The 60,948-nt window shown below is 39.7% G+C and overlaps 1 protein-coding gene across 1 annotated transcript; it reads left to right on the top strand.

Moving 5' to 3' along the window:
* Positions 1 to 369: 369 nt before the first annotated feature.
* On the top strand, positions 370 to 43,081 carry hk2 (hexokinase 2). The gene is made up of 18 exons (XM_053480580.1): positions 370 to 674; positions 6,176 to 6,338; positions 8,977 to 9,125; positions 11,560 to 11,679; positions 12,425 to 12,520; positions 14,689 to 14,788; positions 14,976 to 15,159; positions 17,268 to 17,429; positions 19,430 to 19,663; positions 19,768 to 20,072; positions 25,503 to 25,651; positions 29,788 to 29,907; positions 34,041 to 34,136; positions 36,332 to 36,431; positions 37,698 to 37,881; positions 38,027 to 38,182; positions 41,160 to 41,396; positions 41,836 to 43,081. Exons 1-18 carry the CDS (start codon positions 612 to 614, stop codon positions 41,969 to 41,971), a joined length of 2,754 nt encoding a protein of 917 aa, XP_053336555.1. The 5' UTR covers positions 370 to 611; the 3' UTR covers positions 41,972 to 43,081.
* Positions 43,082 to 60,948: the final 17,867 nt, after the last annotated feature.

Here is a 60,948-nt window from a genome sequence, read left to right as displayed (position 1 = left end):
CATTATTATAATATTTTATCATATGATACAAGAAAAAAGTTTTTCTTTCAATTTGACAATTTTATATACTTTTTATTGAACTTTACATTACACTACATCATATAATATTTTATTTTACATTATATTACATTTTGTTTTACTTTGCATTACATTATATTATGAAGTTTTATTTCGTATTACATTACTTTACATTATATATTTAATTTTATTTTAGTCTATAGTATATGAGATTACAGATGATGCAACTCTTTAGGCCTGATACATTTAGGGGGCGTCTCCTTCTCGCACTTACCCTCCCCTTAACCAATAGGAACCCACGAACATCGAGACGACAGAAATATGCAAATGAGGCTCGGACTAAATGGGAAGTGAGTAGTGCTGCTGTGTTCCGACATCACGTAAAGGCGCGCGCGCGTGGGCTATTAACCTGAAGAAAGGAAAGAGTTTTAGGACCTGAGTACTGAGTGTAGAGGGGGAAAAAGTTTTAAAAGTTTAATCAGAAAAATCAGAGAAGGAGAACCAGAAGAAAAGTTACTTAAGGTAAACTAAAATAAAGAAGAAGAAAGTCAAGCTACAGCAACAAGGAAGAAGAAGAAGAAGAAACCGGCAGAATGATAGCGTCGCATCTCCTGGCGTACTACGTTACTGAACTCCAGCATGACCAGGTTCAGAAAGTGAGTATCTTCTCACCAAACCCTCATTAACTATTCTAACTAACTAACTAACCCTGGCTGCGTCACGGCCCCCTAATACGTGACTACATAGTACTCCGGATGATTCGTGTGTACTACGTAGTACGGTAGTACGCAGGGTTGGGAGGTAACCATGGTGACGCCACGTGATTGCCGATAAACGGGTTTCCGCATTTATCACCCCCCCCTCCACAATCCAAGAGAGCGCGAGACAGAGAAATAGAAATACTTTTAACTAACTGTGTTGTGATGTAACACTAGTACAGCCAGAATGTCCCTGAACAACCCTCTCTCCTCACACACACATTCGCATTTCTTCCTGCCACGCCGAATCCGCCTTCTCCGCGAGGGTAACCGGAGCCACGCGCGCCCCCGTGACGTCATCCAACTGTGCGTCATCAGCATCGTGGTACAGGCAGGCGCGCGCGCCGTCGTCTCGCGCTCCATCAATCGAGTGAAACGCTCGCGCGGGCGATTCCTCCTTCACTTATACGCTAAAAATGAACCGAATCACTGATCCATTTGACTCACTGATTCATTCTTGCATTTCCAGTTTCTCACAGACTGACAGAAACCAAAACTGTGTGCATTAAATATATCCACAATTATTGTTCTTCCCATTGTCGGAATCCCATTCAGAAAGAAACCAGACACCTTAAAGCTTCCTAAAACCATCTACTATTTATACCTGTATTATCTGCTCATTGTGAATAATACATTACAGACCAACCTCGGTGTAACTCACACTAATGTCTAGCTGATTCAATGTTAAAATGGTAAATGTCAGATTATTGTGCATTTTGTCTTTCCAATTTCTCACAGGCTGACATAAACCAGAATCGCGTATGTGTGTGTTGTGTGTTTGCCCATAAATTCAACATTTGTTATTGTTTCACATAGCTATGAGGTGAATGAGAGAATTATTATAAACTGAGATATGAGATAAAGTGTTTGTTGAAACACTTATTTTGATGATAATGTGGAGTACCGTAAATACTTCAGTGTCCCTGTATCTGTGTGCATCAAATATCCCCAATAATTGAACCCAGAAATTTGTACCCAACTGGAAATCTAGTAAGGAATCCTATGCACAAAGAAACCAGATGTCTTAAAGCTTTCCAAAAAAAAAGAAAGAAAAAAAACTGCTATTATTACTATATATCTACTATTCATACATGATTTATCTGATTGTTCTAAATAATCTATCTGTACCCGGTTATGTCCGTAGAAAACATCATTACAGACTAACTTCGGTGTAACTTGCACTAACACGTAGCTGATTTAATGTTAAAATCTAATTTTATTGTCGATTTCTTTAAAAAAAAAACGTAGTAAATGTCAAAATATTTAGTATTTCCAGTTTCTCACAGGCCGACAGAAATCCACATTGTGTGTGTGTATGCGCCAACAGTCAAAATATTTTATTAAAATAAGCTGTTTAACATCGTTGTGGAAAGAATTAGAAACGAAGATATACTGTAAGATAATGTGTTTGTTAGAACACGTACGCTATGATATCGTGGTGTATCGTAATACCTGTAAGCATCTCTGTATCTTTGTGTATTAAATATCCACAATCATTGTTTTTCCTATGGGAATCCCATTTACAAAGAAACCAGACGCCTTAAAGATTTTGAAAAGAACAGTCTGTCTACTATTCATACCTGTATTATCTGATCATTCTGAATAATCTGTCTGTATCCATTTACTGTACATCATCAAAAACTAACTTCGGTGCAACTCGCACTAACCTTTAGCTGATTCAGTGTTGAAATCTATTTTATTGATGATTTCTTTAAAAAAAATGGAAGTGAATGTCAATACTTTTGGCAATGGAAAGCAAAGGGACTACACTTGAGCCTCTCAGATTTACAATGTTAGTTTGTAGTTACAAATGTATCGCCTTTATTAAGTTTAAGTAGGATTAGTAGGTTAATAGGATTTTTATTTGAGTTTAATCATATACAGTTCAGTACACTGTGAATTGAAACAAGGTTTCTTTAGAAAGTGCTACATACAATATATAAATGAACAAAACTAGCCTAATTAAGACACCCAATTAAATATAAAGATGCCTAATTAGCTAAGACAACAAATTAACACCGTACATTAACAAAACTTGCTAAGACATTTAATTAGCTAATTATCTTAGACAACAAATTAACACTATAAACGAACAGAGCTGGCTAACAACTATACAAAAAATCTATATAAGACCGCCTGGTCTTTTATCTCAGTTTTTAACTTAATAAGATTAAAAATAGATCTTTAATTTTTTGCTGAAACTTGCTTGAGACTCCTTCCGTACCTGATTTAGAGCACAGATCTAAACCTGTGAGTTGTTTTAGAAACTAAGTGACAAATCAGAGTGCTGTTGCTTTAAGATCTTTTATTTCATCATAACATTTCTGAAGGCAGCATGGATGTAGGAGAAAGAGAGGAAGGAAGACAAGGTAAGAAGAAGAGATTCCATATTGAAGTAACCCTTGAACTGGGAGAGTGTGTAATGTTTCATCAGCTCTCTACAGACTGTTTCCCCGCCCCCCCACGCTGCCTTGTGACCGCCTCCGGGACGTGTGCGTCGTGGGGACGTTGACTCATAACAGCCTCTAATGTTGAGGTCACAGAGCTACAGATCCTCAGGGGGTTCTTCTCGACTCTCTCACCTTCTCCCCTGAGGGTTCATGTCCTCCATCTTTTAAAGGAGCAGCAATGAAACATGACACAGTTTGCTTTCAGATGCACAATGGATGTTTTTTTGTATTCTCGCTTCACGTAACATCGATAAACTATAATGTCATGTTTTTAACTAGGTTGTCTTTCCTCCGTTGTGGGTTTTTGAGATTATTGTCTCTTTTACATCCTAATTGCAAATGTTTATACTTGATCTAGAAATTGGGAAAATTCTATTCAGTTACTTATCGCAGTTCTTTATATTTATTTACATTTAAGGTGGTAAAACGCTGTAGCACAGCATCCTATTTATTATAAGTTTGTTTTAGAATTATAACAAAATCTTAAAAATTAATATTGAATCTGGAATTTTATAAAATTTTGTATCAGGTGATCCCTGGTATGTTGCGTATTAGCTTAGCTACACAAATACACAAAATCCGTTATCAAACTGGTTATTAATAATAACCATAATAATCTCGTTACTATAGCAACCTGGTTACAATGGAATTTTATTGTAAATTGTTCGTAAGTGGCTTTACTTCATAAATGTGAAAATTTGGTTAGTCTGAAAAAACCTTTGCATCCTCCGTTTCGGTTTGTGTAACATTTATGTTTAAGGAGACTTTCTAACATAAACTTTGCTTGTTCTGCTTTAAATGGCACATTTTTTTCTACGAGCTAAATTTTATTTCTTTGCGCAAAAGCAATTAAACAGCAATTTGTTGACCATTTTGTAAAACTGTGTCTTATATTGAAGCTAATTGACAAAAAATATGACAAAAGTAATGACGTGTGTGGGAGATGGCTATAGCGGCTACATATCAGTGCATACGATGCTTATGATGTGCTCTTTTACCAGTTTCTTTTTTTTCCTCACGTCTTCTGGACATTGCCTTTTATAGAGTTTTGTAAGTGTCTAAGAAGCATCCTTGGTGATTTATGCCTGATTTGTGTTGATCAATGAAAATGTTTTGTTAAAAATATAAATTTTTTGTAATTGTTGTTTATTGTTAGTTCAGTACATGGGTTTTGGCTTGAATTAGGGCTTGAAAGAACGCAACACAAAACTAAAGTCATAAATTTAGACTCATAAGCCTAAAATTTCTCATTTAGGGCAAAAGTATTGGCACCGTAGAGAGGAAGCGGTATGTGTTTGCGTGTCTGCGGCAGCCCGTCTCTTACACAAGTTGCTGTGATTGCAAGCACATAGAGTTAACAGACTAAACCAGGCCTACAGGACGTGTACACATTTCATCTATGACCGAAAGCAGTGTATTTTAGTTTTGACTCTGTGTGTTATTTTTATTTATAGACCTGCTCTTGGGATTCAGAAAACGTGGAAGATGTATTAGCGCGAGCCTTTTGAGACTTAAGTTTGTGTCCCGTTGATGATTACAGCTGTCTCTCCAAACAGAATGTAAAGACGAGTGCGACTTGCGTGCTGGACGCGAGTGTAGAAAGCATGGGGTAAAAATAAAGAACAATAAAAATAAAATATAAATAAGGTTAAAGACTCACGCCTACTTCTGAAACGCTGGACAAATGTAGACAAAGTGGAAGTTTTGTTACCACACAGGTTATAATTACTACATACTGTTGTAGTGTTTACTCTGGAGGGTTGGGAGGTTGAGGAGGCCTGATTAAGACTGTGTGTGTGTGTGTGTGTGTGTCTTTTTTTTCCTTTTCGTCTCTGGTGTCGTGTCACATGGTTGCTGCAGGAACCTGAATTGCACAAACCTAGCCGCTTGAGATTCCTTAGCGAATGAATAGAAGTGTGTGTAATAAGGGTGTGTGTGTGTGTGTGTGTGTGTGTGAAAAAAAAACACAATCTGAGTAATAGGGAAGTGTAAAAATGAAGTAAATGAGATGACTGTCCTAATTCTCAGACGTTTTAGTGTGTGTTCACTGCCTGAGTCAGGCTGGCGTTATTTTATTGATGTATTATTTAATCGGTTGAGACTTTTTCTGGACATGTCTGAATCAGGACGCTCACTTCCTTCCCCCTCAGACAGACCGACCTCTTTTTGTCCTCTAGGAAATTTCTCTGGCTCGGATCCTGGGTATCAGCGTTCACTACGGAGATCAGATGTCACCCACATAACTCCCACAGCCCTTTCAACCCTGTCACCTCTCCTGGACGTGTTTTAAATATTACGCTCCACATTTGTCCGGGAGATCGAGGGACAGGAGGTGTGACATTTCCCGTGCCCGGGATCGTTCTGTGCAGAGCCTCGTTCCATGAGAAGGGAATGAATGAATTTCGAGCACTGAACAGAGCACAGTGAATTCATGATGAGGCCTCGGTGTCTCACTGAGCGGATGTGGATGTGGTGCGTGGCACAGTACAGGACGTGGGCGTAACCTGTCAGTCACAGAGACAGGGAGACGTGTGCATCTGAGTCATGGCCTCTTTGGCTGTGTGGAGCTGGGAGTGAAATCTTTGCGTTGTGCAGAACTGTAAAGTAAAGGAGGTGGCTTGTACCTGTCAATCAGATTGAAGCAGGTGCTTGTCAGGTTCTCTCAAGCCCGAGGGAATAAGGCGGGGCTTGCTTTTAATTACAGTGAAGTAGTGAGGTGTGGCCTTGTTATAAGTTAATTGCAGTGAAGGAGGCGTGGCCTGTGTGCCAAAAGTAATGTCCAATTTCGACACACGTATTTAAATCTTTTATTTTTTCAGTAAATGTATCTCATGCTTTGTATTTTTAAGATCCTATTTCTACCAGACCATCATGTGACTCTTGCGTTGTTTTTAATGTATGTTTATAGACTGCAGCTGTTCACTGATGCCCTTGTCTCCTGTCCCTCAGGTCGATAAGTTTCTGTACCACCTTCGTCTGTCCAACGAGAACCTGATGGATGTGTCCGTGCGCTTCAGAAGGGAGATGGACAAAGGCCTGGGCAGGGACACCAACCTCACCGCCTCGGTCAAAATGCTGCCTACGTTTGTGCGCTCCACACCCGATGGAACAGGTAACGCCGCCGCCGGAGGAGGACGAGGACGAGGACGAGGAGTGCACCTCAATCACACAGTAGCACTGGGCAGTAAGCCCACGAGTTAGTTAATACAGGCATCATGTTACTTATCTCTTATCAGACAAGACACAAACTGTGTTTTATTACCTGTGAATGATTGACAGCATCCTGCTCTTTACAGGATTCCTCTCGGAGCGGAGCAGGTTGTCTACGACTACCGCGTTTTATTTATTAAAGAGCAACAAGGCAGGCTTTTTATCCGGTTATAATTACGTTAAAGATTATCAAATGTCAAGGAAAGAAGTTAGAGCAAAGTGTAAACTCCTCCGTCCTGAAGATGCCAAAGCCCCATAAAAGTTTTATAAAAGCTACAGCTTTATCCCTGACACTAGAGACTCCTTACATAAATGGTGCTTTAAATAAAACCTAGGTCACGCCCCTGACCAAGAAAATACAAAATGCCACATAAAGTACAATGAAAATGAAAATACCCGGAGAAGTAAATCAATTAAGTTAATTAAAATGTTTCTATCTCCATGACAACGGTTACTTCAAATTAAACATCAAATTGTTTAAAATTATACAGTTTAAAAATACACCATCCGACATCCCATAAACCCAAAAGAAGATGCTGCGATACTCTTATAAAGCACGCGTATTTATAGAACCTCAGTCCATCTTCTGCAAATACTCATGTTTTATGAGAGTATCACATCGGTTTGAGACCTCGGTGGTCTTTTATACCGTGTTATTCTGTATACAGTGTCGCAGGGGGCCTGGAGCGTACCCCAGGGAAGTTAGGGCATAAGGCAAAGGTGCCAATCCATTACAGGGCGCACGCCCTTACACACACACTACGGGCTATTTAGGACCGTTAGTTAACCTAATCTGCATGTTTTTGGACTGTGGGAGGAAACCGGAGTACTTAGAAGAAACCTACCAAGCATGGGGAGAACCTGCACACACAGGCGGGAATCGAACCCTTAACTCTGGACGTGCGAGGCGACGGTTCTAACCCCTACGCCACCCATTTAAACAATCAACAAAACATCTTTTAGTGTTCCTTGTATGTATCTAATCGATATTTCTACTTCAGTGATTATTAAATATATCTAGTAATTTGCTTAAAAAAAATCACACGCACAAAATAAACGTCAGTGCTACTGAATCTAAAACGGCCTGTAATGATGTGGTGCGTGTCTGTTTGCTTTTTCTTGTTGACTCGGCTGTTTATTAGCCCGTTTTTACGGCCGTCCTCCTGATAGCAGAGTTAATCATTTTTCTCTTTTCCCTTCATCACTTCCTCCTTTGTTTTCACTTTCATGTTCTCACACTCTGTATCAGAGACGAGTGGTTTGTTTCTCGCGTGACTTTGGGGGCGGACCCTGAGCGTCTGTGTTTAAACACCTTCAAACGATGAACGGATAAAAATGATACGACGTGTTAACGTTAGAGGCTAATATGTGTACCGCGTGCCACCTAAACCTGGAGTGCCGACTCAGCTCGCAGTCAGGTGCTTTCTATGGATATATAATCACACACACACACACACACACACACACACACACACCCACACACCCACACACACACAAGGCTTTTATATCACATCGTATCTGAAAAGTATAAAGTGTGGGATTATATTATGTAAGTGTGGGACGTCATTTCACAGGACTGAAGGTTGTTTCTGTTTAATTCAGCCATGAATAGAGAGACACACACACACACACACACCCACACCCACGCACACACTCGTGTTGTGGAAAAGACATCACACACACACACACACACGCTCGTGTTGTAGTAAAGACATCTCACACACACACACACACACTCGTGTTTTAGCAAAGACATCTCACACACACACACACACACACACACACACACACACACACACTCGTGTTGTAGTAAAGACATTACACACACACACACTTGTGTTTTAGTAAAGACATTACACACACACACACACACACACACACACACACACTCGTGTTGTAGTAAAGACATCTCACACACACACACACACACACACACTCGTGTTTTAGAAAAGACATCACACACACACACACACACACACACACACACACACACACACACACACACACTCGTGTTGTAGAAAATAAATCTCACACACACACACTCGTGTTGTAGAAAATAAATCTCACACACACACACACACTCGTGTTGTAGTAAAGACATTACACACACACACACACACTCGTGTTGTAGTAAATACATCTCACACACACACACACACACACACACACACACACACACACACACACACACACACACACACACTCGTGTTGTGGAAAAGACATCACACACACACACACACACACACACACACACACACGCACACACTCGTGTTGTGGAAAAGACATCACACACACAGACACACACACACACGCTCGTGTTGTAGTAAAGACATCTCACACACACACACACACACACACACACACACTCGTGTTTTAGCAAAGACATCTCACTCACTCACACACACACACACACACACACACACACTCGTGTTGTAGTAAAGACATCTCACACACACACACACACTTGTGTTGTAGAAAAGAAATCTCTCTTGTGTTGTGTAAGGTTTCTCTCACGTGAGTGTGTGTGTTTCTAACCCTAGAGAAAGGTGATTTCCTGGCGCTCGACCTCGGAGGGACGAACTTCAGAATCCTGCGAGTGAAAGTTTCCTCTAACGGCAAACAGACGGTGGAGATGGAGAACCAGATCTACGCCATTCCAGAGACACTGATGAGGGGCAGCGGGACAGAGGTGTGTGTGTGTGTGTGTGTGTTTTCAGTTTTCTGTTTTTCCCTCTGATGTGTGTCCGTTCTTTGCGTTTCCTATCCTTTGATGTTCGTCTGTCAGGCTTTTGTCCTTTTCCTCCTCCGGCTCGCGTCCTCACTTTCTGTATAAAGACGTGAGATTAACAAAAAGAGGATTTTCTTTTGTCCTGAGCTCTTATTTCTTTAATCTGTTCACACAAGAAGTGCTCGAGGGGGAATATAAAAAAAAAAAAAGACAAAAAAACAGACCAGCAAATTAGAGCCTTTCACTGAGATGGCTGCGATAATAGCTGCCTGAAAGACTGAAAAGAAAATAATATAAATTTAGTGAGAAAACATCATGAAAACAAAAAAGTCTTCTTTTAGTGTAGTTTGGGAGGAAGAAGGAAAAAAAAGGCATCGCCTCTTGATGAAATGTTTAGGAAAAGTTAAAAGTGGTGTGAGAACACCTGCCTTCATCACTGACACGGACATCACTGCAGCTTGTTTTAGCGACCTCGGGATGTTCCACTCTGATTTTAGACCCGAAGATTAAACACATTTTTGAGTCCACATCTATTATACAGAGCAGACTTGGAGTGTGTGAATCACCTGCTGTGATAAAAACTCCTAATTAAATTCAGGACTCTTTGCTTTTTTCTCGTATCACTTAAAACTCTAGCCTTTTGCCTCTTTTTTTTATTTTATAAACCTTTATAGAACATATATAGAAATGCCAAAGATACACATGATCACATGTTTTATGGTTGTTTTCTGTTGTTTCTTTGATAAAAAAAAGTGTGCTAATTTTAAGAGTTCTACATTTTTGCGACATCATTCCCATATTCTAGGCGTGGCAAAATTAGCCTTTATAAAAGTAATAATACCTTTTTATTCTACCCGACCGATCTGAAACCCTAAAAACACAGTATAATTAATTTTAATAAAATTTTTCATAAAATATCTTTTTTTTAAATGTTATTATCATTATTTTTTTCAAAGAAGTTTTTCATAGGGGTTTTGATTTTTACTCATCTTTTTTCCCCCCGATTTTCTCCCTAATTTAGTCGTGGCCATTTCCTCCCCGTCACTAGGGGGCTCCCACATTAAGGCTACTACTACCACTCAGCCGGGAGGGCCGAAGATTATCACTTGTTTCCTCCGAACCGCGTGACGCCAGCCGACCGCATGTTTTCGAACTGCTCGCTCACGCACGGTTAGGAAACACACTCGGAGGAAAGCGCTAGCCGCTCCTTTCGCGTGCGCGAGCTCACAGACGCCCCTGATTGGCTCCTAGTCTTAGAGCCAAGATTAATCGGCCAATCAGCTCTTTCTAGACCTCCGGCTGTGAGAGGTAACAGTATCACCCAGGAAATCGAACCAGCGATCTCCGGATGATGGGGCGAGCACTTTACCACTGCGCCACTCGGAGGCCGATTTTATTCGATACAGAAAGAAGTGTGGGAAAGAGTTAATAAAACACTCTGCAGAGTCTGATTATCAATAAAATATAAATAAAATAAAGAAATATATAGATATAGATTGTTTCCGGCCCAGTGCTGGTTGGTGGAAACTGTGCTGCAGAGCATGAGTGAATCCCCCGAAAACGTCCTTCTCCTAAACCAAAAAATCAGCAACATTCAAATAAATTCACTTTAAGGTCGTGCAGTTGCGCGTCTCAGGACTATTCCTCATCAAACACCCAGACTGTGAGAAACCTGTACTGAAGGTCACACATCTAGTGTTCTACCGACATGACACGTTTCTGCAAGAATAAAGCGTTTCTGAAATATCCGAGCGTTAAAAACAATTGTTTAGACTCCTCGTCTGTGTAATTTGTAGTTTAAAAAAAAAACAGTTTAAATGTTGCTGTGATCAGGGTTTGAAGAGAGCAGTGCAAAAGTTTGAGCATCCTGAGAACCTGAGGGGAAACTTTCTGCATGTATTTATGTGATTGTTTTCCTTACAAAAGATTTATTTTATAGTTAAACTTCCAAACATGTCGGCCAATTTAAGCTCTGACGTTATCTTTAGTTTACAAGCTATTTATTATAGAAAGGAAAAAAAACTGAAAGGAAACATTCCCTGTTTTTGGGGCTTTTCCCATGTTTGTATTGGCGAGAGCTTAAAAACAAGACGATGAGATTTTCCCTCTAAAGTGACCGCATGTCTCAGCAGGAGCTCATATACATAGACACTGAAATGGCACGTTCAGAGGAGGAGTGAAATTTTGAGGAACGCATCATCTGAGGGGCGTTTCAACAGAGGGCTTAAACACACGCGCGCACACACACTTCAGGGGATCTCTGAGACATGTGTTAACGGCCTTAGCATGGGTCCACAAACTTTATCTGGATTATATGAGAAGTAAAAGCTGTTTGCTAAAGGTTGTTGAAGTTTAATCAGTGCTTTTCACCTCTCTCTCTCTCTCTCTCTCTCAGCTCTTTGACCACATCGCTGAATGCCTCGCCAACTTCCTGGAGAAACTCGGCATCAAGGAGCAGAAACTGCCGCTGGGCTTCACCTTCTCCTTTCCGTGTCAGCAGACCAAACTGGACGAGGTGAGCCTGTGTGTGTGTGTGTGTCATTGTTTAAACTCAGGTCTCTGAGGCTTCAAATTCAAGATTCAAGATTCAAATAACTTCATTAATCCCGGAGGCTTGTTTATTCTTTTAATTAATGTCATAATTAAAGTCTGTATTCTCAATGACATTTTAGTGTCTTCAAAACAAAAATGTAATTGGAGTTAGGTCATTATTCTGGCTATGAAGTGCGGAGAAAAAAACGCGTTACACGTTTAACAGTTTTGTAATCACTCTGACTAATTAACGCATCAGAAAATTGCTTTATTAAGAGTTTGAGTGGCCATGTTTTTTTGTTTTTTTTTTCATTCCAAGTCATTCCATAGTTCCAAGCTTTAGCCTTTTGGTTCCACAATATGACGTAATACTTAACGATGGACGCAAAATGATTTGCATTCATCTAGTTAGAATTTTTATTTTAATTTATTTTTTTCCGCCTTGCTAGCGGACATGTGGTTCAGTACTTTCTAGTGATGCTAGGTGGCACCGGAGAGCCGCAGCTAATATTCAGCCTTGCGTTCGCGCAATCAGGAGTCTTGTTTTTTTACTTTCAGTACAGTGTTTGATAAACATGAGAGATATTTTAAACTAGGCTAGGCTAAGCTAGGTTAGGTGTACAACTGACAATGATGGTTTCACAATCACCGCCCAATTTGTTTTATATTTTTGTTTAAAAACATATAATGTCTTTAATTAACCTTTGTGTGTGTGTGTGTTGTGGCAGAGCATCCTGGTGACGTGGACCAAGGGCTTCAAGGCAAGCGGCGTGGAGGGGAAAGACGTGGTCATGCTGCTGAGAAAAGCCATCAAAAAGAGAGGGGTAAGACCCGCGACGAGCTTTTTTTTAAATCTGGAATATTCTCCTCATGTCTTGTAAAAAAAATCATCGCGCATCAGTTATCTTTTCCTCGGTCGCGCCTCGGCTCGCCTCAGTGACATCACTAATCCTGCCGGGTGAAGCGGCGTGAGAGTTTTCATCTGCTGTTCCGAATGAAATAAGCCCACGTGTGCTCACGTGTGTCCTCTGTGGAGATGAGCTTTGCCCTGTCGTTGTTTCTCAGGGTTACATCATCAGCCTCTCTGAAAACTGCTGCAAAATTCTTCGGTTTCGGGGCGTGTATCAAAGCGTTTACGCTTGTGGCTGCGACGCGCCTCGGATTCAGTTAGCGTTTAATTCACACAGTGTAAATAGGAATGAACAAATGATTCATGTAAGTGTTAGCCAGAGTGACGCGGTAAAGCGCGGCAGGCGGGTTAACACACAAACACGTTCACCATCATCATCATCATCATCATCGTCTCTTGGTAAGCCTCTGTTTATTCCACATCACGAACAGAAAAAACTTAATCAGAAAGATTTCAGCTGTGAGCTGCGAGAGTGTTTTTACTCTCTCGTCTTACCATTTCACCAGAGGGGTGTGTGGTCCAGCCGCCGTCGTTCTCCAGACATACTCATGCTGCTCACCACAGGATACACTCCATGTGAGGCGAAACACCGATCAGTGGTGCTTCTGAGTAATCTATCATAAAAGAAACGCTCGGCCGAGTGAGTATCTGGCGCTTTAGTTCCAGTTTCAAGGTGCGAAACAAATTGATTTCTTTTTATCATCTGCCAGGCAATTACGCAATATAATAACAATAGTAATAGTAATAATAATAAAAAAAAAACAATGCGGCGGTACCGTGGCATTCGAACCCCCGTCTGACAAATTTCCGCCTTAAGAACTGATATTTTACAAGAAATTTTACCTCAGCATATGAATAATTTTTTTGTCATTCGAGTAACGGAATTGAACTAACTGGCTCGGAAAGCCCCGCGGACGTTCAGGAGCCGATTACAACGTTTGTGTCAGTGGAAAGTGTTTGTTTGTGCGTGTTAAAACAAAATGAAAAAAATATATATATTGAAGACGTAACACCATGGGTCTTGGGAATGGTATCAAGGACGGTAGCTAGGGGCCTCCGAGTGGCGCAGTGGTTTGCTGGGAGATCGCTAGTTCGATCCCCGGGAGATGCTGTTACCTCTCACAGCCGGAGGTCTAGAGAGAGCTGATTGGCCGAGCTCTCTCAGAGGGGAGGGATGAGAGTTACTTGCGCTCCCACATTAATCACGGCTCTACAGCCAATCAGGGGCGTCTCTGAGCTCGCGCACACGGAAAGGGGCAGCTAACGCTTTTCTCCGAGTGTGTTACTCCGCCCCTAACGGTGCGTGAGCGAGCAGTTCGAAAAGATATGGTCGGCTGGCGTCACGCGGTGCGGAGGAAACACGGGATAGTCTTCGGTCCTCCCGGCTGAATGGTAGTAGTAGCCTTAATGTGGGAGCCCCCTAGTGACGGGGAGGAAATGGCCACGACTAAATTAGGGAGAAAATCAGGAAAAAAATCCCCCCCAAAAAAGGACAGTAGCAAGAAGAAAAGGGAGCTGCCTTCAGTTTGATTTTTAAAGCAGCTGGTGCCGAGAGGAATCAAGTGATGTTTAATAAATGTAATTTATTTTATATTTTACTTAATTTTCATGTTTTTTTTATTTGTTTTGATTGTTTTTATATGCAAAAAATACAATTATAATGTTGGAAATTGGTAATATTGGTGATATTTTTGAGCGGATTATATGTTTTTGCGTTTACATTATGGGAAAATACGTTTGACAATATGAGATTTCGTTCTTGAGACCTCATCTTGGGAACGGATTAAACGCGTATCCTAAAGTAGCGGCGTATCTCAAACTTGGAAATCTGGTTAGATAGTATTTTCTGTAGTTCGCTCACTTAAAAAATAAAGAAATAAAAAGAATAAACAGAAGAGACTTCACCATAGACTTTAGTGATTTACACATGAGCCTCCTAATGTTTATATGTTTATACGAATTTGTTTTTATAATTGTTTCGATTTCTAAAGTTTTTATAATGGATCAGGAAAGGAATAAGACCCGTACTTTGTACCCGTACTGTGCTACGTTTTAAAGTCGTCTCTTTTCCTCCTCCATCAGGACTTCGACATCGACATCGTCGCCGTGATCAACGACACCGTTGGCACCATGATGACCTGCGGCTTCGACGACCATAACTGCGAGATCGGCCTCATCGTAGGCGAGTCTTCTCTCTCTCTCTCTCTCTCTCTGTCTCTCCACCTAAAGGGAATTTCTGAAATTTGATGAAATTAAGTGTATCATGTCATTACTAATACTTTTTTTCCCCTCACATTACCTCTTTAACCATAAATACCTGCTTCACAATGACTTTTTGTGTGTGTGTGTGTGTGTGTGTGTGTGTGTAGGTACGGGTACGAACGCATGCTACATGGAGGAGATGAGGAACATGGAGCTGGTGGAAGGAGACGAGGGCCGCATGTGTGTGAACATGGAGTGGGGAGCGTTCGGAGACGACGGAGCGCTCGACGACATCCGCACCGACTTTGACCGCGAGATCGACGCCGGATCGATAAACCCCGGGAAACAGCTGTGAGTGACACGAGAGTCACGCATATTGTATCGAGGCGTCGTGTACAGAGCTCGGGCGTTTCTCTTCCCGGGTGCAGGATTTAAGGAACGTGTTTCTGTTTATCTGTGTGTTCTGTCTCTTTCTGAACAGGAACAGAACAGTCTGAAGCACAAACACGCCGTGACTTTCTTACCGGAGAAGATTAGACTTTTATATTTTGAGACGCAGACAGATAGTTTGATGTTTTTGTCCTTGTTATTAAAGTGCCAGTGATAAGTGTGAAGGTTGTTCCAGGTCTGCCGGTGTAGTGTGACACGAGGCATGAAACATTTATTAAAGAGCAGCTCGCAGTTCCTCAGTGAGGTCACGGGGTCAGTCATCAATAATAAAGCGACGTGTTGTTAAGTATTTAGTGAGTGAGTGAGACACACAGACCTTGTGTATGAAGTGAGACACTTTCACCCACACTGACATAGCTGCGATACAAGCCACGCCTCCTTTACTTTGACTGACATGCACAGGGATAAGCCACACCTCCTTTATTGTGACTGACATGACTGAGTGTGTCACACTGTCAGTGTGTAGGGCACGCCTACATTGACACACCATGACTCTTTTAGTGTGAAGAACGTGCACAGGGATAAGCCACGCCTCCTTTACTGTAACTGGCATGTGCACGGATAAGCCACACCTACTTTACTGTAACTGACATGCACAGAGAACAAGCCACGCCTCCCTTACTGTAACTGACATGCACAGGGAACAAGCCACGCCTCCCTTACTGTAACTGACATGCACAGGGAACAAGCCACGCCTCCTTTACTGTATCTGACATGCACAGGGAACAAGCCACGCCTCCTTTAGTGTAACTGACGTGCACAGTGATAAGCCACGCCTCTTTTACTGTATCTGATATGCACAGGGATAAGCCACGCCTCCTTCACTGTAACTGACATGCACAGAAAACAAGCCACGCCTCCTTTACTGTATCTGACATGCACAGGGAACAAGCCACGCCTCCTTTAGTGTAACTGACGTGCACAGGGAACAAGTCACAACTCCTTTACTGTAACTGGCATGCACAGTGATAAGCCACGCCTCTTTTACTGTATCTGATATGCACAGGGATAAGCCATGCCTCCTTTACTGTATCTGACATGCGCAGGGATAAGCCACGCCTCCTTTACTGTAACTGACATGCGCAGGGATAAGCCACGCCTCCTTTACTGTAACTGACATGCGCAGGGATAAGCCACGCCTCCTTTACTGTAACTGACATGCGCAGGGATAAGCCACGCCTCCTTTACTGTAACTGACATGCACAGGGATAAGCCATGCCTCCTTTACTGTAACTGACATGCGCAGGGATAAGCCACGCCTCCTTTACTGTAACTGACATGCGCAGGGATAAGCCACGCCTCCTTTACTGTAACTGACATGCGCAGGGATAAGCCACGCCTCCTTTACTGTAACTGACATGCACAGGGATAAGCCACGCCTCCTTTACTGTAACTGACATGCGCAGGGATAAGCCACGCCTCCTTTACTGTAACTGACATGCGCAGGGATAAGCCACGCCTCCTTTACTGTAACTGACATGCGCAGGGATAAGCCACGCCTCCTTTACTGTAACTGACATGCACAGGGATAAGCCACGCCTCCTTTACTGTAACTGACATGCACAGGGATAAGCCACGCCTCCTTTACTGTAACTGACATGCACAGGGATAAGCCACGCCTCCTTTACTGTAACTGACATGCGCAGGGATAAGCCACGCCTCCTTTACTGTAACTGACATGCGCAGGGATAAGCCACGCCTCCTTTACTGTAACTGACATGCACAGGGATAAGCCACGCCTCCTTTACTGTAACTGACTTCCACAGCGGACAAGCTCCGCCCCTTTACTGTAATTGACTTGGACCTATGACAGGCCACGCCTCTTTTACTAAAACTGATTTGCACAGGGGACAAGCCACATTTTACTTACAAGCCACGCCTCCTTTTGTGTATTTGACATGCACAAATGACAAGCCACGCCTCTTTTAGTGTAAATATACCATATACTATGGCCACCTCTTTTGTAAATACATTTATAAATAAGTGTGTGTGTGTGTGTGTGTTTTCAGGTTTGAGAAGATGATCAGTGGTATGTACATGGGTGAGCTGGTGCGGATCATTCTAGTGAAGATGACTAAAGCAGGACTGCTGTTTAAGGGCCGGACCACGCCCGACCTGCTCGTCAACGGCCACTTCAAAACCAGCTACGTCTCGGAGATCGAGAACGACAAGTCAGTACCGTTCTAATGCGTGCGTGTGTGTGTATGTGTGTGTGTTTCATGTGTGTGTGTATTATTAATAGCAGTGCACCCTCAGCGTCGCCTTTACACACATGAGTTAGGTTCAGTGAGAAGATGATCGGGGGTCAAAGTGGTTGAGCACCACTCACAGCACTGCCACGTCTCACACATGCACACATACACACACACACACACACATTGAGGTCCCAGAACTTAATGTCCTGTTTTTTAATCATGTGCTCTGACTGGTGAAGTCTTTTGCACCCTGGTTTCTCTCACAGCACCGTGTCCGTGTCCTTGCCATGGCCTCTGGGACGAGCTGGCATTTAACTGGGCCCTGGTGTGATGCCTCATTTTGTCCTCTAAAAAGTCTCTCTCTCTTTTTCTCTTTCTCTCTTTGTCATGCTCACTGGCAGCCGGACCAATTAACCTCTCTGTTAAAAAAAAAAAAAAAAAGCTGTGAGTTTTACTTGCTGCTGAACATTTTCTCTACTGAGCCATCGCTCTCTTCTCGTGTGGCTTCTATATTTGGTCACAGCATGATGAGGTAGATTAATAACAATAACGTGAGCCTACAAACAAACAAACAAACAACAAAAAAGTGTTCTTCCTTAAATGGTTAATGGATCGAATTAGCGTTAACGCTAATGTACTGAATGACATTTCTAATTCATTATTAATGGTAAGGACACTTTTTGTTGTTGTTGTTTTTTTTCTTTCTAATTCCAAGAAATAATTTAACGTTAGACAAATTAATGAAAAGAAATTGTCCATAATCGTATAGTTTCATCAAGCAGAATAATAATTTAATACTCTTCGTGTCTCTCTCTGTCCTCATGTTTTATTATTCTTAAAGAGTTAATAGATGTGTGAGCTACGGAGCAGTATTATGCAAAACAAATATAATCAGTCAAATTAATTATTAACAGCAATAATGATTAATTGTTAATATCTATAAAAAAAAAAACATTTTAAAAGTTGCGAGACTCGCGTTAAGCATTGCTGTAGCTGTGCTGTTTGTCTAGGCTCCATATAAATAGACCCGATCGTACGTTCTAGTACACTTGACGTGTTAAAATGATGATGGCATGCAGACGCAGACGACATTTTTGTTTTGCTGCAGGTAAATAATTTAAGTTCGACTTTATATTTCATAAATACATTTTGTTCAGATATAAAATTTCGTTTTCTCTGTAGCAGTTCATTGAGTTCATAAATCAACGCACTATAGTTAATTTTTTTATACATAGCATAAAGGTAAAGAACGATATGTGCAGCGTTATCTTTATTTTAGAGGTCTAAAGGGTTTTATGGCTCCCTGTGGCTCTTTGAGTGTTTAAGGTTGCCGTAAATCAGTAACTGTCTTGAAAAAAAGTTTGTTTTATTATTCATAGTTTAATTTTACGCTCTATAAAGATAGAGATACAACGTCAACAGGTACAGTTTCTCTTCTTTGCTGTTAAACGGCGGTTAAAATCCAGTAGGTTACATTACCGCTCTATAGATCTCTCTCTCTCTCTTTCTGTTATTTAAAGCCGACCTTTTATTCCAGTCTTTCTTAAATCAACATTAAAAGCTTCATTCCCTTTTTGACTTGTGATGTCATAAAACGCTGTGCTGTGAACCAATAGAATAGAAGTGGACAGGAATGAAAAGTCGTCAAATCAGCTCATTTTTTACGGACTGTAGCGTCTTACTTTCTGTTTTTTTTCGCTAGCAGTGCAATCCTGTTTGTTTATAAGTTTTAACAGAGGTAGTGTTTAGGCCACACCCACGTCAGATTTAAATCCAAATTCTAGATAAAGCTCTGCCTCCAAACCACTTTTATTAAATCGGCTTTAGGAAAAAAAAACCAAAAAGACTCGCTAACACCGCGGCTGTGATCGTATCCTGTGTTTTATTATCTGTTTCAACATATAATTTCATTCTAACAGAGGAATAGGATCAGGACCCTTTTCTGAACTGCTGTGTGTGTGTGTCTGTGTGTGTAGGAGTAAGGAAGGCCTGGTATGTGTGGAGAAGGTTCTGCGTGATCTGGGCTTGGATCCGTCCCCTGAGGATTGCGTGGCCGTGCAGCGCGTGTGTGAGATTGTGTCAACGCGAGCGGCTCATTTGTGCGCGGCGTCGCTTGTCGCAGTGCTGCGGCAAATCCGCGACAACAAGGCCGTAGATCGGATGCGCACTACGATCGGAGTGGACGGCTCCGTGTACAAGAACCACCCGCAGTGAGTACTGCGCTTCCTCATCACCATAACGGGAAAAGGTCATTCCCGCTACGAGTTAGTCCATTATGTTAATGCTAATCCATATGTGTGTGTTTGTTGCTCAGGTTTGCGCGGCGGCTACACAAGATGGTGCGTTGTCTAGTCCCTGACTGCGATGTGCGCTTCATGCGATCGGAGGACGGCAGCGGAAAGGGCGCCGCCATGGTAACGGCGGTGGCCTACAGGTTAGCGAAGCAGCACGCCGAGCGCCAGCAGGTCCTGGACACGCTGCGGCTTAGCCGCGAACAACTGATGGAGGTGAAGAAGAGGATGGAGGTGCAAATGAAAAAGGGACTCGCCCGGGACACGCATGACTCGGCGTCCGTGAAAATGCTGCCCACCTACGTCAGAGCCACGCCCGACGGCACAGGTGAGGTCCATGATCTGAAGCTGTCAATGATCTAAAGCTATTAGTGTACGGCTGATGCTGAACGCTGAGTGGTTGAAACAGACGAGAGGGGAAATGAGGTCGCTGCTGAGGCTGTTACATAAACAATTCATTTTTAAATTGCACAGGAGATTGTACTACATAGCTCATAGGCACTTGCAGGTAAACATGTGAAACCCGGTACACATTTAGATCTCATTGAGCTGAACAACTTTCGCTGTGCATGTCATGACCTTTACTCAACAGGAGGTCAGTTATTTTGGATTGTTTGTAAAAATGCACCCAGTGAATTTCGAAATACTCCTCCTAGGGGATTTATACGATCGCCACCAAACTGGGTCTATATGATCTCAAGACACTGAGGATGCAAAATTGCGAAGGGATTTTTGATATCTTAAACGGGTCAATCGTGAAGACGCCTTAAATTTATGGTAAAAAGTGGCTAATAACTTTTTCTAATTTTATATATAATTATATGCATGTACCTACTGTCATTCTGGTGCACCCATGTGGTAATAATGCAGGTGCTTGGGCCCGATCATTGCAACTACAGAATATTTTTTAAAATTGTATCGGCACTGTTGCCCTAAAACATTTGTTCCCATTTCCGCAATGTAATCTACATCACTTCATTTGGTTTTATATAAAGTAATGACAGTAAAAAGACATGTCCATGATCTGAAGGTCGGTCACGGATGAAAAAAAATCAAAAGACATACTTCCAATTTCTGTCCAGAAGAGACTTTAGTGTCCCTCGGTGAGAGTGAGACGTTTCCACCGTAAAGCAGCGACAGAGCACGACTGTGCTTTAGTTCCAGGGTTATTAAGACAATAATACATTACAATACATACAATAACAAGACATCAATGGTGACACTATTTTAGATTTTAGATGCAAATAAATAAATACAAGTCAATAAGTGTTTGGATGAATGTGTCCATCAAAGAAAGGAAAAAAACAACAACAACCATAGAAATCACTCGAAACTGACAAAAGTAATAATAAATAATAATTGAATGAACATTGACTAATCAGGTGAAAATCAGATATTGCTTTTGAATTGCCATTTAACAGAATAATAATGATAATAGAGAAAGTAATGCCACTGGCCTTGACCAACATGACAGCAATTATAAATATTGTAAATTCTTCATCTTAACCTTCCTCATAATTTTGACTTTTTTCAAACATTTTGTTATAACACTTATAGAAATATTCCTTTTTTTCCAATCCAGTGCAATTGATTTCTCACAGAGAAATTCTTCTTTTTAGGTCACAGACATTTAAAAAAAACCTTTTTTTTAAAGATGTCTGTAGCTCTCAGGGAGACTCGTGGCCCCGCCCATAGGTCACCAAGGTGGTTGTGGTTCTGGACTTCATCGCCACATCTTTGTAGCATTGTTTGCATACAGGCTTATTAACATCCTTAGCCTTTCCCTGGTCATTTGCCTTGGATGCAAAACACCAATTCCAAATAGTACTTTTTTTTTCTTCCTTTTTTCGATTTTTGACTGAACTTCAGCAGCAGCACTTCCCATGTTCAGCCAGCTCAGTGTTATTAATGCTAGCTGATGGTTGGCATCGATACTGTTGCTCGTGAATGTCTAATTCAATACTTATTTTTTGTTTTCATTAGTATCAGGCTATTGATTTTTTTTTTAAACAGCCCTAATTTGTTCTGGGATGTGATGGGCTATACAAATTGATCCTGCCGTTGAATGTCAAACCTGTCTATAAATTTAAACACCGTCTTTAACACACACACACACTCCACTCCCTGTACTTGAGCAGTTTGTTAATCCACACAGTGATTTATCAATCATTCAAGCATTAAACACATCGAACTTAAGGCATGACCGAGTGAGAAACAGGTGCAGATAATGACAGATGATCAGGCTGGTGATTAGTAACTGCTTATGCTGAGTGGTAGGAACAGACGAGAGGGTAAATGAGGTCGCTGCTGAAGCTGTTACATAAACAATTCATATTTAAATTGTACAGAGATTGTAGTACGTAGCTCATACGCACTTGTAAAACCCGGTACACATTTAGATCTCATCGAGCTGAACAACTTTCGCTGGAGGTCAGTTATTTTGGGTTGTTTGCAAAAATGCACCCAGTGGATTTCTAAATACTCCTCCTAGGGGATTAATACGATCGCCACCAAAATGGGCCAATATGATCTCAAGACACTAAGGATGCAAAATTGCGAAGTGATTTTCGATATCTCAAACGGGTCAATCGTGAAGACGCCTTAAATTTATGGTAAAAAGTGGCTAATAACTTTTCTTTATTTTATGTATATATATATATATATATATATATCATGCATGTGCCTACCGTCTTTCTGGTGCGCCCATGTGTCGATAACGCAGGTGCTTGGGCCCGATCATTGCAATTACAGTATTTTTTTTTCTTCAATTGTACAAGCCCTGTCGCCCTAAAACATTTGTTCCTATTTCAGTAATGTAATTTACATCACATTTAGTTCAATATGAAGAAAAGGGGGTGGGGGGGGGTCAAGACTTTTGTACAGACCCACCTTGGCTGTGGATCGTTATTTTTATTTTTTTTGCGTTCCCAAGTTGGAAAAGCAATTATGCGGAAAACTAAAAGCTTCATTTGTATTCTCCGATATGGCACTAGATAATTCGGCACTGCTGCGCAGCCTGATAAAGAAATATTAAACTCATCAGGGCGTCTCAAACGGCAAACATTAAATCATTTCAAGGAGAGCAGCAGGAAGACCTTTTTTTTTTTTTTTTAAAGAATAATTTTTTCCTGCGGTGTCCCTGTTCACGCTGCGTTTCAGCAAAGGGTTCAGAGCGCACACACGTCCGTAGCGCGGCCCATAATACGGGTTCTCCTGTGGAGAGCCCAGAGTGGAGAGAGAAATACATTTTAATGAGCACGCATCACTGAAAAGGTCAACCATTTATTTCTGTTTGTTTATTTACTTATTTATTTATTTACCAAAAAAAAAATAGGAACAATGTACAAAATCCCACACTGTGTCACCTAAAACAAATGTTCTCTTTGTAGTCTGATGTAACGTAGGATCCTCTCACGTCCCGTCTCGTGTCTCATCTCCATTTTATCCCTGCGTGCTCTCTATTTGATCGTACACACTGATGAGACGCGTTTGTGTTAAACACGTGCTCGCTCGCTCCGGTACAGACGAGTACGCCTGCAGGACGCACCGTCCTTTCTGACTTTATAATAAGACGCTCCATGTTCGGATAAACGCGGGAAGATAAAAGACTGCAGCTCCTTGTTAGGTGCTGGATGTCAAGTGCTGAAGCATGCTACTTCCTGTTGCGGTGAGTCATGTTTAAAGTACACTTATAAAAAAAAAAATAAAAAAAGGAGCGTGTAAAAGCCGTGTGTGTTTGCAAAAGGTTGTGAAATCTCCGCTAATGCAGGAGAAAGGTTCAAAAACCAGTAACATCGCTGAGTTCTCTCTATCTGTTTTTACATTTTAGTGTTTAACAGAATGAGTAAATAAGCTCCTCCCCCTTTAGCAGTCAAACTCATAATCGATTATGATAAGAGAGCGGTACAGTATAATATCCAAACCAATAATCTGCATGTCCGCTCGATTAAAACGATTGTACGAGCTTATAGAACACGCTCTGGTCTTAAAGCTGGCGTGTTATACTTTTTTATGCCTTTCTTTATTTTAAGACAAAGAGTTCGATAAAATTTTGCCATCAGAAAAATTGTAAATGCAGAAAATCCGAAAAATATTAGCCAAAAAAAAAAAAAGTGCAACATACAGTATCACGTAGCTTTTGAACGCATGTCATTTCAACATTGGTATCGTGGGTTGAATCTTTAAAAACAGCTTTCGCTGACTGAAAAACTCGCTCTGCTTTGCTTCCCAATGACAAGAACAAGTTTTGAACAGCTCCTGGACGTACGCTCAGTTCGCTGGTTTGACGATGCAAATCTCAAATCAGGTGAGCAACACCACGTTTAGCCATTCAGGACATTATAAAGCGTTTTTAACTCGCATTTCTGACAGACAGTTCAAGCGGAAGAAATGTTTTTCATCACAGTGACGTCCTCAGCGTTCATCAATATAAAAGTTAAAACTCCTCATTCGATGGACTTGAGGAAATAAAAAGTTGACTCCTGGGTGGAGCTGAGCCCCGCCTTAATTTTTTTAATTTTTTTTTACATTTTTATAAAGTTGGACAATGAATAACGGAGCATAGATAGATTAAATGAGCTAAGAAGAAAGAAAGAAAGGTGATAAAGAGGGTAAAAGGAGGAAAAGAAGAAAATTAGACAGGGTCAAAGAAATGGGGAGGGGGGAAAAAGAAATCTGGTCTATAGTAAATTTTAAAAAAAGGAGGAAAGAAAAAAGCTAAGAGAAAAGACTGAAAGGGGAATTTTTTAAAAATAGACGCCCTTCGACGTAGAGGTTAGCACTGTGGCCTCATACTTCCAGGGTTGATTCCCGCCTTGGGCCTTTCTGCATGTTCTCTTTCATGGGTAGAACCTCCTGTGGAGATGCTTTTCCATGTGTATGTAGTCCTCCATGCCTACCTTTCCACATGCGACGTTCTGTACACGCTGCCACGTGTCTTCTCTTTCTTTTCTGTATCTCTTTGTGTATGTGAACTTCGACATGCTAAAGACGTGCCAGTTTCTATACCATCCCGTATGTCTGAGTTACAGTATATGTAAAAAAAGGATTTAATCTCACACACTTGTTGATATTAAGGGTCAGTGAAACTAGGCAGTTATTGGGACGTGGTGACTGTACAGGCCTGGCTTGTATATTTATTTCCCCTAATAAAAAAAAATATATCTATATATAAAATAAAATAAAGTGACGGTGCTTTCTGCATTTATCCATCCATGCTCTCCTGAATCTGATGGTCCTGTTAGTAAAGACTCCTGGAGGCGTAAGCTCGACCCAGACGTAGGAGTCAGACAGAACCAGAGAAGCTCAGTGAGGGACGGACTCGTGTGGCGCAGAGGTCGATTTTAACAGCGGCCTCATCTCCTGCCAAGTCTGCAGCTCAGAACATGAAAAGAAGAGGCAGAGCTGAATTGGAGAAGGTGCAGGAGACGAGTGTGATGGGGCAGGAAGATGAGAGAGAGAGAGAGAGAGAGGGAGTGAAGCTTTTACAAGTCCAAGGATGGTGGGAAACGCAGGGGGAGATGTAACAAAGGACAAAAGTAATGAGACAGTATAGTAAAAGAAGTTAAAAGCTCTCATTTATAATGACGGACAGGCACAAAGGCCGCGCCTCCTTTCCTGAAACTAATGTAAAAAAATGAAGAGCCATGCCTCTTTAAGTGTGACTGAAAGCAAAACATAGCGTCTGAAAGTAATCACGCCTTTTTTATTATTTTATTTTATTTTTTTTACATTTTTTGTTTCCCCCTGTCTTCCTCAGAGCACGGAGACTTCCTGGCGCTGGACCTGGGCGGGACAAACTTCCGCGTGCTGCTGGTCCGAGTGCGCAGCGGGAAACGACGCAGCGTAGAGATGCACAACAAGATTTACACCATTTCCCAGGACATCATGCAGGGCACGGGGGAAGAGGTACCGCTCACTGCAACTGCATGAAAAGTTTACAGTCAGCTCGAAAAGTTTGTAAAAAAAAAATGCATTTGAAGAGAGAGAGAGAAAAGAAAACAAGCAGACGGAGACGGCGTGAATAATTCATTACAGTAGTCTGAACATCGTTATGAAGAATAAATCACCTGTGTGTCCTGGAAGTACGCGGCTCGTCTGACTTTGTGCCTGTTTCTGTTACATGAATGAACTGAAAAGTTCATTTTTATTATTATTATTATTTTTTTATTGTTGTTGTTTTGTGCAGTTTTAGGTCCAGACCAGGACACACACTGTTCCCAGCATAAGTGTGACCTGAAATAATGGTTCTTACGTGGCCCTTTTTTTGTAATTCATGTTTTTTTTTTTTTTTGTAATTTAACTTTTTTCCTTCCCCCTCATACTTTACTCCGAGCGTATTCGCGTTAGTCGTATACCATAAATGCCTCTGAAGAAGGTTACAGATGAAATGTTTTTCGGTCCCCTGAAGATCCTTTCACGCTGTTTTTCACTTCACGAAGAAAGCTTTTAAAAAGTGCTGCTGCTGGCATGTCCTGGTCACTTGCATATATATATATATATATATATAGTTTTTTCATTTTATAAAGTGCAAAGCGTTGTCTTTTTGACATTCTGAACACTCAGGTTGCGAGAAATAAAACGGGTAAAAAAAGAAAAACACTGAGCAAACGGCATGTGGAGGAAAGAAAAGTTTTGTTAGTGAGTTGTTGAATTAGAAATAATTCCAAAGTTACTTAACCACACACACACTGATCAGCCCATAGCATTATGATCACCTGCCTAGTATTCAGTAAATCCCCTTTTCAGCCTAAAACCTATAGAGCCAGGACTCCACTAGACCCCTGAAGGTGTGGATCAGACATGTTTCTTCATCATGTCCCTCAGATGCTTGATCGGATTGAAATCTGGAAAAATTCTGAGGCAGAGTCAACACCTTCAACACCCTCAAGACCACTGCCATCAGGGAACACTGTCCCCATGAAGGGGTGTGACCTGGTCTGTGAAGGTGGGTGGGACGTGTCAGAGTAATGAGGAAACCTCAGGTTTTGCCTTTTCATCAGAACTTCCCATAATGCATCTCTGCATATCCTGCTAGAGGTCCACATGATGTAAAAGGAAAACCTGATCTGTCAGACCAGGCCACCATATTGTGTTGCATTGCTCAGTGATCCAGTTGCGCACATTGGTGGAGGAAACGGGTCAGCATGGACACCCAGCTACACGGCTCCATACACAACACACTGTGATGCAGTGTGCGGATTCTATCAGAACAAGCTTTCACTTTTTCAGCAGTTTGTGCTACAGTACAGGAGTCTTCTGTTGGATCGGTCTACACGGACCAGCCTTCACTCCCTACATGCACCAATAAGTCTTGGCTGGTTTTCCAGCTTTTTCCATAGTGAGCAAGCAATTATGGTACGTACTGATCACTGCAGACTGCACTGACCATCCCAAAAGAGGGGCAGTTTTGGAGTTGCTCTGACCCAGTCGTCTAGACATCACAATGTCTAGACCAGTGGTCTCCACAGCTTCCCGCGGACCAGCCATCACCGTGATGCGCTCGTAACAACAAAGCATAATGACTTCTACATGAGTGTGTTTCCCTGTGACGAGGTGTTTCCATGAAGGGGAGATGGGGGACAGCGACACCCGAAGTGTGTTTTTTATGTCCTGTCTGCTCCGTAATTTTGTTTTCGTTGCCGTCACTGCAGACGACCCCGTCTCCAAAGATAGGTTGTTGGGAATTTGTGGCAACTTCAGGATATCAGGGCTTGAGTTCTAATCCAGAACGTCAGAACGAGTTGAAGTTGAAGGCCGCATCTATTATACAGAGCAGGCATGGAGCGTGTGAGTCACATGTTGGGATGTGCAGACGATCGGACCATTTTTTTTTTTCAAAATAAAAACTCCCTGCGGACTTCGATTCAATAAAATGGAAATAAATTCATTTATGGATGTGTGCGGCCCAGTACGGTTGTCTAGACAAGTTGTCAGAATCGTTCAAATCTTTACACATTTTTTTCCCCCAACACATCGACTTGAATGACAAACTGTTCAGTTGCTGCCTAATACTGTACATCGCATCGATTTCCCAGTGCCACTGTAACGAGATAATCAGCATTACTCACTTCACCTGTCAGAGGTCGTAATGTCATGGCTGATCGGTGTGTGTGTGTGTTTTTTTTTTTTTTTTTTTTTTCGAGTTTAAATTTGTCTGCAGTCGAGAAAAACAGGCTTCTCATCAGGAGGTTACATTAGAATCCACTGATCTTTGTTTCGCCGGCTTTAATGAGAATAATAAACCCGCTGCCTGTAACGAGCCGGTCCTGCTGAGATCGTCGGTATGGCTCCAGTCGCAGTGTTGCCCCGAGGCGCGTTGTTTATTTTCCTGCAGTTTAAAAATAATTGATAAGAAAATCCACCATGGGCTGAGCATTATGTCAAGAACAAAATGTATTATATTACGAGACCTGAAAACATTTATTTTTTATTATCGGGATTTGTGATAAGAGTCGTGATGCAGAGCAGTTTAAAAATGTAATAAAATGAAACTCAATAAAACGCTGGTTTTAATCAAAATTATAAAGCATTTGATGTATTGGAAATTAAATTAAAAAGCGGTCATGATGTATATGCAAAACAAAAAGATGGATGGGAAAGAAAAAGGGAAAATAAACACCAGATGTGACACAAATTGTCAATTATATATTTATTTAATTGTATAATCATTTATTAGCGCGTGTTCTCTGGATATTTCTTTTTTCTTTTTTCCCGATCTCTACATGCACTTGGTGAAGGTCAGAATGCCACAAAGCCTACAATCGGTGTGCTGAAGGCCCTCTCGAACACCTCTCCAACGTCATTAACGCGCTCTCGCATTAAGTTCTCAGCAATCTCTCGGTTTAAATGCGCTGTGCCATTGGCTGAAGCCCCACGCTCCGGCTCGGAGGAGAGCTCTTACGCTGAAATTGCACACGGAGATAACAACAGGAGGGTGAAGTGCAGTACGAGAGCGCCCCCGTATTTTTTCATCCATGCTCGAACCTCTCTGGGTAAAGACCTTAGACCCAGGTCGCTCGTGCCAGACAGCGTTACAGCCACCGCGGCAAACGTTAGGTTAAAGTATGTTCACGTCCATAAGTGCTTTGATAATCTCTCAAAAAGGAAAAGGTTAAATATATTTCTGTATAAGAGGGCTGTACACTTAAAACCCGCGCGATGAGACCCGTCGTCGTCTGTAAGGCATGCTCCATCCCTGGGATTATATACAGCGTACCATCAAGCCATCATTTTAGAAATGATTGAGCTGCATCAAGAAAAGAAAACAACTAAGGAGATTTGAAATGACTGGAACTGGGTAAATAACGCTTCGACTCATTGTTAAAAACCTGGAAGGTTGCCTCAGAGTGTTGCAGTGGTAAACTGCTCGCCGATTTTGCAAACTCATTGGCCGAGCTCTCTCAGAGGGGAGGGATGAGAGGTACATAGTGCTCCCATATTAATCACGGCTCTACAGACAATCAGGGGCGTCTGTGAGCTCACGCAAGCGAAAGGAGTGGATAGCACTGTCCTCCGAGTGTGTCTGCGTGAGTGAGCGGTCGGCTGGCGTCACGTGGTTCGGAGAAAACACGTGATAGTGGTAGTAGTAGCCTTAATGTGGAAACCCCCTATGATGAGTCCAGATTTAGCCTATTCCAGAGTGATGGGCGTGTCAGGGTGAGAAGGGAAGGACATGAAGCGATGCTCCCATCATGCATAGTGTCCACTGTACAAGCCTCTGGAGACAGTGTTATGATCTGGGGTTGATCAGTTACTCAGGTCGAGACTCAGCAACGCTATGGGGCAATAAAATGAAGTCAGCTGAACACCTGAATGTACTGAATGGGCGGAGAATATCTCAGAGGTTCTGGGAGCGTGAGGAGTCATTTTCACACATGAACTGGTCGATTGAATGAAAATTTATTAAAATGAGTTTGCACCTTTTTTTTGCGTTCAGGCAGTAGGCTATGTCTTTACTCAGTGATCTGTACTTTATCTATTTAATCATGACACGTGGCAGGAAGCGGCATAATGATACAATTAAAATTTGTGTGTTTCGGCAGCTGTTTGATCACATCGTTCACTGCATCAGTGACTTCCTGGAGTACATGGGAATGAAGGGAGCGTCGTTACCTCTGGGATTCACCTTCTCGTTTCCCTGCCATCAAGCAGGATTGAACAAGGTACAGTATACACACACAAACACACACACACACACACACCACTTACAAGAATTAGTCCAGAATTAGTCCAGAATTTGTTAGCTTGATGGTGAATAAACAAAATATGATGGAAGCCTATGTCTAGGATATTCCTTTGTTTTCTTTACTTTTTTTTATCTTTTAGAAATGATAAACGCCTTTATGTCCTAGCCTGCACCGTGTGCGCGGCCCAAATGTCCGACCTCGCGCTCGTGTCCTCTTTCGATCGATTCATCACCGATCTTCTCTTTCATCACGCTAATCAGGCTGTAACGGCTTTGACACTCGATATTCCACAGAAGCCCAAAAACAACGCGACTGATGAGCGCTAACACGATTACAATGACGGAATCCGATTTCTACAAATTACAGACGTTTTCTCGACATGCTCGCGTGTGAGCTAATCATACAACAAACACACAGCTGGGGAAGAAGCACAAGGCTAGCCAAGCAGTAAATTACTTTTGCTCGTCCAATAGAGAGGATTATGTAAGGGAGAGAAAAAAATAAATAAATAACACGGTGTATTGTGTCGACAACCTGGACGTTCTTTTCATAACCGGTGAGTCAGACTCCAGAGACTGCGACAGGGAGATTGTCTCAAATTATCTCCCTAAAATGTACAAATGAAATGTAATTACACTAATATGATTACCTCGTCACCTCGTTTAACACTTTCAGCTGTTCTTTTTTTTCCTCTTAAAGAAAATAATAATAAAAGCTAGATAACTTTATAAGGTTGTTCATTTTAATCACGGGCTGTAGCTTCTATTTGACTTTCTCTTTAACTTCTTGCATTTGTTTTTTATAACTAGTCGTCTTGTGTTGGAATGTGAGCACACGCTGTAGTGACTCCCTGCCTCGAGTCCTCGACTTCCTGAAATGACTCCTCAGATGAAGTTTTGGAAAAACAAGACAATTTACATACCCATCATTTCTTTATATTTTAATTCTTGACTCTCTCTCTCTCTCTCTCAAATGATTCCTTGAAAGAACAGACTATTAACCACATACTGTATCTATGATTCAAGTGATTCTCTGTTGACTACTTGAATCTCTTAAATGACTCATTGATTTGAGTGACCACTTTTGTGTAGTACGAGTCAAGTGATTTTTTTCTTGGATTCTTTAGGTCTCTCAAATGACTCCTTGAAATTCCGCAAATGTTTGAGTCACAGACTATGCCTATAATTTAAGTGATTCTCTGCTTGACTCCTTGAATCTCTCACCAGACTCCATGGTGTTGGAGTGACTATTTTGTCCACAGGCTCCTAGAATATCTTTAAAGACTCCTTGTTTAAAGAAATGATTTTAGCCTCAGACTGTGTTGCTATAAATGATTACGAGATTATTTACTTGACTCCCTGGATTTTCCAAATGACTCGTGGGTTGAAGTGACCGTTTTTACGAGCAGGCTATAGCTACTGTACGATTCAAGTGATTCTTTTCTTGGACTCTTCTTGGTCTCTCAAATGACTCAATGAATTGTAGTACTGTATTGTAGTACTTGACACATGCCTCAAATGAGTCTCTATTTGATTCCTTTTAATCCCTCAATTGAACTCCTGGGTTGAAGTGACCATTTTATGAGTAGTCTGTATCTCCGAGTCAAGTCATTCTCTTGACTATAAGATTTCATTGAGAGGTACGCTTGCAGCCCCACATCACCTTAATCTGCCGTCTGAAACGGTCCATCTTTTGATCTCAACAACCTCCTTATCTAAGGCTTCCAGCTTGAACTGGTTTATCCTGGATGAATAAAAGGAAAGAAGGAATATGAGATAAAAGTGAACACGTTTCTCGGAGCCACAAGTAAATCAGAGGAGACCGTAATATATCTGGTGCCGGAGGAGGAACAACCCGAGACACGGCGGATGAGCTGGTGGAACTCTCGTAAAGGCAGTGAGCTCATAAAACACGCCTGAACTTCGTGTCTGTGCTTGTGCAGGGCCGAACGGTTTGGGCAAGTTTCAAAACATCTCCACCTCCACGAGCTCCAGCTGTCACCAGGCCGCTTTTGCGTCATGATGCGTGTCTCGTCTTGTTCTCGTGTCTTTTCCAGGCCATAAAGTTTATGCATGTTCTGAAGCAAACAAGTTCTGTGGCTCTGATGTAATAGAAGAACGTGTGCGTGCATGATGACACCAGCAAAAGACGTGCAAGCTGAGGGTTCGAATGATTTTTTTTAAACAATTTCAAATTGTGCTTGAAATCCTTCGATAACAAGAAAACAGACTCGCCTTACATATATTTTTTTAAATACGCTTTGATCTCTTCAGAATTACGGGAACGTCTCAGTAAAGGTCTGCTGACCTTTAGAGCCCTCGAGGGACCTCGCTCCTCTTCTCTCCTCCTTATTGTTTTTCCTCACGTTATTCTTCATTTGCACGCCGCGCGATACGCCATGTTAATTCTTAGCTAGTCATCACGTTGTCGCCCCTTAAGCTTGGATTAGGGTAACCTTTAGGAACGCGCATCATCCCTCAGACCCTCAGGCGCCTCTGGCTGAATATACGAGGGTGGTGGAGATGAAAACTTCTGGCGAGGAACTGATCAGTAAAAACAACACCAGTAACGACACACTCTGTACCGGGACTCGGGGTTTAGAGCGTAAAATGGGAAATGGTTCACTAACTGGCCGAAAAGCTGAAATCACTGATGATTATTCTAAACTTCTTTGAACAAAGTTGACCCCTTTATAAATGAAACGTGTTTAAGCTATATATATATATATATATATATATATATATATTTTTTTTTTTTTTTTTTTTGAGCCGCTGAGTTCATTTCAATTAAAACAAAGCGACAGCTTTCACTTCAGAAGCGATTCACACTTTTTAAATTATGAAGGAAATTCTTTAAACGTTAACCTCTCTAAAATTAGAGTTTCTTAAATATACAGTTCTGTGCAAAAGTCTCCCTTTATTTCTTCCTTTTATTTGAAATGGTGTTATTTAAAACTTTGTCGTTTGGATAACAAAACACACAAAACATTTGTAAACTTGCGTCGCTTGGCTTTATACTGACGCAAAAAGTTTTGGGGGTCAAGACTTTTGCACATTTGTGGCAACAAGTTGTGGACAAATCTCAAAGTGAGATTTGGATGAGTAGTCTCTAAATACTGTGTTTTACTTATCATTCTTCATTAGTATCTTACCATACTTCTTTCTTTTGATGTTTATGTGCAGGAACTTGGCAGGAAAAAATACATTATAACATGGTATTTTAATGCATATTAGGTACTTTTAATTAATAGTTTTTAATCCTTTATAACCTATAAGAACTGTAGCTACTTGAGGCAAACCAGAGAGAAAACATTTAGTGCTTTAGGGATTAAATTGAATCACAGCGCAGAAAAATAAAATTTAATCGAATCATTAGTCTCCAGTGCCGAATAGACTTTAAAGCGTTGTGGTGTTTATCAGTGTTTACACATTAAAAAACAACACCACAATGTTAAGGACTGTTGGCTCATGCTTTATTAAAATAAATGTAATAAATGAGGTCATTAGCCCAAGCGCACGTTGTTGAGAGTTTTTTTAGATCTGTTTCAACAAAGAAATTATATTTTAGCAAAAAGTTTGAATAATAAAAAAAAAAAAACATCATAGCAACGACCTCACAGGTCAGCATGTAGTTTGATGAGAGTCGATATTCTTCATCAGGGTCACGAGGCGCTCGTTTGGGTTAATGCAACCTCAAGCGCTTTTTTTTATTTATTTTTTTTGTTAAAAATTTTTTTATTCGATTTGTTTAAAAAAAGAATAAAGCCTGTGCGGGTCGAGAGCTCGCGGAAAGCCACCCACATGCTGGTAAAGAAGAACATGAAATAACACGACGTAAGAGGTAAGAATCGTATAGAGAATAGATCGCGCAGAAAAACCCACTCGAGTGTGGTGGAGAGGCCGGGCTAATGGACAGAGAGCGCGGATGTCTGATTCCAGCTTTATTCTCCACGCTGCATCATGTGCATCGTTCCACCTGAGCTCTCTGAAAGTGTGCTTTTATACCTCATCACAACCTCATCACAACCCTGTCTCTGTGTGTGTGTGTGTGTGTGTGTGTGTGTGTGTGTGTGTGTGTGTGTGTGTGTGTGTGTGTGTGTGTGCTTTCAGGGCATCCTGCTGAACTGGACGAAGGGATTCAAGGCCAGCGGCTGTGAAGGAGAAGACGTTGCGGTTCTCCTCAAAGACGCCATCCACCGCATGGAGGTGTGACTCCTGTCCGCTCACGAGAAAGTCTAACAGTTAGAATAAACGCCACACACTCTTAAATTGAGATTGTTGTTTTTAAAAAAAGGAAATGCTTTGCAAAAAAAAAGCATTGCATTATCACTTTCTTAAATTTACGTTTGTGTAAAGTTCCTGAGTGCAGCTCACAAGTTGGTTTTTTTTTGTTTTTAGAAAAAAATTAGGGCAAAAAAAATTATATTGCAAAATGATTTTTAAAATGCAGAACAATGCTAAATTTGACTCAACTCTATTTCTTAAGGTCTATAAAAGGGAAAAAAAGCATCAAACACTATTGCTTCCGTGACCTGCACAACTAAACACTAAGAGTCTTATTTTATTTTATTTTATTTAATATGAAATTAATGAGGAGTTTTAGCCCGTAGTCATAACTCCAGTCTTTTGATGTTGCCAGAATTCAAGTGTTTTTTTCTTTAAACAAACCCATTACTTTTGCAGAAAGAGTTTCACAAACACGCGAAAGAAAAAAAAAAGAAATCAAGACACAGGAATAATTTGGCCATCTGTATTATTTTAATTAGACTTGATTCCATTTCACCGTCTGTCACTGGAGAGATTTCTGAAACCCCTCTGAGTGACATTTACAGACGAAAACCAAGCATTGTTAGAAAATAAATAAATACATATAATTAAGCTTAATTATTAGGAGCTCTCTAAATTTAATATTTTATTTTTTACTAATTGGTCTATAATAATAATAATAGAAATAATAATAATAATAATTATTATTATTATTATTATCATTTGTTTATGATAAAGCAAAAAAAAAGAAAGTACAGTTAAAATAAAAATGATGATAATAGGAAAATAATAATAGTAATTATAAACAATACCAAAACAATTATTATTCCAAAGATAAAGTAATAATAATAATAATAATAATAACTATAAAAATATTGTATTGTTAAATTATTTCTTAATAATAATAGTAATAATAAATAAAATAAAACATTTCCACCAAAATAATAAAAAGAAGAAGAAATAAAATAGTAAATAAAATAAAATAGTTAAAATAAATGTTGTAGTAATAATTATAATAATAGTAGTAGTAATAATAATAATAATTATTATATAATAATCACTACATGTTCTGTGTCCTAAAACAGCCAATTCCAAACTAAACGGGGCTTCAGCTTAATTTGAAATGTAAAACTCGTTTGCATCCCCTCTGAACCTTTAGGGAAATAATAATATATATATATATATATATATATATATATATATATATATATATAATTTAAACTTAGACCAATTAAAATATAAAAAATTATTATTATAATTTTTTATTTGTTACCAATGATGTGCACATGCTGTACACCGAGTGACCCAGACTTTGGGAAAACGCTATCTTAAAAAGTAAAAAAAAAAAAAAAAATCACATTATAAAATCATAAACGTGTCAGACTCTGATCCTCACTTAAGGAAGACTTGCAGTCGTGTTTATTATTTTAATCAGATCATGTGACTTTAAAGCATCACTGGCGTGACCTTTAAAACTAATTATCCAAACTAGCTTTTTTTCTCGTGTTTAAACACATAAAACATGTGCAGTACAGATTCAACCCCCCCAAAATATAATAATTTCTTTTTTTAAAATAAGAAAAATACCTCGGAGCGCGGCGATCACTATAAAGGAAGAATCCAGGTTTCTTTATTATTATAATTAGCCCCGGATCCTCTCGACAAATCCAGCATCAGTCTGACTAATTACTTCTAAACCACAGCTGGTGTGACCTTTAAAGGATAAAGTAAAAAAAAAAAAGGTAAAAATCATCTTTTATTATGTAAAATACAAAAGCAATCCTTACAGAGTTATCGGCAAAAAAATCGGTATGTTAACATAATAATTTTTCTTTAAACTCCACTTAATAGTTTTTTCTTTTAAATAAAAAAGTAGAATTAGCTTTATAAAAATTCTGTAATTGTAAAAGAGAGAGAGAGAACACTTAAACACTTCACAAGCACTACATAATAACCGCAGTTTAATAGTGTTAATGATTTTATTTGCCAGATGTAGGTGTGTGTGTGTGTGTGTGTGTTCTCAAAGTGACAATTGATCACATTCTTTTCTTTTATCATTCACGCTGCCTTTTCTTTGTGATCATATCCGTTTTGTTTTGTTTGTGTCTCTCTGTACGGTGCGTCCCGTGTTTCAGGAGTTTGATCTGGACGTGGTTGCCGTGGTGAACGACACGGTGGGGACGATGATGTCGTGCGGACACGAGGACCCTCAGTGTGAAGTGGGGCTTATCGTAGGTCAGTCCGTCTGTGGAGGATAACAGTTTTTTTTTTTTGTGTGTGTGTGTGTGTGTGTGTGTGTGTGTGGCACCAATTAATAACGATTCCGTTCGGGTTGATTAATTGTCTAGAACAGTAGCCCTGACAGCGCGCTCGTCCTGATCCGTTACCGTTTCTATAGCAACAGCTCACGCACAGGAACGCATCCACGAACTGAAAAAAAAAATATATATATATAATAAAAAATATAATATTTTGTGAATGGAACGTTTATGGAGGGAGTCGGCAGGAGGTGCTGTAAACAATCTTGAGAGCAGAAGAAGACAAGTTGGTGAGGGGTCGACTGTTTATTTATATACAGTGTGTGTATGTATAAAAAACAGGAATTAAGACGTCCCAATGTTAAATGTGACCTTAAAGAGCTGTAGGTGGAATAAAACAACTTTAGACGTATCATGAAGAAGACATGTTTTTATTTATATACCAGCGTATGTACGTGTGTGTCCTTGACGGTTAAAGAGTTTGTAGAAATATTTAAAAGATTATAAAGGTTGTAATTAGTGATATTATTATTATTATTATTATTATTATTATTATTATTATTTGAGTCTGAAGCCCACGTCCATGTCTGTGTGTCTCTCTGTACAGCAGAACTCTCTGTCTAACTTATTAATACAAAGAAATCCCATTCTGTAAGGTTGAGTATCTTACGCCTTGTTTACACTAAGTTGTCCTTCTTTGGTGCTCAGACAAATACACTCCCTGTTCGGTAATCGGAGAGTGAATCACAGATGAGAAATGGAAAAAGTAGATCAAAGGATAAAGATGAAGTTTTGTCTTAAAACCACTCCAGCGTGTTAAAATTCACTTATACCACTTCAGCGCTGTTATTTCAGCCAAAGTGAAAATATGAACTAATCCCAGTAAAAATATTCACTTTATCTTTTCTAATTAATATCTATTGGTGCAGGTGTTTGTTTACATTGAGACAGTAGCGCATTAGTAGATTATTTTAAAGTAGATTATTAAATCCCACACATAACTGTTCATAACATCGCTTTTACTCAACATTTAGATATCATTCATGGTGCAGGTTAAACTTAAGGCAGAGATCTAAGGACTGCAGGAGATTCAGTAAAGTCTGTACAGGCAGTTTTAAGTGATGCGGTGACGAAAATCTGGCTCAATTTACAGACAGACTGGAAATGTAAAGATATCATTGAAAGAGTGAGTTCTGCAACATACAGACAAAAGCTTTCTTTTATTGTGTGTGTGTGTGTGTAGGTACGGGGACGAACGCATGCTACATGGAGGAGATGAGGAACGTGGAGCTGGTGGAAGGAGACGAGGGCCGCATGTGTGTGAACATGGAGTGGGGAGCGTTCGGAGACGACGGAGTGCTCGACGATTTCTGCACAGTGTTCGATCACGCCGTGGACGAGAACTCCACCAACCCCGGCAAGCAGAGGTGAAGGTCGCATGACATCACGCTGTCGTATGCTTTGACATGAGAGATGGAATACTGTATATATCGTGTAATAGCTTCAAGTGAGTCAAAGCCCTGCTCTGTGTGTGTGTGTGTGTGTGTGTGTGTGTGTGTGTGTGTGAGACAGGTTTGAGAAGATGATCAGCGGGATGTACCTCGGCGAGATCGTCAGGAACGTCCTGCTGGATTTCACCGCCAAAGGCCTGCTGTTCCGTGGAAAACTCTCAGAGAGACTCAAGACCCGCGGCATATTCGAGACCAAGTTCCTTTCCCAGATCGAGAGGTGTGTGTGTGTGTTTAAAAACCTTTTGTTACATTTATGGTAAAAGTAAACCAACTCTTAAGGATAATCCGTTCAGGCTAAGATTAAATATTTTAACATCGGGTCAAGGTGAGGAGGAAACACATCTCAAAAGTGCCGAGAATAAAAAACTTAAAAGGAGAGAAAAACGTGAACGAGAGAACGAAGAGAGACCTCGCTATTTTTATTCTGTTTAGCGTCAGCAGTTATGTCGTGTTTGTTTTTGGGGGCTGACGCACAGAATAATTGCCACTCTCGTATTTTGCCTTTACGCCTCCCACATCACGCTGTTCCGTCACTGTGCTGCAGTGTTTCGCACCGCGGGATCGGCTGAATCATCGAAAAACTGGAACGCGCAGGCGGAACGTCCGGGCTTCGGCCGGGGCTCACAGCCAGAGAAATATCACATCGCACGACCGGTCACCGCAGAAAGACACAGCCAGTGGTCGCCTGAGCTGGGGGTGTAGTTCATAACAAACAGACACGTGGATGATGTAGTGTGCACTGGGATGGATGGATAGTTGGTAAATTAAACTGCTGAATGATGAACTGACATATACTGTAGATGGATCCCTGGGTGGGTGGGTGGATGGATGGATGGATGGATGCATGGATGGATGGATGAACTAATAAGGAATCTGCTAAAAGATAAAGTAACATGTATAATTATAGATGGATGGATGATTGAACAGATACAGTATATGGATAAATGGGTGGATGCATATAGATGGATGATAAAAAGACTACATATAGACATTAACTAAGCTGCTAAATAATGAACTAACAGGTGGATGAGTAGATGGAGGAATAAACAAATACTGTATAGAAATCCCTGGATGGGTAAATGGATTTTCAAAATTTGGAGGGAAAATTGATGGATGGATGGATGGATGGATAAACTAGTAGAAATATGAATAGATATCTTGATAAATGAGTGGATGGATGGATGGATGGATAGATGAGAGTATTGGTCAGATGGAGGATATATTGATGAATAAATCAATGAATAATCTGATGGATGGACTGGTAGATAAATGAATAGATTGAGTAATAAATGAGTGGATAAATTAGTGCATAGATGGATGAAGAGATATATGATTTCCTAGATGGGTAGAGGGATGTATAAACTTACTGATTAGGAATGGATGGACAGATGGATGGAAAATAGATCGATGGACTAGTAGATTTATGAGTAGACGGGTGAATGAGAGTATTGGTTGGATGGAGGATACATGGATGGATGAACAGGTGGGTGGGTGAATAAATCAGTAGATGGTCTGATGGATGGACTAGTAGATATAGGAGTAGATGGGCTAATAATGGGTGGTGAACTGGGGAATGGATGGATGAACTAACATGAATGGATGCATGTATGGACAAACAGGTGGATGGATGGATGGATGGACTAAGTGATTATGGGTGGATGGACAGATGGAGGGAAACTTGATGGATGAAGAAGAAGAAGAATATTCAATTATTTGTCACGTGTACTTTACAGCACAGTGAAATGTCTTCTTCGCATATCCCAATTAGGAAACTGGGGTCAGAGCGCAGGGTCAGCCAGCTTACAGCGCCCCTGGAACAGATAGGGTTAAGGTCCCTGCTCACGGGCTCAACAGTGGCAACTTGGCGATCCTGGGGCTCGAACCCCCGACCTTCTGTTCAGTAACCCACAGCCTTAACCGACTGAGCCACCACTGCCCCCCAAAAAAGCACAGGTCTTAGCAGAGGAGGGTTTCGATCCATCGACCTCTGGGTTATGGGCCCGGCACGCTTCCACAACCATCTCAGATGGGACTTGAACCCACAATCCCTGGCTTAGGAGGCCAGTGTCTTATCCATTAGGCTACTGGTATGAACTGGTAGATATATGAATAGATGAGCTAATAAAGTGATAAATGGAACAGATGTATAATTCCCTGGATGGGTAGATGGATGTGTAAACTAACGGATTGTGGATGGATGGACAGATGGAGGTAAAATTAATGTATGTATGGGTGGATGGATGGATAGATGGGTGGATGAATGGATGAACTAGAAGATGTATGAAATGAGTATTGGTCGAGTGGAGAATACATGGATGGATGGATGGATGGAAGATGGGCTCAGTGGGTGGATGGAGCACTGTATGTATTTATGTACAGTATGTATGGATCAGTGGAAGATCAGATGATATGGAGGGTATGAATAAGGGGTATAGTTGCATGGATGGATAGATGTTATAGGATGGAGGACCGATGGGTAATGACTGGATGGATGGAAGAAAAGATCCAATATTTTCTTCAGTGGATGGTCTAAGAATATATGTTGTTTTGGGAAAGCAAGAGATTAAAGACTGAATGAATAAGTAATTAATTGGATGGATGGATGGATGGATGGATAAAGCACTCTGTCCCAATGTTGTAATTAAAGGATCTTCAGACAGACAGGACAGAGGGAGGGATGGACAGCGTCTTCCTGAGGATGTAGTTTCATTAGAATTTAGTTTGGAATGAATTGTGATAAGGAGAAGTGGTGTGTGTGTGTGTGTGTGTGTGTGTGATAAATCTAAATGAAGTGTTTGTCCTCGGCTCATGCGCTCGCTGGAGTGTTTCTGTAATCAGGACACGAATCACAACAAACCAAGCCGCTGTAAATAACGCTGATCTACTCAAGAGTTGCACGTCGTCAGGTTTCATTAAGGAAGGACCTCGCTATTTTTATTAATCACAACTTCTCACACACATATACATACACACACACTACTGCGCTTTGAACATTTCATTACGACCCAAAACACACAATATGTTTAAAATCCAAACCAAGTCGTGATTCCCGTGACCACGAATGCAAGTGAGTAGTCAAGGATGGGAGGAGCCAAGTGTCATTCTCTCCTGTCAATCAGAGCGGTGCTAGCTAAGGCAGAGTACACTTAGTTAATTCTAATCCTGTGTCTCTCTCTTGTCTGTCTGTCTCTCAGTGACCGCCTGGCTCTGCGGCAGGTCCGCTCCATCCTGCAGCACCTGGGTCTGACCACCAGCACGTGTGACGACAGCATCCTGGTGAAGGAGGTGTGCAGCGTCGTGTCTCAGAGAGCGGCCCAGCTGTGCGGCGCCGCGCTCGCCGCCGTCGTCGACAAAATCCGCCAGAACCGCAACCTCAACTCCCTCAGCGTCACTGTGGGCGTGGACGGAACCCTCTATAAGCTCCACCCACAGTAAGTCATGTGAATGTGAACTCCACAGGGGTGGAGTCGGACCTGATCCAGGGGGCGGAGTGTGTACAGGTCACAGTAGGAGTTGGATCAGATCTAGCTCCACCACCCGCTTCAGGTTGAAGCCCACGTACATGTCTGTCTTTCTGTTTAGCAGAACTCTCTGTCTAACTTATTAATACTAAATCTGGCTGGACAGACAGACAGACAGACAGACATTTCCTGAGACTGGTTTCTATTCCTCTTGTATCAAAACAACATGACAAACCGTTTTCACAATTTTCTTTCTGTCTTAAAGAATGTCACATGTTTTATCTGTTTATCATCTGCTGACCAATGAGAAGCCGGATCAGTTTAATGTGGTAAATCCCGTGTCCAAACGTACATAAGATTTCGAAAGAACCTGTTTCAGAACTTGAACCCTGTCCTGTTTCATCTCCAGCTTCTCCAGCATCATGCAGGAAACCGTGCGAGACCTGGCGCCCCAGTGTGACGTCACTCTGCTCCAGTCGGAGGACGGCAGCGGGAAGGGCGCCGCCCTGATCACGGCCGTAGCCTGCCGCATGAGGAACGCGTAACAGCACCAGCCGCCGGCGTGACAAGAGAAGAAGAGAAACTTGAAATTGTGTTCTTCCAGATATGATTAGCGCTGTATCGTTTTGTGTGTGTGTGTGTGTGTGTGTGTGTGAGAGAGAGAGTGTGTGTGGTTTAAGTATAGAAAGTGCAGGGAGGATAAGGGAAAAGGGGTTGTCCGGGGGAGGGAGGGGTTATGTGACTCAGATGGTAATTTATTTGTAACATTACTGTGTAGTTCAAAAAAGAAAAAGTTTTATTACTGATGAACAGAGACTCTTTTTTTCTCCATAAAAACCAGATGTTCAGGTTAAAGTTCTCCTTTCTGTTCAGTCACTGGATCATGTGACCACCATTCTCATAAATATCGCCCCCTGCTGGTGAAGCACTGAGAACGGAGGTGTAAAAAAACAAAACAAAAGAAATAGGACTGCCGATCCACACAACAATTTTCACTCCAAGTATTTCAGAATGTTTTTGTTTTATTTTTGCTGCTGATATGAAAAAAAATCTCTCTCTCGCATGCACATTGCAACCTAAACCATAAGAACACAAGCTTCCTTCTAGCTAATCCTAGCTAGCAACCTACCAACCAACCAACTAACTTATTATTGTTATTAATTATTATTATTATTATTATTATTATTATTATTTACTCAGATGATAATAATTACACTCCAAACAGCTTCATGGTTCTGCTTTATTTCCACTACGCATTTAAAGTTCTACAAGATATTATTTAAAATCTCATATAATTTATTTAAACATTTAAAAGAATGACATTTCATTTTGATTCAACTGTAACTAAAATGAAAATACATTAAAAATGTAAAATAAAATAATAATAATAATAATCTCAAACTGGGATTTGATTACAATCGTTTAAAATATAAAAAACAAACAAACAAACAACAGATTCCAGTTACTTTGTAATTATGTATTGTTGATTAGAAAAAAACAACAACAAAAAAGAAAAGCTCTGTCGCTGGGATAGTTAGGAAACTTTTTGTCAACACTTTATCATTAATGTACTACTGTACGTCTTTTCCCTTCAGTCTACACTTTTACAGTTTTCAAAAAATTAAATATTTTGTATACAAAACAGCTGCTTGTGTTTTTTTTCTTTTGATTATTTATTTATGACATCACTAATGCAGGTGTGCTGTATGTTTCTGAGATCTCCCACACTTATATTAGCTCTAACCTAATATAAAATAAACATTATGCTATTATATATTATTATACCTTATACCTATATATCTTTAGTACTTGTGCCTGTGACCGCATCGCAGCCGTGCCGATATTCAGGACAACAATACAACATCAATTGGTGAATGAAGGAATGAAAAGTTAGAAAGGAAGAAAATGAATCAATATTTATAGGAATGAATATAAGTTAAGGAAGAAAGGTTAGCGAGAGGGAAATAATAAATAAATAAAAAATTGAATGAATGTGTTTAAAAGTTAAATAATTTTTTTTTTTAATGTTAGAAAGAAATGGGATAAAAAAAGACTGAGTGACTCTGAGGTGAGATTTTCCATCCTGTTCCTGAAGGTGAGAAAAAAAAAAAAAACGTATGAATGAATGTGTGAAGAAAGCAAACAAGACAAAGTAACAACAGGAAAGGGTGAGAAAAAGAAAGAATAAAATAAAATTTTGAATAAAAGGAGTTAAAAAAAACAGGAAAGACAACATTAATAAATTAAAGAAAAAATAATTACATGAAGAAATGAGGACAGAGAAACAAAGTAAGTAAATGAAAACAGGTTAGAGAGAAGACGATGAATAAAAGAATGCAAATTAAGTAAGGATGTAAAAGAAATACAATGTTAGACAGAAGAAAGAGAGAAGACTAAGAGACTCTGAGGTGTGATGTTTATTACATGGTGCTCCTGTAGGTGGCGCTGAGTGGGAGTCAGTCTCAGGGGAGGACTCTAATTGAACCTGATTGAGGGTGAAGCAGGAGGAGTGAAGAGGCGTCTCCGAGCTGCTGTAGGTTTCAGCACCTGAGGACCCGCTGGTCCCAGCTTCAGCACACGCTGACACGCCCCCTGGGGCTGGAGCACACACACATACACACACACCACAGAGACCAGTCACACCTCTGCACACACACGTCTCAAAGAGTCGGGGTTCAGCTTCACACTGCTGGAAACCTGCGAGTGATTTCCGCTCATTACCGCTACAATTATTCACACAGTCCTGTGTTAGTTCACTGAGCCCTGAAATTACAGAACGGAAAAGTAGGAAAGAACGACAGGAAACAAAAGTAAACAGGAAAAGAGGGAGAAAAATGTTGGAAAGTAAAAAGTTTGAGAAAACGGAAGTAGGCAAGAGAAAGGAAGTAGCTGGAGGAAGTGAGGTGGAAAATACCTCGTTACTATCGTTAGGTTACCGAAACTGGTGTTACTCGTACTTTTACTTAAATACCAAAGAAAGTCCAAGAACGATGCACTTTATCCTTTTAAAAAGTAAAAAAGTACTCATAAATCAATGCATTTCTTTTGTATTGGTTGTAGAAAATTAAGTAAGTAAAAGTTGATCCTATAATATATATGAAAATACTGTACATAAAAATACATATAAAGTTAATATACGTTTTTTTAACAGTCCAAAACATTCTGCTTATTTAATAATTAATAATGTTTGAGTTTCACTTGAGAGTTTTTATTTTTTTTTCTACTTTTATTTCAGTAAAATTTTAACTTTTTAAGAAAAAACAACTTTTACCTCAGTTTATCAGTTAATAAAGTGTTTGTTTATCTGTACTTTCCCCACTGATTTTGGTTAAATTTACATGATGATTTATCATCTATAAACCTTTTTTTTTTTTTTTTATAAAAATTTGATAGTATATACTATTTATTAAAAACAATTTGATCTCTAAGACATTCATGGCTGGATTTGTGCGACAAAATATGAATAACATAACTTTCGTTATAGCTCAGGTTTTTTTATGTAATTTTATGGGAATGGATTAAAAAATTTTTTTTTACTTTTTGCTTTTATTTTGTTATATGGAATAAAAGGAAAACAATATTAACAATATTAACAATATTAATAAAAAATTGTTTTTTTAATGTCCTGACCTATCATTAATTATAATAATAATAATAATAGAAAGAAAAAGCAAGTGCTGTTGAAAGAGATCTTTCACACGGTGTAGTAACACCAAGGGATGATGAGTAAACCCCCCCCCCCCCCCACCCACCCACCCCCCCCCCCCCCCCCCCCCCCCAGTGTTGGCGGCGCTCGAACCCCGACCCTCTAATAAGCAGAAATATCGTAAATTTGCTCAGGATTCGATGGCGATAAACAGTCGTGTTTGTGATTCTTCCACCCATAATTGCAAATCATTTATTCAGAACCTTTAAACGTTTTCTTTCAGGCACGACCTCATTCCCACCTGAGGGCCCCTTTGCTTGAGAAACACTGAAGTGATCATTACATCATGTCTAGACGACTGCCGCTCACTTTCATTTAATTCACATCCTCAGCGCCAAATCCCTCGGCAAACTTCAACATGGTGGAAATTTCTGCAGCCTGATTACTCAGTCACGCCGGAACATCTGCTCATATCTCTCCTAATCTTCAACAACTTCTCCGGCTTCCACTGGATTCAATTTAAAATTCCGATTGAATTTCAGGCACTTTATTATCTCGTCTCGTTCCTTCTCTCTCAGCGCAGGCCTCGACCCTTTACGAGCGGGAGGCAGTGTCGCTAGCTCTCGCTCATATTTATAAACTCTGGATGTGACTCACAGCCTCACGCTGCTCTGACACTGATGTCACACCTCACTCTCAACTTTAATTACTGACTTACAGCTGTTAAAGCTGTGCACTGAACATTTGGCACAAAACAATCTACTGTAATAAAAGCACCAAGTTAAGAACAGTCTAACGCGAGCCTAATTTTAGCACAATAATCATTTTTAAAAAGTATTTTATTTAATTTTTAAATTGCCAGTCGATCAGGAGGAATGTAACACAAAGATCTGCTGCATCATCTATATAAATACATAAAGGTTTTGTCTCTACGTTGGTCAGAACTCGGCCTTTTAATGATATCTTTATGGTTCATATTCAGTCTGTCTGTCTGTCTGTCTGTCTGTCTATGCAGACATGATTCTGTCACAGCATCACGCAAAACTGTCTGAATTTAGTGAATCTTTTGCAGTACTTAGATCTCTGCCTGGAGTTTAACCTGTACCATTAGTGAAATTAAAATGTTGAGTAAAAGCGATGTTATGAACAGTTATGTAATAATTTACTTTAATATATGCATCCATCCATTTCACCTTATTCTACTTTTCTCTTCTGTCTCCACTTTTTTTGGCCATTAAGCAGAACTTTTTGTTCCCAGTTTATATTTATTTATAGATGTTTTATACAGATGTTTACAGATTTGATACAGATGTTTGTTTAAGCTTTTTGCACCAACAGACTAATTCCAATTCTCATCATTTTAACAGTTGCATTTTATTTATGTTATTTTATTTGAACTGATGGCTTTTTTTTTTTTTTTTTTTTTACTGTGCGCATTAAAACGCCCCCATAGGGACAAATAAAGGTTTTTATTTGTGGGTTTTGTTTATTCATTTGAATAAGCTACTTATGCGCTACTTGCTCGATGTAAACAAACACCTGCACCAAAAAATATGAATTAGAAAAACTAAACAGAATATTTTTACTGGGATAAGGTTATATTTTCACCATGCAATAACAGCGCTGAAGTGGTATAAGTGAATTTGAATGACTTTGAATGTTGTGACACCAAAAATAAAAAGAAAAAAAGGAACAGTTCATCTTTGTTGCAGACAGACATGTACATGGGCATGAAGTTCTGGTGTTCTCTTTCTTTTATTTTCATTCTTCTTTTTTTTTAAACCAAATCTTTTTATGTTAAAACTCATAAAGCTTTATATTTGATTTTAAAAGAATTCTTTTATTTTAACAATTTGTGCATATACTAGTAAAGGAACTAGTAAAAAGATTTTTAAATTATATATGACTTTTCCTTTTTTTGTACATTATCTTTAAACCTCACATCTTGAAAAAAGGTCATTCAATCTAATAATCTCTCTCTCTCAGAGATTCAGCGTCTGTTATTGGTTTAACTGTACATGTACACTATTGCCAAAGCATTACAGAAGAAAAGAACAGCTATTAAAAATAGAATTTTCCTGAAATTAAATACGAACAGTTTTTTTCACTTATTTTCTCAAAGACAATACTTTCCAGGACATTAGATATAAAGGCCGGCTACTGCTATGGAGCCGTAATTATCCAAGTTTAACGACTGGTTTAAACAAAACATACAGCACTGAGTCTGGCAACAGTCCAGGAATATATATATATATATTTTTTAAAACTGTAAATCTACACGTAGCAAGAAGAGGAGCGGTCCAAACCACTTGATTTGTTATTTAACAGCTTTTTAATAGCTTGATTCATTTCATGTGACTTAATCATCAAAGACTCTCTCTCTCTCTCTCTCTCTTTATTCTCACCGCCATTATTAGGTTTCCAACTCTTTAACAGAGTTAGTGATTTATAACGCTGTCTCTAAAGTTCTGCAATATTGTCAGTATCAGGAATGTCTTCCACGTTACACGGTAGAGATGTTTTTAATTCATTAAAACTTCTAACTTTTAACAATAATTATTGTCTCAAAGCAGCTTCACAAAATTAAAAGAAAATGGTGCATAAATTTGACATGGTTACGGACACTACAGTTTTTTTTTTTTTTTTACTTTTAAGCTTTTCACAAAGAAAATTAATAACAATTTTTTCGGGTTATATGCTTCTAAAAGCTTACGCTAGTTTTAGTATCAATACTCAAAAGGAAATATGAAAATTTTGCATTTTAAATGATTTTGAACCGTCTTTCAGCAAAACAGTATAATGCGGAAAAATGGCCATTTCTGGAGCAAATATAAAATCATCTCTCAAAAACAGGTGAAATTAGCAACTTGAAATTTTTAGAGAAGCGAGATTGGTCACTTTTATATTGCAGAAACTTCAGAAGTAGCTTCTATGGCCACATACATTTTCTGTATTATATGTATAACAAAATATATATAGTCGTAAGTAAGAGTTTAGCTTCTTTCTCCAAACAATAGCTCCCCCCTGGTATTCTACCCCCAATTATTCTCACTGTAAAAGTCTGACTTTATATATAGAATTCAGCTTTTCTAAAGCTCCTGTTGACTCAATATATCTCAGTTTTCCAAGAGATCATGGACAGTTATCCCGTGAGCCTCACCGCCTGAGCCCTGATGTTTAATAATGATCCATAACACCAGCAGATAGACTCAAATATTTCGACAACTAAGAGCGGCAAACAAATAAGGGCACCTTCTGGCCCGATCTCGGGGAGGTACATTTCTCCAACGTCATTACATTCAGCAGTTACCATAAATGTGCCAAATCTACTGTGTGCAGTATCGATCTTCTGTCAGGTAACTTCCTCTCCACACTTTCCCTTAAGGTCTCAGGTTCCAGCTCTGGATTAAATCGGGTTGCAAACACCCTCAGTACTTTAGACCTAACAGTTCTAATGTTTCTATAAATGAAGTCACATTGCCAGCTTTATTTTTCCAACTGAGAGAAGCTGAGTGTAATTGTGCCTTGTCACTGACCCTTTTCCACCACTCGACCCCACTTTGGAGAGCACGGTGTGGACACTGTTCCACTGAAGCTTTTGCAAGCCACCTCTTAATATGACTGACGTCTTTTCTGTGGTTATTTGTGTGAAACGCACCTCTATGTACTCCAAACTGCCCTCTCTTCATGGCCTCAGTCCCCTCGGGGTGAAAAACGTTTGCAGCCAATAACACAATCATCCTGAATCAAGGTCTTAATTCTGATGACTTCATCATCTATAGTCTTATAAACCTCAGGTTTTAACCAAGTCACAGGAAACGCAAGAACATTCAGACCGTCACCTGGAACAGCTGTCATGTTTCTCAGACTTCACATAAGCAATTAAATGTGTTACAACAGTGCAGCTGTTGCTCTGTGTGTACACGCGCCAATCTACAGGGAACCAGCAGGTCTTATACTGACAATACACCAGACAATGGCCAGAGTGTGTGTGAGTGTGTGTGTGTGTGTGTGTGTGTGTTACAGTTTGCAGAGGTGAAAGGTCATTAATTATATGTACTTCTCTACTGTACTTACTGTACCTGAGTAGTTTTATTAGTGAATATATTTTTAATTTTACTCCACTACATCTCACAGTTAATATCTGTGCTTTTACTTCACTACATTTCTGTATGGTGTTGTGTTACATGACCTCAGTGGTGGGTAGTGTTTAAAAGGGGGACTGAAGCGGGGCCACCTGCTGGCAATTACATGCGATTGTGTGACTTTCGAGAAGTGTGTTTGGAATCAGTAGCAGAGAGCGAGGAAACCAGAGAGAAGATGAAGAGAAAGAATTTGGTGAGGGGGTCTGACTGTTCTTGTTTAAACTAATTATTTCTATGAACTTGTCATAGTATAGCAAAACAACTGAGTCCCAACATTATAGTGTTTAAACAAAAGTGTGTTTTGTTTAAAGATTATGACAAAATTGCAAACACTTTTAAAAGGTTTAACAATGACACCAAACAGGACATTTTTTGTTTACAAAACAGAACATTTTAATTTTTTCAAATTTGACATTTAAAAAGCAAACAAGAAAAAAAAAAACAATTTGGTTTTAATTCCAACGCTAAGTAATATATTAGTTTTTTGATATACAAGCACGTTCCCGGGACCAATTATACTCGTAATCCGAGGTTTAACTGTACTGTACATGTATTTGGATACAATGTCTTTACAGTATTGGCCAAATACCTTTGTCTGTATAGTGTCTGGAAACTAAATTTCATATATATATACACACATATATATATATACAGTGAGGTCAATAAGTATTTGATCCCCCTGTGATTTTGCAAGTTCTCTTACTTAGAAATCATGGAGGGTCTACAATTTTCAGCATAGGTGCATTTCCACTGTGAGAGACAGAATCTAAAAAGAAAAATCCAGAAATCACATTGTATGACTTTTTACCAATTTATTCCATTTTAACGATGGTCCCAGCTCTCTTCACAGCATTGACCAGCTCCTCCCGTGTAGTTCTGGGCTGATTCGTCACCATTCTTAGCATCATTGATACCCCATGTATCTACTTAGACTTTGGCTGATTGACGACCTCAAACAGGTGCTACTAATTTAGAATCATGAGCAGAGTGTAGCTGGACTATTTAAAAGCAAAATAACAGGTCTTTAAGAGTCAGAAATCTGGCTGATAAGCAAGTGATCAAATACTTATTTGACTCAGTAATTCACAAATAAATTGTTAAAAAATCATAATGTGATTTCTGGAGTTTTCTTTTTAGATTCTGTCTCTCACAGTAGAAATGCACCTATGCTGAAAACTGTAGACCCTCCATGATTTCTCAGTAAGATATATATATATATACACACACTACCGTTCAAAAGTTTGGGGTCATTCGCACATTTCTTTGTTTTTGTTTAGTGATTTATTTTCTACATTCTGCAACAATACTGGGGATTTCAAAACTATAAAATAACACATATGTGATTAGGTAATTACGTAACAACAAGAAAAACAACAGTTAGTTGTTATTTTAAGACACAGAGGTCAGTCTTTCTGTAATAGTTCTTGCAAGAACAGTATTGTCAAGTGCATTTGCAAAATCCGTCAAGCACCATAATGAAACTGGCTCTCATGAAGACCGTCCCAGGAGGGCGAGACCAAAACCTACCTCTGCCACAGAAGTTCATTTAGAGTTATCAGCCTGAAAAATGACCAATTAACAACACCTCAGATTAGAGGCGTTATGAAGTCTTTACAGAGGAGAAGTAGCAGAAACATCTCACCATTAACTGTTCAAAGGAGATTAATGCAATGGAAAGCAGCTTTACAGAAATTATAATTCTGGGTATAAATTAAAAAAATGTAAACATTTACAGCTTTATCAGTCAATACACCAGCAGGAGGCGAGGGTGATGGTGACAAGACGAGGAAGAAACCTTTAAAGGAACCAGAATCATTTTGGGTTTTTTACCTGATAGTACAACTGTAACTCAGTTCCCTCTGTAACTTTATTCCAGCTGTTTCGTTACTCCAGTGTCCTATTTTTGATGGATTGACAGAATCATCTCTATGCATCCAGCCTCTTTTAAGCTTCTAATAACGATACACAAATTTACGCATCAGATTTCACAGCACAGCTACACATCATTATGCTTGGATTAATCAGAATGTTCTTTACTCAGTCATTTACATTTAGTCATTTGACAGACGCTCTCATCCAGAGCAACTTACCAAAGTGCTTTGAAGTTTCTGTGATTGGATGGATTACACTGGTTACTAGGTAACTAAATAAACCTAGGGAGGGGCATGGGGTCTGACTGAGTTAGTGACTAAATGAATAAACGACCTAGTCTAATCCTCTAACACATTTTCCCCTTGCACATTTCCATGTATGGTAGTTTAGATAAAGAAAATCAATTAAAAAATGTAAAGCCTGGCCAAAAAAAAAAAAAAGTTGCAGCTTCCTAAGACTCAAATTATTGGCCAGCATCTGGCAAAGAAAACAACTAAGGAGATTTGAAATCACCGGTACTGGGTTCGACACATGGGCGGATAGTGTAGAACCATCAACTTTATGAAAGGAATGTGGTCAGGAATAAAAAATAAAAAAAAACATGAATGTAGATCACTTAACCACATGGTGAAGTTGCCTGGTAAAGATCAAGAGTAGACATAAGAGTATGTTTAATATTGAAAGTAATAACATTTCCATACGAACACTCCCAATGTGATGAGAACTGGGGAGGATTAAACAGCTGTGTGATGACCTGAAAGTACTGAATGACCAGGTTCTCACATCTATAGAGTCTTCCCCTGATGGCACGGCCAGATTCCACAGTCGTTCCGGGAGCATGAGGAATCATTTTCACACATGAACCGGAGACCTCCGTGTGTGTGTGTGTGTGTGTGTGTGTGTGTGTGTGTGTGTGTGTAATCAAAGCTAAAGATGATTTAACAAAATCTCCATGCTGTACATTTTTGTATTAGGGAATTTTTCTACTATATAAAATAACGGCAAAGATGATGTGACGGTCATGAACCAAAGATTTCACTCATAATCCAAGTTTTCTATTTCGCTGAGGTTGAGTCTGTAAAAACACAGAATTAGCATTGCTTTAAGAAAAAAACGTTAATGGAACACCTTTGACCTCTGTCCTTTTTAAACTAAAGACACAAAATGTTCATGGAACCGATGTCTGCTTTCCTGTGCCCCCCTGCCCCCCCCCCTTTTTTTTTTTAAATAGTTATTTTAACCTTGTATTTTTAAAAATGTGATGAATACCTGTGGTGCATTATTCAGTAAAAAGTGCGTTAAAGATTTCAGATCTAAGTTCATTTCCTGACCTTCCTTTCCCCTCTTATTAAATTTCTCTTATTCGTCTTGTATTAAACAGGTCCATTAACTCAAATCTTGTTTCTATTTTTTCTGTGATACTTAAAACCATCAAGTACAATCAGTTGTTTCTTCCTGCCTCTTGAGACAACAGGTTTTGAGCGGAGAAGAGGATTTTTCCCCCATCTTGGGCCAGCAGTTTAATAAAAACGTCTCAAAGGAGATCAGCGTGTTTTGTCTGTCTGGTCTGTTGGGTGTGCTTTAATTATATCCCTGCTCGGTTGCAGTATTTTAGTTAGAAATAAGGCACAAAATGGGAAATGGAGAAGTTTAGTTGTACATCGTCTGTAGGAGCATACAATGTAGTGTTCATTAAAATTTTGTTAAATATGAAACATGCTATGTATTAAGGTTCTTAGTCTCCTTATATACACTACAGCCTCACCTCGGTGAAAAGGTGAATTTTCAGATCTGGATCATATAACACAATTCTTCATTATACTTATCTCTTAATGCCATGCTTCATTCTTTTGTAAATATGCACACACATTTAAATTTTTATCAGATAAAAGGAACACATTTGCTAAACAACGTCATGCTCTTTTATGTTTTATTGTTTATGTTTTAGTGTATATGTTTTCTTCTTTCTGCTCTTGGGGACAAACTTGGCAGCAATGTTGTGGATTGTTCTCCAACGATCCTCATGCACAAGTTGACGAATGATTTCGATACTTCTGCGGGTTGAGCTCCTTCAAGGTCTTCCTGGAAGACAAAGAGATATCAGGAAGACCTTGAAAGAGCTCAACCAACAGAAGTATCGAAATCATTCATCAACTTGTGCATGATGATCGATGATCTAGAGTGATGTTGTTCCTCTCTTGAAGCATGCATTCCGCTTAAAACACCTTGAACGACTCAATGCTGCATCGTCGTAAACTTGCGGAATCATGTCGAACATCTCTGTAGCAGGTTTGCCCAGTTTCACACAGAATTTCTCATTGAATTTTATGCTCTTTGTTCTAACTTGCTGTCCATGATGACAAAGTAGATGTGGTAACACATGTGGTCAGAATAGCACCAGTTGCACAGCTCCCGATGGACACAGGATGATGTCTTTTGGCACGCTGACTTATGGAAGTCAGTGCTCTCTGTGACTGTGCGTGCAGCCTTGTGCTTCCATCTGTTGCCGTATGACAAAACTAATCACACAACTTTTTGATACCAACTTGTATTAAATTAAATTAAGTGGATTAAATGAAAGAAATAGAAACAAATGTTTTACTGCAACAGGCTGCAAAGTGCCTAAATTTGTAATAACCTCAGCAGCAACCTCGTTTCCCCTCTCGTCTGTTCCAACCACTCAGCATTCAGCATCAGCTGAATTTACTAATCATGTACTAAGCACTTGCCTGATCATCCGTTATCATCTGTTCCAGTTTGATACTAACTCAGATGTTTTTTTTTTATGCTTGAATGATTTATAGGTTACTGTGTGACTTAACAAACAAACAAAAAAACATTCCTCTGAAACTGCTCAGGTACGGAGGACAAAACGTGCCAAAACAAAGGGCCAATAAAGTCCTCAGGGAGTCTGGAGAACAAATTCTTAAGACGACAGTATGTTGAAAAATACATGAAAGTCTTTTAAATTTTAAACAGTTAAAAATCAGAATAATATGTGGGAGTGTAAGACTCAGTGATGGACACATTAGCCTGCTCAGTGCGTATGAGTGAACCTCAGGTCATTAGGAACAGAATGTTCTGACTCAGAATAGAATTTTTACAGAAAAGCTAAATTTCCTAGAAAGAGAGAAAGAGAGAGAGAGAGAGAGAAAGTTCTATGTGAAGAACAAGAAAAACGTTTCATCTGATGTGCTGCAGTACGGCTTTTACACATGCTGAAAATCCTGATACAGTTATTTTAATTATTTTACACTAAAGAAATTCAGGAAAGAAAAAAAAAATCGTAAACATTTTACAAGTTTAAAATTTAGAGTTACACAATATTGTTGTGTGTCAGCACAATGCAAATGTAAAGTCATAAAAAAATACAGGTTAAAAGTATAATAATAATAATAATAATAATATCAAACAGCTTGTTGTGATTTATCTGCCGGAAAGGTTGACATGGGTTGAGATGGTTATTTGTGTCACTGTAGCCATCAATCAGCACCATGTGCAGTGCTGTCTGACCCTTGACCTGGAAGCACTCAACAGCCCCATTTATACAGAACGGGCACACGTCATTGGGGTTCTGTTTGAACTAATCAGCACGGACCTTTTGGGATCCAAACTAAAATCACCCTGAGGTCTTCAATACCACCCTTTACCGTACGCCAATTTACCTTTGCAAAAAAGCAAGTATTTGCACGGGAACCAGTCCTATTATTCAGCTAAGTCAAACTGCAAAAGGTGTCAAAGTGCTTGATTGAGTTCTGGAAAAATTAAGCCCACTGTAGGTACTGGACCCGATCCTCCTGGTAACTCTCTCAACCTGGTTGTTTTCTTGTGGATTACATTCTGAAGTTAAATTCACAATGACACTCACTTCCTCTCTGAGGTTCCTTTAGACTCTTGATGTGGGCTTCAGTCACTTGTGACGTCTTCAGGGATGACATAATATCTAAATGCATGTTGAAGCAAAAGTTCTACTGTTATAAAACGTTGTGTGGGCAGGAAGGGTGAAGGACTCAGTTTTAGTGTTTTGGAAAATTGGCCTATGATTACCACGATTATGGTGTTGTCTTGATGTAGTGGGAAATCAGTAATGAAATTGATGCTGGTGTGTGGCATGGAGGATTGTGGAATAGAAAGAGGCAGGAGCTTACCCAGTGTCAGTGTTCAGTACTACGGGTGTGTTTGTCCAGGTAATGAAATGCTCTCGGGTTTTGAGGTATACATTTCCTCTGTTGGGAAGGGTTCTGGCTGATGGGGATGCTGGAGAGTTCTAGAGTTCTATGTTTAGGTCTCAGCTGATTTAACCAATAATTTGTGCCTGTGGCATTTTACACTGGATGCTTATTTTACACTTTATTCTGATGAAGGGATGTTGTGCTTCTTTTACCCCATGTCTCTACTCTTCCTCCAAGGACAATTTTACAGACAGCAGCCCTCTATTGCCCACATCATAAATACATTCAAATGGAGTCGATTACCTCATGGCATTTTTCTCATGGAAGAGTTTGGGCTTGTCTCTGAGCCTCTGTAAGAGAACTGCTCTCACTCCATTCTCTGAGGTGTCAACCTCCACAATAAAAGATTTTGAGGGATTAGGGTGTAGAAGATAGGAGCTGAAAATAATCCACATTTCAGCCTTTCAAAGGCTTTGGAGGTCACCGGGTTCCATTAAAGTAGCTTAGCTCACTTTTTACCATGCTGGTTAGAGGTTTTGCAGTAATACTCAACTTCTTGATGAAAAGATGCTAAACATTTGCTAACCTCCAAATCTAAGTTCTTTTTCAGTGCTGTGTACCGGTCACACACATTTTTACCTCTTTTGCGTAGATGTGGTTTCCTGGAGATCTTCTGTACATTGCTCATATATGTGTAGATCCTGTATACTCGATGATGAATCTTAGATCCAGTGTAACTCCTTCTTGGAGTAGGTCCAGTTTGGTGATTATCATTGTCTCCTGAAGTTGTCTGAGGGCTTTGGATTCAAGCAGACATAGGAACCATCATTTGACCATCACTTGGTTTAACCCATGGTAGTCGATACTGATGTCATCAGTTCTTTGTTCTTTAAAAAGAAGATTTTTTAGGGATATTTAAGGGCCTCATTGATGATCTTCTACTTGGCCTATGTGTCTTTCAAGGATAAGAAGTACACCCTGATGGAGGAGTAGTGCCATTAATAATATGGTTTTACAGAAGTATTTATGATGGTGTAGCAGACCATCTGGGCTGGGTTGCTGAAGACTGCTTGAAATTCTTTATATTCAGGGAGAGGAACAATGGAGCACAATGCTTAGTCCTTTCAGCAGACAAAGATGCCTCATTGACACTGCACTGACTTGGAAGATGACTGGTCTTGTTTAATGCCTTACTGAACATCCTTACATGGGGGTCAGGAACTTCAACCTTCAACTGGTGTTGTAATGGTTTAAGAGTTAGCTGCAGCTTTTTCACAGTGCTATAGTTGCAGATGATAAACTTGAGAGCAGACAGTGGAAACCCAGAGTTCAGTCAGTGTAATAATTGAAATACTTTACAGTTTTGCAGTGCATTGGGCCAGTTGGTGTTGAGGACTGCTGCAGTAAAATTATAAGCATTCATGGTGGTGTGTGTAGTACTCATGCTAATCCAACATTGCTTAATGTTTGGAATCAGAATCTTTGAGTTTGAGCTGGAGGGGAAGTCTTAAAGAGCAGTGATTCCATGTCAGTTAATATTTTTGAGAAATCTAGTTCTGTCTAAAGCGACCTTAATTGCAGGCTCATTTCAACCATGTTCAGATGCCAAAATGTAAATCCATAAGCCATGAACCATGAGCATGCATGACAATTGGGCTTTCAAATAATTAAAGAGTTTCAAAATTCAAGATTCAAAGAACTTTATTAATCCCAAAGGGAAATTGCTTCTGCTTTTTAGTATCTGTAATACTTTGAATTCAGTGCACAAGTTTTAGTTTATTCTAGGCTTTATAAAATCAACAATGCCAAATCTTAACACGCAATGTCGAAAATACACAAACATCCACTTAGATTTTTGTTTTATTGATAAAAGTCCTCAAAGCTCTTTCACCCTCCTGTCAGTGATGATGGCTGACTCCAGCTGGTCGCTTCTCTGTGCAACATAAAAAAAGGTTTGGTTGACAGCACTCATCTGATTGATGAACACACAGTACAGAGGGAAAGTCCAAGGAGCTCAGTACAGATCTGAGAAGGAGGGTGATAGATTTACCAGTCAGGAACATCCCTCAGAGCCATTTCTAAACAAACAACTGTACTGTATGTAAGAACATACAATCATTCTGCCCTAGAAGAAGTCCAGCTTAAAGGAGTGACTTCTGCCATTATACTCATTCTCATGATGAGCCTATGTAAACTCTAAGCCAAAAACCTTTTCATCCATTCCCTTTATTCGTCACCTCAATCGGATTTAAGTCTGTACCTACCTATTACTGTACCTAATTATTAAGTCAGGTGGACTTGCTGGTGTGTTTCGGATTGTTGTCCTGCTGCACAACCCAAGTGCGCTTGAGCTCAAAGTCACAAACTGATGGCCGGGCTTTCTCCTTTTGGATTTTCTCGTAAAGTGCACAATTTATGGTTTCATCAATTATGGAAGTGGTCCAGGTCCTGCAGCTGCAAAGCCCCAGGCCATCACACTACCACCACCATGTTTGACTGTTGGTATGATGTCCTTTTTTATTAAATGCTGTATTTTTTTGCAACTGATGTGCATGCCTTCTAAAATGTTCAACTTTTGTCTCATCAGTCCACAGATAATCAAGATATTTTTCTCTTTCTTATTGTTGAATCATGAACACTGACCATGACTGATGCGAGTGAGGCCTGCGGGTCTTTGGATGTTGTTCCAGGTTCCTTTATGAGCTCCTGGATGAGTTGTTATTGGACTCTTGGAGTCATTTTGGTAGCCAGCCACTCCTGGGAAGGTTGAAGTTCAAAGTTTTCTCCATTTGTATAACAGTAATGGATAAGGCAAAAATAATCCTTATAGCTTTATTAGTGGTGGTGCAAAGCAAAGCATCACTTGGATTATCCTGCAGGATTATTACTCTTTTTCTTCTTTTTTTCCTTCTTCTTCTTCTTCTTCTTCTGTATGAACTTTGTTGCATAATCCCGTCCCCTAGAGTAGTCCCCCAATTTACTGCTCAGAAAAGCCCAAAGACTTAAAATTGACACCATTTTTTGACGGATTCTAGCGCAGAGGAAGAATTTTGTAGATGTATAAAACTTACCACATTTGAAGAAGCTGTATCAGAACACACCCCACAAGAGGGTACAAGTTGTACCCATCAAGCCACACCCTAGCAACCACTTTAGAGCACCTTGGCAACGGATCCCATAGATCCAGAGGCCCGAGTTTTGCCACAACAAGCACCACTCACATTTTCTTTAAACAAATGTACCTCTCTAGCAGGGGCAGATAGTAACGAGATACATTTACTCCGTTACAATTACTTGAGTGGCTTTTTTGAAAAAAATTACTTCTATAAGTAGTTTTACTGCTTCAATACTTTTTACTTTTACTTGAGTAGATTTATGAAGAAAAAACGCTACTCTTACTCCGCTACATTCGGCTCCACTCGACTTTTCTAACCATTTATTCTACACATGTAGCCGGTACTGTTTCATCAATCAGACGCAGCAACAATAATCATGCAGCTTGTTGTTCGATATTGCCGATGAGAATAGAATGCTTTCTACTTTTTCATGTTTGTGTGATTATGTTAACTTTAATTGTACATATAATGTTACTTAACAGAATATATAAGTATATTTCAGTGCAGAATTGATCGCCAACACACGCGTTGGACATTTATTACCTTATATATAAATATATACTTACATTTATATATACTGTTTGTGTGTGTGTGTGTCTATATAATTAGTATAATTCCCCAAAAAATTAACCATGATATTGCGACTGAAACAGTTACTCAGTTTCTGAGTATCTTTCCACCGATTACTTTTTTACTCTTACTTGAGTAATAATTGCCACTCACGCACGTCTGTTTAGATGCTAACTGCACTTTGGCTCTGTACATGCACTTTGCACAATGACAATGCAGTTTAATCTACTTTAGTCAAGTCAAATGTATTTATAAAGCAGATTTAAAAACTACACAGCTGACTAACATATTGTACAAACCTAATATACAGTAGGTGCAGACACAGTAAACAGGCTACAAAAATTCAAACAGTAATAAGAAATGAAATGCAGTTCATAAAAAGTACTTCAATTAAATCCAATCTAATACAGGTAAGTTTTATAAAAGTTTCCTATGATGATAAGAGTGATCAGACAGAAGACCTAGGGCAATGAGATGAACGGAGCAGAAGCTGCCTCATGCTGCAGTGCGAATTTATTTTCTTACTTCTTGCCTTTGAAATTCATCAAATGTGTTATTTTTTTTGCGGTCGTTACCGGCACCCTGAAGGCTGAGTTTGTATGTAGGTTGTTTAGTACACGACTTTTAAATCACATGAAGGGGCCTGTTGAGTAAGGCCTTTCATCCTCAACTAACCCGATCTTCACTTTGATTTGGTTCTTGCCCATTTAGAAGACAAATAAATCATTTAAATCTGGTGCTTCTCTATTGGGAATGGGTTTAATTAAAGGGCTACACGCATGATTTGAGTGGAACACTTGTCACAGGCTTCTGCTCCTGCCATCCGTCTGTCCAAGTCTCACTTCACCACCTGCTGCGCTAGGTTGTGTGTAAATGTTTTCTGGGTTGGTGGATGTCAGATGGCTTGTATCTGCTACCCCGGAGAGTGAGCTGTGCTTAATTAAAGATTCTACCCTGACGTGGTTTAAAAAAAAAAAAAACTTAAATTCTTCACAGTGGGCATCACCAATCATCAGAAAAGCACTCTGTGTGAATCCAACAGTGGGGTTTTAAAAGATATTGATGATATCCCCTTTAAGATGCTACTCACACCCCTGCAAGTGTGTGCACTATTAATAACTACTACACACAAAGACATACCCATCTTTATACCTCTTTAATGTTTTTTTTCGTTAGAACTTCATGCTGTTTTAGAACTTCTTCAACAGCTGGTACTTTAAAAAAAAGATAAAAAAAAAACACCTTTCTACAGGTCCTTATGACTCTTTTTTGCTCATTTTTATTGTGAATCTTTTCATTATTTTGATTGGACAATCATCATATCCAAAAATATCGAGAAAACCCTGAACAAAGTATATTATTTTCGTACAGCAACAGAGAAAAATTAATGCGAAAAGTATGGAACATCTGGCCAACAAAGATGAAAAGACTAAAACATCTTTATGTGCAGAACTGAACATCTGGAGAACTAAAAATAGCAGTTAATGAACCTAATTGCAACTGTACTATAAGTATAGTGGATATGATACTGAAAAAAAAAACTGTCCACATCTGTCCTCGACATCAGGATAGATTGCAGCCAGACTTGTTTTGGAAGACATGGATTCTGTGCAAACCCTTAAACTCAATAAGACTCTATGGTTTGAAAGGCGAGTTTGGATGCTGAAGTTGTAAAGCACCTGTTGTTGACTGGGTAATATTCATATTCAATATATAGACAATTTTAATTTATATCCTGGGAAAAGCAGAAATTATCCGAAATAGCAGGAACAGAGACTGCAGGGTCAGTTACATATAACAACAGGTCCTCAGCATATAATGATCATTTGTGCTCCAACCTATTGCAGATGATACCTTTAAAAGCAGGAGAGGATCGAAACATAATAGACAACAGTTCAAATGCGAGGGGAAAAAAACAGTGGTGAAAATGATCTTCCCTGCTGTTCCACGTCCAAGATTGAAATAGTCAGAGCTTGATTTTGATTTGTGTGAACACTAGCT

This window comes from Clarias gariepinus, chromosome 21 (assembly GCF_024256425.1).
Source record: "Clarias gariepinus isolate MV-2021 ecotype Netherlands chromosome 21, CGAR_prim_01v2, whole genome shotgun sequence".
NCBI classification, from domain to species: Eukaryota; Metazoa; Chordata; class Actinopteri; order Siluriformes; family Clariidae; genus Clarias; species Clarias gariepinus.
This window is presented reverse-complemented; position numbering and strand designations above follow the sequence as displayed.

Excerpts from the sequence above, each read along its gene's own strand:
- hk2 (XM_053480580.1), top strand. The coding sequence starts at position 612 with ATGATAGCGTCGCATCTCCTGGCGTACTACGTTACTGAACTCCAGCAT. Across the intron at positions 12,521-14,688 it reads AAGCCATCAAAAAGAGAGGG|GACTTCGACATCGACATCGT; the intron begins GTAAGACCCGCG and ends CTCCTCCATCAG. Across the intron at positions 34,137-36,331 it reads ACGCCATCCACCGCATGGAG|GAGTTTGATCTGGACGTGGT; the intron begins GTGTGACTCCTG and ends CCCGTGTTTCAG.